This window comes from Apium graveolens, chromosome 4 (assembly GCF_009905375.1).
Source record: "Apium graveolens cultivar Ventura chromosome 4, ASM990537v1, whole genome shotgun sequence".
Taxonomy (NCBI): domain Eukaryota; kingdom Viridiplantae; phylum Streptophyta; class Magnoliopsida; order Apiales; family Apiaceae; genus Apium; species Apium graveolens.
Window position 1 is genome coordinate 144,617,032 of NC_133650.1, and position 72,089 is coordinate 144,689,120.

Genomic DNA, 72,089 nt, shown 5'->3' on the forward strand with positions numbered 1-72,089 from the left:
TCAACGGCTGTGTGTCAGCTTTCACTATTCAACTGATGTTTGAATTCTTGATATGATCATCCGTCGATGACTTGATTGATCATCCGTCGACTGCTATGTTAAACATCCGTTGATAGTCATTTGATCATCCGTCGAAGCTTTGTTAATCATCCGTTGGTAGCTATTTTGGCACTTGACTTCATTTCACTTATACAGAATTACAAGACATTGCTTATGTACAGTTAATCAACCTATTCTGCATATCTAGTTAAAGTCAACATGACTTATATGCTACTTCAGATTCTATATAAAGGTGCATACAACACTGTGCTACAAACTTATTATTACATAAGCTACTCACTCGATGGATAATAAGTTAATCATCCGTCGGGACTATAATGAGTTATCCGTCGGGACTATAATTCTTATCCGTCGAGTGCTACTTTATTTCACTAAGCAAAATCTACTTAGATGTTTTGTTTAAGTAATAAACAAGTACACAACATATTCACAACACTCCCTCTTGTTTTACTTTAAAATTAGGGTTAATTATTTGGGTTGAGGCAAGTAGGGTTTATAATAGTATATTTATAGGCAAAATTTTCAGCTGAAAATTTCCTATAAAATATTATTATTATTAACCCTTTAATTGATTATTCTTATTAACCAATTAACTAATAATTAAAAAACCTTTTAATCATTAATCCCTTTTCTAAACACTTTAGAAAAATAATTCTCTCACTTGATTTAATTTCCAAAATTAAATTCTTAATTAATAATATTAAGAACTTTTCTTAATTAATTTATAATGAATTAAATCTCATTTAATCAATTATTAAATCTGCTAATTAATTATTTATTTCACAAATAAATAATTATCAGCCATTATTAATTAATTCCTCCACCATTAAATCATTCTCTTTTATGGTGTGACCGTGTAGGTTCAATATTAAGCTGGTAGTAGAAATAAATAATAACAAAACTATTTTATCATTATTTACATAAATTCTCTAATTCATTAAATATGATTAATTAATAAATTAATCATATTTAATCTACAACGTGAGGGATACTTCTCAGCATATCACGACTATCCGGATAATATTAATCATATGAATTCACTACTTAGAATACCAAGAACCTATTCAGTGAGTATTTACCGTACAATCAATTCCTTCTACCCTGCAATGTCATGATTAAATACAAGGCATGGAACTTGTGTCAAGCCTATCTTATTTAATCATTTGCTTTCCCATTCACTATGCTTAGTTCTATTTAATGTAAATTAGAAACTCCTTTCTAATTTCATTCACTCTGGCCAGAGATTCCTGAACTAGCATAAGTGGATCAGCATTGAACATTCTCTTCCTTCACTGGAAGGGGTGTATCCTTTATTGATCATACACTATCTTCGTGTACAAATTCCTATACCCAATAGAGCCCTTATAATTGTCCCTGGAGACTAAGAACTAAACCAAAGCATAGTTCAGTGTACACAAGATGACTATGATGACCTCAAGTCTAAGGATACTTGTACAACTATCATTATATGAACAACTGCTGACACGTGAGTGAACTCCATCAGTTGTTCAGCTGTGTGAGTCATGTTCAGTGAACTTATTCTATAATAAGCACCTACATACTAGCTATAGTGTCACCACACAAATGTCTATGAGAACAGACATCCTTCATAATGAAACAAGCATAGTATGTACCGACCTTTGTGGATTACTAATTACCAGTTAGTAATCGAAGACCATGAAATATTTAAGTTTAGAGTTATCATCTTTTAGGTCTCATTATTATGATCTCATCATAATCCATAAAAAACTTTACTCTAAACTATGGTATATCTTATTTAAACACTTAAATGGATAAAGCCCGCAATAAAAATCAAAATAGATTAAATAAAAGTTATTCCTAAATCATCATACATAATTGGACTTAGGACACATCTCTTTCAATCTCCCACTTGTACTAAAGCAAATCACTCTGGTATCTAATACCCATCTTGTCTTTATGACGATCAAAGTGACTTTGAGAAAGTGGCTTTGTTAGTGGGTCTGCTACGTTGTTATGTGTGTCAACTCTCTTGACGTCTCCTCTTTCAATACAATACAAGAAATGTTACCGCGCTCCCACTAACCTTTTTGTAGACACATGGTTCATCTATGTTTTTGATAAAACCAAACTCTTTGATTGTCTCATCAAAACGGATGTTCCATCTACGAGAAGCTTGCTTTAAACCATATATGGTTCGCAGTAGCTTACACACTAGGTGTTCATTTCCCTTGGAAAGAAAACCCTCTGGCTATGTCATATACACTTCCTCTTCAAGTTTCCCATCGAGGAAGGCCGTTTTCACGTCCATTTGCCATATCTCATAGTCTTAGTAAGCAGCAATCACAAGCAAAATCCGAATTGATTTTAACAGGGCTACAAGCAAAAAAGTTTCATCAAAGTCAATCCCTTGCCTTTGTCTGAATCCTTTTGCCACGAGCCTGGCCTTATAGGTCTCCACCTGCCCATCTGCTCCAATCTTTCTTTTGTATACCCACTTGCACCCAATAGACTTAACAACTTCAGGCGCCTCAACCAGAGTCCATACTTGGTTGGTATACATAGATTCCATTTCAGATTTCATGGCACTATGCCATTTCTCTGAGTCAACACTACTCGTAGCCTCATTATAGGTCACAGGATCATCATCATCAATGATTGACAACTCATTGTCATTCTCAATGACAAGGCCATAATACCTCTCAGGTTGGCGAGACACTCTCCCTGACCTACGAGTGGGCTATTCCACAGAAGGTTGTTCAGTCTGAATAGGTGTTTCCACTTGATCCGTAGTAGTTTGTGCTTCTTGAACTTCATCAAGTTCAATTTTGCTCCCACTGTTTCCTTCAAGGATAAACTGCTTTTCCAAGAAGGTAGCATGTCTGGAGACAAACACCCGATGATCGGTGTAAAAGTAATACCCTAAAGTCTCTTTAGGATATCCCACAAAATTACATTTTATAGATCGAGATTCCAGCTTATCCGGGTCAACTTTCTTGACATAAGCTGGACATCCCCAAATCTTAACGTGTTTAAGACTCGGTTTCCTTTCTTTTCATATCTCATATGGAGTTTGAGGAACAAATTTGGAAGGCACCTTATTCAGTAAATATGCTGAGGTTTCTAATGCATAACCCCACAGGAATACTGGAAGATTCGCATAGCTCATCATGGACCGAACCATGTCTAACAAAGTTCGATTTCTCCTTTCAAATACCCCATTCAACTGTAGAGTATATGGAGGAGTCCACTGGGAGACTATACCATTTTCTTTGAGATAAGCTAGAAACTCTCCATTCAAGTATTCACCACCTTGATCTGATCGAAGAGTTATAATACTATGTTTGGTTTGTTTCTCCACTTCATACTTATATTCTTTGAACTTTTTAAAGGCTCCAGACTTGTGTTTCATCAAATACACATATCTAAATCTAGATCGATCATCTATGAAAACAATGAAGTATTAAAATCCACCCATGGCTTGCGTAGACATTGGTCCACATACATCTGTGTGTACCAATCCTAGCAAATCTGCAGCCCTCTCTCCATGTCCACTAAATGGAGATTTGGTCATTTTACCCAATAGACAAGACTCGCATGTAGGATATGATTCAAAATAAAAGGGGTCAAGTAACCCTTTCTTATGCAATGTCTACAGTCTATTTTCACTAATATGACCAAGTCCACAGTGCCACAAGAAAGTGAGATTTTCATCATCCCTTTTTCTTTTATTAGTATGTTCAATTTGTAGTAAATTATGCTCTACGGCACATACATACAGACCATTGTTTAAAATACCACTTCCATAAATAACGTTATCTCTAAGAATTGAACATTTATTATTCTGAATAACAAACAAAAATCCATCCAAGTCTAACATGGAATAAAAATAATATTCCTTACAATCGAGGGAACAAAATAACAATTATTTAGAACAATAGTCTTGCTCGTAGGCATATGTAAATGAAATGATCCAACAACTTCAGCAGCAACTTTTGCTCCATTTCCCATTCGTAGAATCACCTCCTCTTCTTCAAGAGTCCTACTTCTCCTTAGTCCCTACAACGAATTGTAAATATGAGAACCATAGGCGATATCTAATACCCAAGTAGAAATTTGACTTAGTGACATATTAACTTCGATCGTGAACATACCTAAATCAGAAGCGGTAGTCTCACTACCCTTCTTCTTCTTCAATTCTGCAAGGTAAACCTTGCAGTTCCTCTTCCAGTGCCCCACCTTGTTACAGTGAAAGCAAACAACTTTGCTCTTGGGGTCTTCAGCTTTTCTGTGGAACCGGCTTTTTCTCACCTACTTTCTTCTTCTTGGAAGGTTTCTTCTTCCTTTTCTTAGGATTGGAACCTTCACCAATTAGAAGAACAGAACTCTTCTTAAGGGGAAAATTCGATTCCGCAGTCTTCAACATGTTGTGGAGTTCAAGCAGGCTGACATCCAGCTTATTCATATGAAAGTTCACAATAAACTGCGAGAACGAACTCGGAAGTGATTGCAAGACCAAGTCTTGGCTCAGCTCCCCATCCATGGCAAAACCAAGTTGTCCAAGACGGTCAATCAAATTGATCATCTTAAGTACATGGTCATTCACAGATGATCCCTCAGACATCCTACAACCGAACAACTCCTTCGATATCTCATATCGAGCTGTCCTCCCTGTCACATCATACAACTCTTGTAGATGCATAAGGATAGTGTGAGCATCCATATGCTCATATTGCTTCTGTAGCTCAATGTTCATGGAAGCTAGCATGATGCATTGAGTAACATTTGCATCATCTATCCACTTACGATACACAACATGTTCATCATTATGTGCATCACTAGCAGGTTCAGTAGGCTTAGGTGAGTCAAGCACATATTTCAGCTTCTCAACCCTGAGAACAATTCTCAAGTTTCGAAGCCAGTCAGCAAAATTAGGACCAGTCAACTTGTGAGCATCTAGTATACTCCAGAGTGATAGTGTAGAAGACATAACGAATATAGTAAATCTGTAAATGATGAACACATAACAACACTTAGCAAATATTCAATTTTATTTCAAGACACTATATGAATCGGGTCTATATTCATAAGTGGCTCCCACTAGTTTATCTAATTTATACAACCCCTAAGTGAAAATTAAGCATTCATAATGCTAGTGGGAATAGGGATCCTACATTCCATCACACAACCTCGTCTGTAGCACGAAACGTCATGTGATGTTCAATAGGCAGACAACTCTTGTCAATTACATCTTATGTTATTCCCTAATAAAACTTTAGCCTTTTGAATAATTGAGTCACGGCTGTAGCACGACAAACTCAATATTCTAGTCTAACCCAACATTTCATATAATTGAATCAGTCTCCAACGGCCCACGGCTGTAGCACGTAACGACCTTTAGATTCTAATTCAATGTACACATCTCTATGTAATAGACAAGTATTTCACACGAAACGACAATAATTTAAAAATAAGAACCACTTTCTACCATGTTGGAAGGTGATGAGGATCAAGGAATGAATATGTTAATTTGGATTTGGTTATGTGTACTTATGGTGATGCTCAATTGGAGAGGATGCAAAGATGGGTTATGAAGCTTACTTGAACAACAAGGAATAAAGGAGTGGTGCATGAAGTTGGACAAGTAGCTGATTATTATATAATTATTAATTCGAATTTTGCTTGCAAGTTTTTACCTTTCACTTGAAAGGGTTTTTCTTGTTTTAAGCACTTAGGATTTTATTTTCCTATTTGGATTTGGTTTTTGTCTTTTTTCTATTCGGATTTGGTTTTAAAATTTGTTTCCTGGAAGGATTCAGATATTGGCTAATTCAAGCTGATATTGAATTTATCTTGGAATCCTATTGGGTTTGGGTTATTATCTAAGCCTATAAATACCCTTCTCATGTAATCTTTTAAGGGAGACAATGGATGATATAAAACTTGTGTTTTGAGATCAACTATGAGTAGTTTTTCTTTTCTTTAAACTTCAATTACTGGATTGTTTTGAAGATTATATTCGAATTACTTAGTTTCTGGATTGATCTAAGCAATTTGAGATTCAAAGTTCACGTTTCTGGATTGATCGTGTTCTTTTGAAATATCCTCTTCTTCTCTTATCCCTTTTCTTTCTTATTTTTGTTTCTTTGTGGTGCGATCCACATCAGAAGGCTATGACCGACACAAGCCCGTTGTGTCATTGGCCAATTACTACTTGATATTATTTTATTTTAGAGGGATTATATTATGTTACAATCATAATCATATTATAAAGAGATTCTTCCTTTAAATTAAATATTTCAAATCAATAATCGATAATAAGATGATTCCCCGATCGGGGGGAGCATTGTCAAGAGACGTCACTTAATACCCCTTTCTTACAGATAGAAATCTACTTTTGACAGAATCATCCTTTCTCTCAATATTGAAAATTCATATTTAATTACGTGTTTCATAAACACAAAAATCTCATGATTGTATTCATAATATTATTGTTAAGGCAAGAAACGATTCCTATTCTAGATTTTCTAGAGCACGCCTTATATTGATTTAAGTTCACCTAAATCTATCATCGCATGGTAAACATAGGCATATATCTCATATATAAAATTAAATAAACAAGTAAATGTAAAGTGCAATAAAGTAAATGTGTTTGGTTATGGTCCCATCCTATGTGATCTTTATCAAGCTCATGATAAAGATCAAGGTCAATCTAATATGGTGATGGAAATAAATACAACTACTTATTACATAAGTCTTCTTCTTTGTTTAGACTTCTTGTATGCCTCGTCTTCTTCTTTGTATCACCTCCATTGGATAGTCTTCTTGAGTCTTCAATTACATTACATAGATTGAAAGTAAAACTAATCTAATGAACTTACAAGAATAACTCGAGTTACATTCGAGATTTATGATTACAAAGATTGACGACATGCAAGTCGTATTTAAAATCAAAATCAAAACCATTACACTAAGGTCGAAAGGCCATAACCATCCACCATGCTCATACAACACATAAAAGCATGTTAAAACACATAATCTGATCTTAACATATCATATTATCCATGATCTAATCATAAAAAAAATATGACAAAAATCAGAATCAAATCAGAAAAACAAGAATCACTGTTTACGGGCAGTAAACGATGTCAAACGCCTTACAGACGAGTCGTTGATAGATTTAGCTATCAGTTTTGTTCAGACGCTCGTTTACCTATGGAATAGGGTATTCGTTTGCGTAAATCGGACACCAGACCCAGATTTCAGCAAATCTGCAGCAGCCAATTCAGAATCTGTATCTAATATGATTCTCATAATTAGAACAAACATAAATCATGTATATATCAGTATATATACAGATTACATAATCACCTTATGATTATACAACTCACATGAATATCATATATTCAAAACCATACATATATAAGCATATTATATCAACATCAAATCTTGGCGAATCACGTACATGCTCATATATCGAAAACAGTTAAACACATAAACGAATTAAGAACTTTTCGCAAGTAGCTCTGATGCCATTGAAGGGTTTTTAGCACATAAACTCAATGAAAACGTAAATTTAAATCTTAAAAAAAACCGAAACCCTCCGCAGGATCCATCCGAAAAATAATATTTAGTTCGTAGTTCCATATGTTTACCGTAAGAAGTTTTACGTTAATGGAAAGATGGAGGTCTTTAATAGCGATCCAAGAACGATGAACGAAAATCCCTAGCAGCTCCTCCTCAAGTGTGAAGCACTCAACCGGTATCCACCAAGAGTACAATGTGATGGAGGAGGAAGAGGTTGAGAGAATTAGTCGCCTCCCTCTTGTTCTACTTTAGAATTAGGGTTAATTATTTGGGTTGAGGCAAATAAGGTTTATAATACTATATTTATAGGCAAAATTTTCAGCTTATTATTATTAACCCTTTAATTGATTATTCTTATTAACCAATTAACTAATAATTAAAACACATTTTTATCATTAATCCCTTTTCTAAACATTTTAGAAATATAATTCTCTCACTTGATTTAATTTCCAAAATTAAAGTCTTAATTAATAATATTAAGAACTTTTCTTAATTAATTTATAATTAATTAAATCTCATTTCATCATTTATTAAATCTGCTAATTAAATATTTATTTCAGAAATAAATAATTACCAGCCATTATTAATTAATTCCTCCACCATTAAATCATTCTCTTTTATGGTGTGACCATGTAGGTTCAATATTAAGCCGGTAGTAGAAATAAATAATAATTAAACTATTTTATCATTATTTATATAAATTCTCTAATTCATTAAATATGATTAATTAATAAATTAATCATATTTATTCTAGATCGTGAGGGATACTTCTCAGCATATCGCGACTATCCGGATAATACGAATTCACTGCTTAGAATACTATGAACCTATTCAGTGAGTAGTTACCGTACAATCAATTCCTTCTACCCTGCAATGTCATGATTAAATACAAGGCATGGAACTTGTGTCAAGCCTATCTTATTTAATCATTTTCTTTCCCATTCACTATGCTTAGTTTTATTTAATGTAAATTAGAAACTCCTTTCTAATTTCATTCACTCTGGCCAGAGATTCCTGAACTAGCATAAGTGGATCAGCATTGAACATTCTCTTCCTTCACTGGAAGGGGTAGATCCTTTATTGATCATACACTATCTTCGTGTACAAATTCCTATACCCAGTAGAGCCCTTATAATTGTCCCTGGAGACTAAGAACTAAACCAAAGCATAGTTCAGTATACACAAGATGACTATGATGACCTCAAGTCTAAGGATACTTGTACAACTATCACTATGTGAACAACTGCTGACACGTGAGTGAACTCCATCAGTTGTTCAGCTGTGTGAGTCATGTTCAGTGAACTTATTCTATAATATGCACCTACATACTAGCTATAGTGTCACCACACAAATGTCTATGAGAATATACATCCTTCATATTGAAGCAAACATAGTATGTATCGATCTTTGCAGATTACTAATTACCAGTTAGTAATACCAGGAAATATTTAAGTTTTGAGTTATCATCTTTTAGGTCTCATTATTATGATCTCATCATAATCCATAAAAAGCTTTACTCTAAACTATGGTATATCTTATTTAAACACTTAAATAGATAAAGCCCGCAATAAAACCAAAACAAGTCTTTTATTAATATCAATGAAATCAAAACAGATTACATAAAAGTTATTCCTAAATCATCATACATGATTGGACTTAGGACACATCTCTTTCACCTTCAGCTTCTTTTGTCACAGATTCTGATGCATGAACTTGTGCTTCTTCTTCATCTAATTCATCCCTTAGAATCATCCTTCTTCTCCTTGGTGGAGATTTAGGAATAGATTTTGTTCTAGAAGGTTTGGATCTTGATGCTATAGCAGATGGTTGTTGATGTTTGGATTGAGCTGGTTGGAAGTATGTTCTGATGGTAGGTTGAGTTGGTTGAGGTTGAGAAGTGGTAGAATGTGTAGGTGCTGATGGAGGTTGTGATGGTTGGACATCAGGATATATGGTAGTATAGGTGTTTAGGTCAGAGTTTACTAAGACTCGTTTGACTGACTATGGAATTTGGAGGGGTCTTAAGACAGCCTTCTTATTATCAGTGGATAATAAGTCAGTAAAAGCTCTTTTAGCAAGTTTAAATGGTGGAATTGACTCACTAAAATTCTGAGGTGCATCCGAACAACATAAACTGTATAAAAGCTGACAGAATCTAGCAAAATAAACTGTATTTCTATCTTCTGTCATCCTATCACCTATGAAACCTAGTACAACACTAGCATAATCAAAATGAGATTGAGTAGTTAGAGCATACCCAATTTGCTGACTAAGGATTGGAATTGCATCAAAGTTTAAACATTTGTTTGCAAAAGTTCTGGTGATGCAGCCAAACAAGAAACTGCACTCCTTCCTTATGTATGGCCTCTTCAGTTGTCCCAGCTTGGACAATGATTTTTCATAACCCAGATTGGCCATCATCTGTTGAAGAGCTGGCTCCTTAACCGCTGAACTATAGACAGTTTTCTGGAAGATGTAAAGCCTGTCGAACAGTTGATAAGGTAACCAAGTGTTCATCTTCCCCTGTTGTAAATATGATGCTTGGGGACCCACCTTGTCCACCATCATCATAAACGCCACTCCTCCAAAACTCCAGTACATGCGTTCCTGAAAGTGATTGAGGTTGGGTCAATGCATACCGAATCTCGCTGTTAGCAAGAAAGTCCTGAATGAAGTGAAGATCTGATGGTGCTTCATCCTTGCTTAGAATAGCCAAGTAGTTGTTAGGAACAAACTTGGCTCCATTGAAAATGATGTCCTTTGGTGCCATTTCTGTGAAAACCAAGTGAGAATAGTGTGTACACAAAGTGTTTGATAAAATGCTTTTGAAAAAAATAGAGCTTCAGAGAATATTAGATAGAGAGAGAATAACAGAGATAAGAAAAGAATTAGAAAGTAGGTAAAAGATTGTAAAATCTTTTAACTCCCATATTTATACTATCTCTACTCAACAACTCTTTTTGAAAGTAAAACAGACACTTTACACCTGTCATCCAGTAAATGGTTAAAGCAGGAGTTAGTGGGCACGAGAAATAAGCAGTAATTATTGTGCACTCCCACTAACCAAATGATTATGACTGTTTTATCTCACTTAAATATATTCTGATAAAATATGACCGTTACATTATTTACCACAAATAAGTCAAGTAAACAAATAATGCCACGTAAGCATCAGAGTTTCCATCAAGATTTGCATCAGAACTTGACTATTATCATAATTTAATGGTCATCAGAATATGGCTTCTATACTCAAAAAGTGAATGTCTGTTTCTGTGATTCTTCATACAAATACTGACTTGTTTCTTCAGAGTTTATTCATCAGAACTTTCATCAGAACTTGTCCTCAGAATTTATGCAAATGACACTTAACTGTTTATCTGAAACAACTTAATCACCACAATAATTTTCATTATTCAAATAGAGTGAGCGTGTGTGCATTTAGCAAAATACCAGATAAAGATTAAAGTATGATAAACTTCAGTAGATCTTAGAAATAAGGCATAACTAAGACAAGTGCTTAAAATCTGTCTTTAATTATGAAGTCTACTATAGAACAAATTTATGCAAGAGTCCACCTCAACTGTTTGTGCTCATTTTATGCATCTTTTGAAATTCCTTTTTACAGTGGCTTCTCAGTGTAAGTGAGTCACAACTGCTATCAGAATTTATGCTATTATCAGAGTATTTCTCCAGTAATCAGAGAATGTGAAAAGTCACCAAGAAAAATTTATTTGTTTTTCTAATGCATATAACTTAATACTAGCAATGCACTTGGTTCTTCCCTTCCACATATTTACTCTAGATCTCAAAATAGTCCCTGACTTCAATTTTCTTTTATTTTCTTCAGATAAGTGAGGCTTATCAAGCATGTAGTTCATCCTTAAGATTTACTGACATCAGAATTTGATAGATAAGAAGCAAGAATCTAGTTTGTGACTTAGTAATAAGATACACAAAGTAAATTTGATTAAGCTCATCATAAAAATTTGCTTGTGTTAATGAATTTCCACATAAACAACTAATTCAAACATGGGATTTCTAGTACGTTAAAGACTACTAGGTCAACATCAAGCACAGTAATCCTCATTGGATTGAATAGTCACAGAACATTCAAAACACTATCAGAGTATATAGATCCACATCAGATAACAATCAGTATTTAATGTATTACAATTTAAGCACAGATTACATGAAGATAAGACAATATGTAAACACTGATCATAAAGTCTGACACATAAGAACAAAAACTAAGCAGATTTTGAGAAAGAACCTGAAACCATTCCAAGTTCATTTACCAGTCTTGTAAAAGTAGCTTCACATAGTGGTTTTGTGAAGATATCTGCTAGTTGTTGATCTATTGGAACAAAATGCAATTCCATTGTACCTTCCATCACATGTTCCCTTATGAAATGGTACCTAATGCTGATGTGCTGTGTTATTGAGTGTTGAACTGGATTACCTGTCATAGCAATAACACTTTGATTATCACAGTAGATAGGTATTTTAGAAAATTCTAACCCATAGTCCAGTAACTAATTCTTCATCCAAAGAATCTGTGCACAACAGCTTCCTGCAGCAATATATTCTGCTTCTGCAGTTGATGTGGAAATTGATTTCCGTTTCTTGCTAAACCAATCTGCCTCCAAGAAATTGGCAGCTTCCACTAGTGCTTGTTCTGTCTATTTTGCATCCTGCAAAATCTGCATCTGAATAACCTATTAGCTTAAAATATGATTCTCTAGGATACCACAATCCTAGATCAGCTGTACCCTTGAGGTACTTGAAAATTCTTTTCACAGCTGTTAAATGAGGTTCTCTTGGATCAACCTCAAATCTTGCACAGAGACAGGTAACATATATGATATCAGGTCTACTTGCAGTGAAGTAGAGTAAAGAGCTAATCATACCTCTATAGTTAGTAATATTTACTGATGAACCAGTATCTTTATCTAACTTGGTTGCAGTGGCCATGGGAGTGGATGCAGTTGAATAATCTTGCATTCCAAATTTCTTAAGTAAATTTCTGGTGTACTTAGATTGATTTATGAAAGTACCTTCTTCATTTTTCTTGACTTAAAGTCCCAGAAAATAGCTAAGTTCTCCCATCATACTCATCTGATATCTTGACTGCATTAGCTTTGTAAACCTTTCACAGAGTTTGGTATTTGTAGAACCAAATATGATATCATTAACATATATCTGTAACAAAAGTAAGTCCTTTCCATGGTTGAGGTAAAACAAGGTTTTATCGATTGTACCTCTGTGAAATCCACTTTCCAGAAGGAATTGAGCTAAAATCTCATACCATGCTCTTAGAGCTTGCTTAAGTCCATAAAGTGCATTGTCAAATCTGTAGACATGATTTGGAAATTTTGGATCTACAAATCCTGGTGGTTGTTCAACATATACCTCTTCTTCCAAATCTCTATTGAGAAAAACACTTTTCACATCCATTTGAAAGAATTTAAACTTTGTGTGAGCAGCATAAGCCAAAAAGATTCTTATGGATTCCAATCTAGCAACTGGTGCAAATGTTTCATCATAATCAATACCCTCATATTGAGAGTAGCCTTTGGCAACCATCCTTACTTTGTTTCTTGTAATTATGCCATCACTGTCAGTTTTGTTTCTGAACACCCATTTTGTGCCAATAATTGATCTGTTCTTTGGTCTTGGCACTAGGGTCCAGACTTTATTTCTTTCAAATTCATTTAACTCTTCCTGTATTGCTTGCACCCAATCAGCATCTTGAAGAGCTTCTTCCACTTTCTTTGGTTCAGTCTGAGATAGAAAAGAATGATAGAGACATTCATTTGATGTTACAGTTCTAAATCTGACGCCTGCTTCAGGATCTCCAATTATTAAGTCAGGTGTATGTGATTTGGTCCACTTCCTTGCAGATGGAAGTTGATTTCTAGAACTGGATTTTCCCCCATGATCCATGTTATCTCCATCAGCATTTTCTGATGCTCCCCTTGTAGTTATGCTCTCCGAGACTTCAGAATTTGAGTTGGATCCTTTAGGATTTGAAGAATCAGGGTTTCCAGAATTATCAGAATTTGGCTCATCGGAACTTGATGAATCAGAACTTGAAGAGCCAGTGATAGGTTCTGATGCTTCCTGAGAGTCTTGAGTTGTGGTAGGATCTTCATCTTGCTCCCCCTTAACAGGTGCACTTTCCCTTGGAGAAGTTACCATAGTTTCAATGACATCATAATTTAACCCATCAGAACTTACAGGATCAGGATTTAGGCCATCAGAATTTATAAAATCAGAATTTAAATTTTCATTTTCAAATCTCAGCTGATCATGATCATTGAAATCTTCAAGTCCAGTAATATTCTTATCATCAAAGGATACATTGATAGATTCCTTGACAACCCTCGTTCTTAAATTATAAACTCTGAAGGCTTTTGTGGAAAGTGGATATCCAACAAAAATTCCTTCATCAGCTTTTAGAACAAATTTTGACAGCTGTTCAAGATGAGACTTAAGAACAAAACACTTACATCCAAATACATGAAAGTATTTCAGATTTGGCCACTTTTTCTTTACCATCTCATATGGTGTTTTTCCATGCTTGTTTATGAGTGTAGCATTCTGTGTAAAATAAGCAGTCTGCACAGCTTCAGCCCAAAAGTAGGTTGGTAGCTTTGCTTCATCAAGCATAGTTCGTGCAGCTTCAATGAGAGTTTTGTTCTTTATTTCTACAACTCCATTTTTCTGTGGAGTTCTAGGTGCATTAAATTCCTGCTTAATTCCATGCTCTTTGCAGAACTCTTCCATGATTGAATTCTTGAACTCAGTTCCATTATCACTTCTTATAATTTTAACAGAATCTTTGACCAACTTATCCAGCTGTCTGGCATGATCAGTTAGAGTAGATGCAGTTTCATTCTTCTTGTGCAAGAAATACACCCAAGTGTACCTTGTGAACTCATCCACTATAACCATAGCATATTTCTTCTTTGTAATAGACATGACATTGACCGGACCAAATAGATCAACATGTAGTAGGTGATAAGGCTCAAAACTTGAAGATTCAGTTTTGCTCTTGAATGAAGATTTTCTTTGTTTTGCCTTTTGACATGAATCACAAAGGCCATCAGGAGCAAATACTGATTTTGGCAGTCCTCTCACAAGATCTTTCTTTACTAGCTCATTTATGTTGTTGAAATTTAAATGAGAGAGTCTTTTGTGCAAATTCCAGCTTTCTTCAATCGATGCTCTACTCATCAGATAGATTGCAAAACCATCAGAACTTGTTGAAAGTCTGCCTTCATATATGTTACCATGTCTGTAACCTTTCTGAACAACTTTACCTGTAGAATTACTTACAACTTCACAGTTTTCTTCAAAGAAATCAACATGATAACCTCTGTCACAGATTTGACTCACACTTAGAAGATTGTGTTTAAGTCCTGAGACAAGAGCTACTGTTTCAATGATGACATTCCCAAGATTGATATTTCCATATCCCAGAGTTTTTCCCATGTTGCCATCTCCATAAGAAACTCCTGGGCCAGCTTTCTCCACAAAGTCTGATAGCAGGGCTTTATTTCAAGTCATATGTCCTGAACATCCACTGTCCAAAACTAGGATATTTTTCCTGTTGCCCTGCAATCACAAAGACCACTATTAGTTAGTTTTAAGGACCCAAACTTGCTTGGATCCTTTGGCCTTTTTAAGTTAGCATTTGCAGCAGATTTAATTTCAGAGTTTATGCTAACATGCTGTTTATCAGAATTTATATCAGACTTTGCATCAGACTTTACACTAGAAGGAATAATACAAACTTTCTTCAAAGAAGGTTTTATTTGATAATAATCATAGTACACACTATGATATTCCTTACAAGTATAAATGGAATGCCATAAACTACCACAATGAAAACAAGGATTTGGTGGTTTAAACCTAACAGACTGACTCTTAACTCCTGATTTAGGAGGTAAAGAGTTTATATCTTTATTTTTCCTGCAAAAAGAAGCAAGATGGTTAGAGTTTCCACAGTTGTAACAATTCTTTCTAGGAGCATTAGGAACAGGCATATAATTACTGCTTTTATTCACACCGTCCTTTCCATTCCCATTTTTCCCAGCTTCTTTTACCTTGTTCACATTTCTAATCTCTTTTAGCTTATGCTTAAGCTGCTTCTTTGTCATTAAGCCTATATTTACTTCGGTTGGTTTATCTTGTTTTAATTTGTCAGAAGTTGACATTTCTTTGACTTCTGTCCTAGACTCTTCCATCTTTTCAGAATTAGACTTTACAATTTTTGCTACAAACTTAACAGGATTTACCTTTGGCTTAGCAGTCTGTTTAACAACCGTTGGCTCAATTTTTACAGTTCCTTTCTCACTTTTATCATGTCCATATCCTAAGCCCTCTTTTCAGTTTCCACTACTTGGAATATCCTGAGTTGTTCTGCCAGAGTTAGTCCAACTCTTTCCTTTTCTAAATCAGTTTTTAGAGATTCATTCAATTTTAGTACTTCATCTCTAACATACAAAGCCTCATCTCTTTCTTTCTTAGTTTGATGAAGAAAAACTAACTCCTTTTCTAAATAGTCATTTCTGTTTTTAAAAGCAAGATTTTCAGATGTTAATCTTTCACATGTTAAAGTCTGATCTCTATAACTAATGAACATGGTTTTAAGATATAATCTCAACTCAATAATATTATCGGTATGAAAAGCATAAGTTTTTTGAGGTACCTTCAATTCAGCAGTTTCAGTACTGCTATCAGCATTTGCCATCAAGGCATAGTTCACCTCATCTTCAGAATCTGAAGTGTCTGTCCAGCTTTTCTTCTTTGTGAGAAGTGCCTTGCCTTTGTCACTTTTTCCTTTCTTGCAGTCACGAGATATGTGGCCTCTTTCACCACAATTATAGCATTTGACATTTGATTTATCTCCTCTGTCAGACTTTCCTCCTTTGCCTTCAGACTTTCTGAACCCTTTCATATCAGAACTTCCACCTTTCCTGGAAAACTTCTTGCCCTTTCTGAATTTCCTGTAGGCTATTTTTGTGATACCCTTTACCATAAGAGCACACAGTTGCATCATCTCTGTATCAACATCCATTTCAGGTAAACTTTCAGGTTTCGAATCATCATCATCAGAATATGATGACTCTGAATCAGACTTCATAATGAGAGCCTTTCCTTTGCCCCTCTTTGAGGCAACCACTTTAGGAGATTCCTCCTCAGCTTTAAGAGCAATTGTCCTTGACTTTCTTCCATGCCTCTTGCTCTTTTGATCCATCTCAAGTTCATAAGTCTTGAGCATACCATAAATTTTATCAAGAGTAGTTTCAGTAAGGTCATAGTTGTCTCTTATAGTAGTAGACTTCAAACCTCAATTTTCAGGAAGAGCTAAAAGGAATTTTATATTTGAACCTTCAAGATCATATTCCTTGTCCATCAGTGACAGATCATTCAAGAGTTTGACAAACCTGTCATATAAGTCAGTTAATGACTCATCAGATTTTGATTCAAAGTGCTCATACTCTTGAATGAGTATAGTCCTCATGTTCTTTTTGATTGCATCAGTTCCCTGGCATCTTGTTTCCAAAGCATCCCATATTTCCTTTGCAGTCTTGCATCCAATTACCCTGTTTGACATGACATTATCAATGGCACTATGCAACAAATGCCTTACCCTTGCATCCTTGGCAATAGATGAGATATCTTCAGCTGTGTAATCACCTTTCTCCTTTGGTATGGACTTTGCTGGTTGATCAACAACTACAACAGAGAGCTTGGTATGCTTATATGGTCCTTCATTAATCCTATCAAGGTATTCTGGATCTGTAGCTTCCAGAAACATAGCCATCTTCACTTTCTATATGGGATACTCAGAAGGTCTCAGTATGGGAACCCTAATAGTCTCATATCGACTGTGGGTTTGAGTGTTTTGAGTATCTTGAGTTTTGGTGGGCTTGATTGGAGTTTGTGTTTCTTCAGACATGATTTTTTGGATCTTTACTGTATGTATGTTAACAGAAAAGCTCTGATACCACTTGTTAGGTGACTCAACACTATAGAAGGGGGTTGAATATAGTGTTTATATAATCAAATCGACTTAAACACAAGTCTGTAACAAAGATCAAGTATATTCAAATAAACTCTGTTACACTATGCACTTTTGTTCTCTCTCAGTGATGAACAAATATCACTAAGAGCTGCTAGGTTACAATGAATAATATTCTCGATAATGATAACACCTATAGTGTAAACCCTAAGCTGTGTTTATATAGTACACAGTTACAAGATATCTTCTAATTGATATGGAATATAATTCTGTCTCCTAAAATATATCAATTAGATATCTTCTACATGTCTTCTAATCCTCTAACTCTTTCCATGCATATCTTCTATTGTTTTAGTCCAGATCTTCTCTCCTGTAAATCAGCCGCATTCCTTATCTGAAAGTCTTCCCGCACTTAAATACTGATATGTATCTTTTGACACCTTAAGTTCTGATATTAAGTTCTGACTTTAGTAAGTTCTGCTTTTAGTAAGTCCTGATATGTCCTGTTGTTAAGTTCTAAACACAAATCGGATTAGACATGACATCTCAAATATATCTAACACTTAATTTACTGCGATATAAATGTTAGATTAATAAATCTCCTTGGAATATGATATGCAATTCTATATCTCTAAGTACGTGACTTAGAAATGAGATTATGAGAATAATATCAATATTCGTAAAGGTCCCTAGTCGAGTATTATTATTAAGGGACAATAATAATGCATTAAGACTGGTGTGTTTGTTGACTGATGATCACATCTTATTGATCATAGGTATAGTGATACTAAAGTCAAAAACACAGGAAGATGTATATGTACATGGTGCTGGACAGACCCAATGTGAGATTCTACATGTCTGTTGTGTCATAAGTAATTCTCACAGTGATAATGATGTAATGGTCCTTAGACCTGAAGTCATTATACTTCTATACGAGAATTAATATATATTGATTCCATTAAAAGTTATCCTAGACCGGGTAATGATAAAAGTGGACATTGGGTATATTATGAATCATATGAGAAATATAAATGATCTAGATGGGATTTAACCCTCCTATTTTAGGAGTGATATTATTGGCCTTTTGTGTAGGCTAGACTATGAAATGTGTGGCCACGCTCAAATGTTGATTTGATATGATAGTCTACTCATTGATCAAGGAAACTTGGATTAAACTATGATGAGGATTAGGGTTGGCAAAATCAAACACAACCTGAAACCCGACACGAACCCAACCCGCAAAAGTACGAATTAGGGTTGAGGATTTTGACTTCGGGTCGGGTTCGGTAAAAATTTACCCCAAAAAATCGGGTCATTTTCGGGTTGACCCGAAATACCCGAACCCGACATGTTTATTTAAATAATTAATATATATATATATATATTTTTTATTTATATAAATGGTAGGTTATATTTTATAAATCATTTATAATATTGTGTTTTATTATATTTCTATTTTTTATATTAATTTGGCATAACATTTTAGTTTTGTAATGATGTAAATTAATTTTTTTAATTTTAATTTTGTTAATTTTTCTAATTTTTGGGTTATTTCGGGTCAAACAGGTCAATTTCGGGTTACTCGGGTACTTACCGGGTCGGGTTCGTGTCACAATTTTTGGACCCGTTTCAGGTCGGGTCAGATTCGGGTCAGACTAAAAAAAAATCAGGTACATCCAACCCGACACGAACCCGACCCAAAACCCGAAATTGCCACCCCTAATGAGGATGATACATTACATGCCTCTAGTTTAATCTATATTATTTGGTTAAAGGGATTATATTACATTGTACATTATTCAAAAAATGTTTAATCGATCACTAATTCAATTATTATTACTTGGGTAGCAATGATCTATTATTAGATGCCGCTCATTGTTTACGATTTTAAATTAGATTTAAAATTCGTTGCCAACGTAATAATAACCTATATGGTCACACACTAAGAATGCTTGAAGGCTTATTTAATTTAAATTGGATTTAAATTATATTAAAGTAATTCAAATTATTTATAATATTAATTAAGTATGACTTAATTAATTAGATAAATATTGATATTCAGATTTACTAATATTAATTATGAAATTTATTTGTTAAATAATTAAGTGAGACTTAATTATAATACAAATAAGAATTTCGAATTAATAATAACTCCCAATTAGTCAAGAGTTATAATTCGTTTTTCTACTCTCTATATCATATCTCTTATGTGGCTGATTTTTTGGAATACAAGACTTTTACTAAAACTCTAGCCACCAAGAGAGAAGATGGAGATAGCAAGAAGAAACGAGTTTGTGCTAGTACACATCCTGTAATATTCCATATTTTCAAATATTATTATTATAATTATCTGGAATTATTTATGTGATTTTATGTAAATTTTGGTGAATTATATGATAATTGGAATTGATGTTTTGGATGTTTATATGTGATATTATTTGAGTATTTTAATTATTAAATGTCTAGAATAAAATTTAGATAATTGTGATATTTTTCTGGTAATTTTTGAACTGTTATATGATTTTATAATGAGTTATGTATTTATTAATTATTTTCTAAATAATTACAAAACTATTTTATAAAGCCGGGAATCGTCCAACTTCAACTGTTTTTGCGTTTTTATAATCCGAAAACTCCTTCCTAACCTAATCTTGTAATTCCGGACATTTTTCGTGTTTTAATTTTTTCGATCCGGATTACGGTTTGACCTGTGCGCGTCCCGACGTAAAATTTTCGATACGATAACCATTTCGATAAATCAACAAAACCCGTATTCTCGAGAGATGGGATATTTTTACATTATTTTCGTATATGGTGTTTTATGAAAAGCTCGGTTTTGATGATTATCCAATTCTGGAATTAAATTGTATCATTTTTATAGTTACTTAGCGGCTAAGTAATCTATTTTTGGATCGTTTTGCAGTTACTTAGCGGCTAAGCAAATAATTTATCGATCCAGAACGAACCAATATTCCGTAAATATAAATAATCTATTTCTTATTTCATTTATTTCGTTTATTCATTTTCAACCAGTTAAAATGCCGTAAATACCGAGAAAACCCTAAAACCGATACGTTCCTGAAAATCAAACGCACGAACGAAGGCGTTATTGAACTCCGATTCGGACGTGCAACATATCAAAAAGAAGCTCTCAAAATCTTCTTTCTGAATCAATCATCAGTTTTTGCCCAGGAATCAAGGTATTCTTTTTATTTAATTATTTTAATTCAAATTATTTAGTGAATAAAATATGAATTTTTGCAGACATGATTATTGGAGTGTTTTGATGATTCCATGTTGTAGAGCATGTTTTTATGGTCAATTTCATATATTATACTTCAAAAATAGAGTTCAATATCATGTATTAATTGAAGTTTGATATTTCTGAAATTTTTTAAAAAGCTGTTCTTGGTGTTCTTGAAGAGTTCTGAGAATCTAACTCAAATTTGAAGGTGATATTGAACTCCAAATCACAAGTATTTGTAACCGTTTTGAAGCCCTTGATGAGAGCTATCTGTTGGTACCTATATCATCAACAGAGGTTGATTATTTAATAATTTTGAGTTTTTCAATTTTATTAGTTAAATTCGGTTTTTGAGTTTAAGGGATTGTTTGATGTTTTGGATGGTTAAATATCGTTCCTGGAGTTCTAAGGATCAATTTGGTATATTTTTGTTAATTTTAGTTCCGATTTCGTGAAGTTCGAGTTTTAGTTTTTTTTGAAATTTTAAATCGACTTTCCAGTTTGAACTGATGTTTTTGATTGTTCTTGAGGCCTGGATTATATTTTACTTATTATAAGGTTTATTTTGGTACCAAAATCATCGATTTTGGTTCAGTTTGGAAGAAGTTGGGATTTTGGTTCATGGTCGCCGGAGTTCAACTGGTTTTTGGCCGGGGAATGGGTTCCCGGGATCGAATGAAGGTGATGGCGATGGAGTGGTATTCCTGGAGTGATAAGGATGAGTTTGAGGACAAAATCAGTGAAAAATGATAGAGTATTAGGGGCCGTTGAGTCGCCAGGAGGTTCACCGGGACTCGGCCGGAATCTGGAATTTCCAGAAACCGGCGAGCCTCCGGTTGTCTTCCTCGCGAACTCCGGCCAATCTCCTCCCTGTTTCCCCGCCGTTTGATTCGGTGAAGGAGATGACTCTGTTTAAAAGTCTGTTTCTGCCTTTTTCTTTTTATAATAAATCAAAAAAATTATGTTTTAATTTCTGAAAATGCATTTTAATTATAAAATCATTATTTTTATTCTGAAAATTATTTTTAATTCTAAAATAAATCTAAATTATTTAATTAATTAATTTTAGTTGATAATTAATTATTTGATTAGTCAAATAATTTAAATATTAATTGATTAATTAATTTAATTAGTTATAATTAATTTTTATTTATTATTTAATTAGATTTAATTATTTATTTTTGATTTAAAAATTCTGAAAAATAGTTTCGAGATTTAAAATATTACTTTAAATTATTTTCCAGGCTCGATAATTCTTATAAAATTATTTTCGGGTGTTCGAGCTCTATTATTTAATTATAAAATGATTTAGAGACCCGTTTTAATTCCGAAAAATGTTCAAAAATTCATAATAAATCAATCGTTCGTCCGTTTAATACGAAACGAATGCCTCTAGACTTAGAAAAATATTCCGCTTTCATTAAAAATACTTTCGAGACCCAAAAAAAGGCCGCTTGTTTTGTAAATCGATTCTGAGTCGCGTAGTGACTGAAAAATCATATTTTTAATCCGATTTCAATTTTAAACGTATTGAGTCGAACTTTTTGACGAACCGAGTCATATGTGATATGAATTATGTGATACGTGGATTTTGTGTTTATATGTTATGTGAATTACGTGTGTACGTGGGTCATAAGTCTGGTATTTGATTGTCTTTTTTATGTGCGGGCTATCGTATGGGTAGACGATAGGATTTTGACGCGCAGTTCGTCGAGTTATTATCGTTTAGACGATTAAAGCTATATCTTTTAATTATAGATACGGATCATTCGAGTGATCAGGACAGGGTATTGGATAAAGAATGAGATGGAATGGCATTGGATATCTGTCTTCTAGCAATCGCAGGAGCAGCATATCGGTGAAATGTTAAAAAGAATAAATGCGTCTTTGCGAGTGTGACTAACTACTAGATCCCAAAGGCAAGTATCCCTATCATCACTTATTATTCAAGTGATATTTATTTTAAATCTTCTTATGCAAGTATTGCTTTCCCTATTCAGTTCGTAATAGATAAATGTTTTACATATCGCTGAATTAAATGAATTTTATGAAAGTATTCTTCTGCTATTCTATGTTCCGAATGATGAAGTGATTTTACTTATCAAATTACTAGATTTATAAATGTTTTGGATTTTGAGAAAGATGATTTTGTTGCGAGTATTCCTGCTCAAGTAAATGGGGGAATAAAAATTATTTAGGATGTCGAATGATTCGGCTCTTTTTTCAATAAAAAGGATTTTAGGATTGGAATGGTTACTGGTTACTGGTTACAGCGTAGGTGATCGAGATATCGGTCCAACTGTAATATCTTTCAAGGCTAGTTATGCCTTTTCTGGTGCCCTATAGGTACCGTATGTCTTCGAGATACAGGTAGTACCTATACTTACGGTATGGTTGCGGGATACCGGTGTTGTTTCACGACTGATCATCGGAAACAACATGAAATATAATCGGTTCCAATCTAAATTGATATCTAAATTTCTTTATTGTTTTGATAATCATAGAATAAATAATTTATCTACTATTTCTGTTTTGGATTAAAAATGAAATGTAGTTTTGATTTAGATTCTGATTTATGCTGATACTTACGTTGTTGTTAAATATCAAAGGTGGTATTAGTATAGATGATTAATGTTGACTTCAGTATGGAATATTGTGAGCATCAAAGTTCGCATCGATATCTAATTTGATATGACAACAAAATAAGTATTAATATCAAGAGTTCGATTTTGAGTAAGGTTTATGATTCATTCCATAATTATTGCTTCTTGTTATTATTATTTACGATATTTCCGTAAACACTGTTTTACGAGTTTTATTCTCGTTGAGATTCAAAGTATTGCTGAAGCATTTCACTCAAAAATACCAAAATGTTTTTTGAATACAATTAAGGAATCAATTCTGGGGTTCCTCAACTAAAATGTTATGATTCAGCAATTATGGTTTTAAATGTTCTGCGTTATTGCAGATGTCGGTTTTATATCAAAATGACCCGATATTTACTATAATGATCTTGCTGAGCATTTCTTCCGCTCATACTTGGCTGTTTTCAAATTTAACCTCCAGTGAGGATTAGCTTGCGTTATTTAGCTGCGAAATTCGAGAAAGCAAAGAAGAAGCTCTTGGAAGGTGGTTGATCCAGGGTTTGCGGACTAGTGTAAGTTTTATTGTGTAAAGTTGTTCATATTATATTATATTACAGTTGTGTATTATATTTGGGCCTAGTATACTTCATTTCGAAGTTATACTAGTGGGTTTAGTTTTCAGTTGGAATTTATTGAAAAGAGTTTTAAAAGAAAGTGAAATATTTATTTGTGCAATTTGGATTTCTTGTTTCTAGAACTGTAACCTTAAAAGATCTTGGATTAGTTGGGGTCATTTATGATAAATATCTTCCGCTGGCATTTATTTATTGATTAAACAGGTTAATTTGGATTGAGATTTCATAATGACGACCAAATCCTTTGACCCCAGATTTGGGGGCGTTACAGGTTGGTATCAGAGCTGAGGTTATAGTAAACTAGAAACGAGAGTGTGTAGGAGTGTGTATAGCTATGTGAGGACGTTTGAGCTCATATCGAGTTCCTGTTGGACTATTGGATATAATACCAATGAGTAAGTTAAGATAGGCGCATTCGTTCGAGATGATTGTGCTGAGCTGGATGAAACTCCGGGAAGCTGCAAACTTCTATTGTGGAATCTTCCGAGACTACGTTTCGATGATGGTGAAGATTATCGATATCCTTGGAATATGAAGAAGTGTCTACAATCGGATGACGAGTTTATCGAAGAGTTCAAATAGAAGATAAATATTAAGACTTTGGCAATACCTTCTCTTTCTATAATTTTTTTTGATCTCTTCAAAAAGAGGTATCTGTTAGAGGATATATTCCCTAACACTCGTTTAATCATTTTGTTCCAGAACCTTATTTATTTTTGATTTCATTCTCTCCAGAAATATCAGCTTTGAAATCTTTTCAGTTTTATTCATTTGATTTTGGATTCCTTTGATATTCTTTTATCCTGACTGAGATGAACAACCCTAACTATAGGGGACACAAGGTAAGCCTGTCTGTGTGATAGGAGTTGGGTGGGATGCCATCACTTGTGTGTATTGTGAATACATGAAGGTTAACAACATTTAGTAGTGTCTTAATTTGGGCACGCAATACCAAGTTCACTTGATCATATTGATCTCTCAGTTATTCTTTTATTTCAAAAATACTTTTTCTCAAGTTCAGATTTTTGTCCCGTTTTGATATGAAATTCTTTTCTCTTTGAAATTCCATTATTTTATTATCTCAAATATTCGAAGGTATGTCAATCAAGTTAAGCTGAGTTATCCTGGTCAAGTCAAAGCAGAGTCATGTGATGCATTTACCAAGAGCAACAGTGGACTATGATGCGATTATAATATTAGTGGCATATACTGAAGTCGATCTGTTTCTTTATTTCTCTCTATGTTTGTTTCTCTCTTTCCTTTTCTTTCTCTCTATCTTTCTCTCTATTCTTCTTTTTCGCGATCAGTAAAAATGATTCTATTGAGAAATTGGTCAAAAGGTGTAGATGGAACAATGTTGCAGAGTGAAGCTCTTGTGGTAACTGTGTGGTATAAGGAATTGCAGTGTTATTGGAAATTCTGAGAAAAGTTGCGTATGCAAGATTGGGAAATTGGTTAGAAGACCCTTAATGCTTTCTTCTACTGATTCCGAGGACGGAATCCTTAAAAGGGGGGTATATTGTAATATTCTATATTTTCAAATATTATTATTATAATTATCTGGAATTATTTATGTGATTTTATGTGAATTTTGGTGAATTATATAATAATTGGAATTGATGTTTTGGATATTTATATGTGATATTATTTGAGTATTTTAATTATTATATGTCCAGAATAAAATTTAGATAATTGTGATATTTTTCTGGTAATTTTTGGACTGTTATATGATTTTATAATGAGTTATGTAATTATTAATTATTTTCTGAATAATTACAAAACTATTTTATAAAGCCGGGAATCGTCCAACTTCAACTGTTTTTGCGTTTTTATAATCCGAAAACTCCTTCCTAATCTAATCTGGTAATTCCGGACATTTTCCGTGTTTTAATTTTTTCGATCCGGATTACGGTTTGACCTGTGCGCGTCCCGGCGCAAAATTTTCGATACGATAACCATTTCGATAAATCAACAAAACCCGTATTCTCGAGAGACGGGATATTTTTACATTATTTTCGTATATGGTGTTTTATGAATAGCTCAGTTTTGATGATTATCCAATTCTGGTATTAAATTGTATCGTTTTTATAGTTACTTAGCGACTAAATAATGTATTTTTGGATCGTTTTGCAGTTACTTAGCGGCTAAGCAACTAATTTATCGATCCAAAATGATCCAGAACGAACCAATATTCTGTAAATATAAATAGTCTATTTCTTATTTCATTTATTTCGTTTATTCATTTAAACCAGTTAAAATACCGTAAATACAGAGAAAACCCTAAAATCGATACGTTCCTGAAAATCAAACGCGCGAATGAAGGCGTTATCGAACTCCGATTCGGGCGTGCAGCATATCAAAACGAAGCTCTCGAAATATTCTTTCAAAATCAATCATCAATTTTTGCCCAGGAATCAAGGTATTCTTCTTATTTAATTATTTTAATTCGAATTATTTAGTGAATAAAATATGAATTTTTGCAAACGTGATTATTTGAGTGTTTTGATGATTCCATATTGTAGAGCATGTTTTTCTGGTCGATTTCATATATAATACTTCAAAAATAGAGTTCAATATCATGTAGTAATTGAAGTTTGATTTTTCTAAAATTTTTTAATAAAATTGTTCTTGGTGTTCTTGAAGAGTTCTGAGAATCAAACTCAAATTTGAAGGTGATATTGAACTCCAAATCACAAGTATTTGTAACCGTTGTGAAGCCCTTGATGAGAGCTATCTGTTCGTACCTATATCATCAACAGAGGTTGATTATTTATTAATTTTGAGTTTTTCAATTTTATTAGTTAAATTCAGTTTTTGAGTTTAGGGGATTGTTTGATGTTTTGGATGGTTGATTATCATTCCTGAAGTTCTAAGGATCAATTTGGTATGTATTTTTGTTAATTTTAGTTCCGATTTCGTGAAGTTCGAGTTTTAGTTTTTTTTAAAATTTTGAATCGATTTTCCAGTTTGAACTGATGTTTTTGATTGTTCTTGAGGTCTGGATTAGATTTTACTTATTATAAGGTTTATTTTGGTACCTGATAGGGATAAATAAATCCTGATTGTTTAATTAAATATTACATTAATTATAAATAATTTGGGCTGCTAGGCCCAATAAGAAGATGTATGACATTCAAACCAAAAAGGTCAACACATTGATCAGGCCTGATGGACCAGATCAGGCCTGATGGAACAAAGAAGACCCAAAACCCTGAATATTAATTAATTTCATAATTAATTAATAAGGGAAAAAACAGCCATTGAGAAGAGTCCCGATAAGGATATAAATCCTTGCAGATTAGCCTCAAAGGGACCTAAAAGGATAAGGAGTCAATTTCCTACTATTTAGGACTCCAAAGTCCATTCTAATTATGAGACTTGCCCACCAAGTCTCCTATATCAAGTCCAATTCAAGGACCACCAGCATCTATATAAGGGGCCTCACCCCACAAATCAGAACTACATTTTTTGGCTTGATTTTCTAATTCACAGAGATACGTAGGCATCTCGTAAAGGCAGAGTTAAGCTACGAAACATGAGAGCAGCCATCAAAGGCCTTGAGCTCCCGAACCTTAGCAATAAATACAACAAATAATAACCTTAGTTTTTTATTCATAACATTTGGCGCCGTCTGTGGGAAGCACAACAATAACCATGGCAAGAACACGGAGAACAGTTAGAGCCCTTGGAGGAGAAACACCAACGGGGATAACCCAAGTGATCTCTTCAACTGTGGAGGTGCCTCCTCACTCAACCTATGCAGCCACGCAAGGAGAAGCCCAGATAGGGGCAACTGAACCTCAGTCACAAGGGACGATCCCCTCGGCTACTCAAGGTACGAATCCTCAAATTCAACAAATACATGTACCTGTGAATTCTCGACCCGTCGGGTACAAATATTCAACTGTTGTTACTACTAACCCCCCTTATGGGATGCCCCTTTACCCCGAGGTTGGAGGAAGCGGACATGCTGGGCGGAGTGAACCACGAGGGCGATCGCCCCCATACGTACGAGGTTTGGCTCCTATTTCTGAGGATCAGGAATTTTCTGGTCCTTACAGTGAGAGAGACTTTGAATCTTCGGATGATGAAGTAGCCCCAAGAAGGAGACTTGCTGGCAAAGAGCCGATGGCTGAAGGTAGCCAACGCCCTCAGAGCACCCAAGGGATGAATCCCCAAGAAGTGCAGGAAAGAATCAGGGCTCACGAGGCTGAGATTCAAAGGCTGAGGCGTGACCTGGAGGCGCACCAGACCACCAGACCCCTAGCACCTCCTAGGGGGAGAAATTATCCTCCCATCATAGACCTGGATGGTTCAGTGCAGAGAAGGGCTATTATCCCTAGGGCTGATCCAAGCAATCTTCTTCCCCTTGGAGATACTGATGATCCTACTCCACCCTTCACTGAAGATATAATGAATGCCCATATCTCAAGGAAGTTCAAGATGCCAACTATAAAAGCTTATGATGGTACAGGAGATCCCGCTAATTATGTTAGAACATTTTCTAATGCACTGCTGTTGTAGCCCGTGAATGATGCTATTAAGTGTCGGGCCTTTCCTCAAACCCTGTCGGGTGTGGCTCAAAGGTGGTATAGTCGCTTGCCCCCAAATTCTATTGGGTCATTCAGAGAATTAAGTCAGGCGTTTATTAAGCAATTCATCAGTGGGAGAGTTCATGAGAAAAGTTCAGCATCTCTTATGAGCATTGTGCAGGGAACAAAGGAATCCTTGAGAGATTACCTGAATCGTTTTACAAAGGAGGCTTTAAAAGTCCCAGACCTGGATGATAAGGTAGCCATGATAGCACTGCAACAAGGAACTAGGGATGAGTTTTTTAAGATGTCCTTGGCCAAACGTCCCCCGAAAGCATGTTACAGCTCCAGGATAGGCCAGGGAAGTATATCAAGGTTGAAGAAAGCATGAGGAAGACCGTAGTAAGTAATGAGCCCACTGGAGGCAAGAAGCGGAAAACTGATCTGGAGTATATTGCTAAGGACAAGTATCCTAGAATCGAGCAAAACTCTGATTCAACCCCCACGAAGGGAGGACCTGGGCAAAAGTTCACTGAATACGCTAAGCTGAATTCTCCTAGAAGTCAGATCTTGATGGAGATCGAGAAAGATAGAGATATGCGTTGGCCTAAGCCCTTGAAGGCTGATCCTGCCAAGCTAGATAAGAGCAAGTATTGCAGATTTCACAAAGATGTTGGTCATGACACCGATACGTGTAGGCAACTGAAAGATGAAATTGAGTTCCTCATTCGAAAAGGAAGATTGAACAAATATACAGGAGAAGGAGGGGATAGAAGCAACAACGTGAGAAGGAACTTTGATGACCGAAGGAGAGATCAAGAAGATCAGGGGCGAAATCCCCAACCTAAGGGACCGGTGATAAATACAATCTTCAGAGGACCACGCCCCAAGGGCCTGTGATCAACACAATTTTTGGAGGACCAACTGCTGCTGGGTTATCCAAGAACTCCAGGAAAGCATATGCTCGAGAAGTTATGCATATTGTTGGGGAAGCCCCAAAGAGGGCCAGGACAGGAGTAACAATGTCTTTTGATGATTCTGATCTGGAGGGTGTGAAATTTCCCCATGACGACCCGTTGGTCATAACCCCAATAATAGGGAACAGCCCGGTAAGAAGGGTCCTTGTGGATAATGGTGCTTCAGTGGATATTTTGCTCCATGACACCTTTTTAAGGATGGGATATAATGACTCCCAATTGACCCCAACCGACATGCCGATATATGGATTTGCAGGAGTGGAATGCCCCGTAGAAGGAATAATCAAGTTGCCAACAACCATAGGACAGGAACCAAGGCAAGCAACTCAGATGTTGGACTTTGTGGTGGTGAAGGCTAGTTCGACCTATAACGCTATCATAGGAAGAACAGGGATACACGCCTTTAAGGCAGTCCCTTCTTCTTATCAATCAGTTATGAAGTTTCCGACTCGAGATGGGATAGGAGAAGAAAAAGGAGATCAAAAAATGGCTAGAAGCTGCTATGTGGCCTCTTTGAGGGCAGATGGAGTTGGGGGGCAGGTTCTTCCTATTGAAGATCTGGATATCCGAGAGAATGATGAGAAAAGGGGGAAGCCAGCAGAAGACTTGGTTTCAATTCCTTTGGCCCCCAAAGATCCTGGGAAGGTGACTTTTATTGGAGCAACGCTCGAAGAGCCTTTCAGAGGGAAGTTGGTGAAATTTTAGCAAGAAAATAGTGATGTTTCTGCATGGTCAGCGGCTGATATGCCAGGCATAGACCCGGAATTGATTATTCACAAGCTGAATGTGGACCCAAATTGGAAGACGATAAAATAAAAGTGTAATATCCGGGATATATCGTGTAAGTATTTTTGCTAATAAATAATTAATATATGTGTTCAGTATCTGTTCTGTGAATTAATAGTTAAGTGTTAAATATGTTTGGATGTTTAAAAATATTATTAATTGAGTATTTTAATTTTTATATGTCCAAAATAAAATATAGATGATTCTCATATCTTCCTAATTATTTTTATGTTGATTTATGAATTTATAAAAATCATATGAAATTTATAAAATCTTTCTCCGGGTATTTAAAATCTAATTTATAAAAACGGGAACCAACCGACGTCATCCGTTGTTATGTTTTTGGAACCCGAAACTCTTTCGAGAACTCCTTCCTAACCTAATTATAATATTCCGAGCATATTCCATGTTTCGGCTTTTTTGATCCGGTGTACGGTTTGTCCTGCGCGGGTCCCGGTGCAACATTTTCGATACAATATTCATTTCGGTAAATCAATAAAACTCATATTTTCGATAAACGAGAGCTTTTTATTAAACTATCCCAATTATCACCTCGTAGTACGTGTAACCAGGCTCTGAGACCAAGACCGCAGTACAAATTGTACTGATTTGGATAATTATCCCGAAAATCGATACCGTTTGGATCAGTCTTTATAAATAAACGTACCGTTTTATATCCGGAATGATCCAACGGGATATTAATTTTCCGTAATTATAAATAGCCTTTTACCGTATTTTATTTCGTATCAAAATCATTTGCAGACAGATAATTATATAATTTTCCAGAGAAAAACCTTATATTCATATAATCTTTCGAGAATCAAACAAGCTTTTGGAGGTGTTATTGAATTCAGTTTGGAAAGCTCGAGTAACCAATTTGAAGGTTTTAAAGAGTTCTACCAGATTCTGTGATCCATACACCTGCAGAAATCAAGGTTTATTTTCTATACTTTTATTTATTTTCGAATTAATTTTATTAAAAATATGAATTTTTGTTCGGATGATTGTTTGTATGATTTGATGCTTGCATATTGTAGAGCTTGTTTTCCTGATGATTTTGATATATTATATGACTGATTTAGAGTTCAATAACATGTTCAAAATTGAGTTTGATTTTCGAATTTTGAAATTAGGGTTTATAACCCGTATGAATGTTTTCAATTGAAATTTGGGGGTTTTTGATTTAGGGGTTATTAGCTGTTGATTTATAGTGGATTATGTTCCTTATGAAATTTGTAATCGATTGGTATATAGCTCGTTAACAGAGGATGTCTGAATCGAAGGGAGTTGTGTTTTGAAGATTTGCGATGTTCGCCGGAAACTAGCGATGTTCTTGGCCAATTTCCAGCCAAGTTTGGGGTTATTGATGTATTTTGATTACATGTATAGATTCCTGGTGATATGTAGTTTAATTCTGGAGCTTGTGGTGGTGTGACTATACCTGGATCGCCTCCTCCGGCGAGACAGGGTATTTTCCGGCGAAGTTCGATGGTAAACTTTGCAAAATTGCATTTCAGTACCTGAGGTTTTGAAAACGAAACAGTTAGGTCCCTGAGGTTTCCAGAACTTGCAAATTTTGGATTCATGTTTTAAAAATATTCAAAAATCATATTTCCTATTTATTTTAATTATAAAAAATTTGATTTCAATTTCTGAAAATTCCAAAAATTATTATTTTAATTCCAAAAATTATTTTTAATTTAAAAATAAATCTGAATTAATTAGCTAATTAATTTCAGTTAATTTTTAATTGATTAATTAGTCAATTAATTCAAAAATTAATTGAATAATTGATTTAATTAATTATTAATTGATTTTAATTAATTATTTAATTAGATTTTCTTATTTAAAAATGATATAAAAATTCCGAAAAATAGTTTTGAGCTTTAAAATATTATTTTAAATTGTTTTCAAGGCTCGATAATTATTATGAAATTGTTTTAAAGCTGGAATTGGCCAACTGAACCCTATTTACTACTTCGAAATTGATCCAACGACTCGTTTTAATTCCGAAAAATGTTTTAAAAATCATCTTAAATACCAGAAAGCTTGTTTATGACCCGAGATTTATTTATAAATGATATATTATTGATTATGTGACGTGCTATGTGTTATATGTGACCTATTGGTTGACTGTCGGTCTATATATCCGCTGTTTACTTGTTTATTGCATAACTTTCAATCCGTTAATCGGATTTGGGTAAAACGAAGGGTAGATAGAAGTATGTGTCGAATAGAATCGTATGAGTTAAATATTGATAGATGATTATGATATGTGAGCAGAAGAGGCAAGGCGTAGGAAAGGGAAACAAATAGTCAAGGAGTAAGACAGTGGTGATTGAGGACAAGTGCAGTGTAGTAAGCTAGTACCAGGCAAGTGTTCTGAACTTTCTCGAGGTATTGTAGTAATTGATATTCCTGTTTTATATTGCATGTACTTTGAAGCAGTTAACCCTAAACCTTGATTCCAGTTATTGATCTTGAGCCGTAAACCTGATTCTTTCTAGACCATTGATTGTTGTATACCCAAATACGAACCTCAAATATACGATACTACTCCACAAATACATACAAACTAAATATTAAACACTGAACCAAATTGCTTACACATTCAAACCATTGTATCTTATGCTTTGAAAGACCAAATCCTTGGAACCCTGAAATGTTGATTCCTTTGTTATCCAATTCTCTTACTACCTAACAACCAAGCTTTGGAAATGCCATATTGATCCTTATACAGATTGAGACCATTTTCATTATTGAACGTCCAATGTTGTTAATGATCCTGTTTATTGTTTAATACTGCTTATTCTGTTATTCTGGTAGAATTGGATTGTTTTTATAAAATTGTGGACCGGATTCGTGGTCAGACCATATAATGGTCAAGTTAGGCCAATGTGTGCCTTGGATTCAGTTGTTAGAGTAGTGTTGTGTGCTTTGCTCGGGGTTAGTGCGTGACTGATCAGCAGCCTAACCTTGGTTTTTAAAATGAAAATATAATATCCAATTCTAAATCATAATCCATTGTTCACTTGATATCATAACCATATTTACCTGATGATCATTATTCTCAGTTTTGTCATTGTGACTTGCTGAGCTAGTTAGCTCATTTGTGTGATGTTGTTATGTTCTTTCCAGTTAAAAAGGAACCGGTTGGTACCGAGGATCCCCAGTCCAGCGCGAGAGCTAGGGGTTCAGGTTGATCGAGCTAAGATAGTAGGCTAATTTTGGGATAATTTGAGTTTGTAAAAGTTTGTAATAATGTTTAATACTCAGTTCTGAGTTTGGAATAGTTGGGATTTGAATGTTTGTAATATAAGTAGGTGCGGCTTGTGTGCATACTTTAACCTGTTGCGGTCCATGGTAGTTGGTAAGTAGGGTCATTGTATATTATTATTATCTTTATCATTGTTATAAGCAGGTTATTATTAAGGTGTGTGTGTGGACCCCAAACTTCTGACCCAGGTTTGGAGGGCGCCACAGGTTTGGTATCAGAGCCACAGGTTATAAGTCACTGATACAAGCCTAGGTTGACGGGAATGGGTAGAGGGTTAGGATTAGAAGTAAGGAATAGAAAGATAGAACGTCGAGAGGTTAAGTGCTTCAGTATAACAGGTATTAGTATGATTCACGTCGTGGTTCGAGATTCTTATATTGTGATATGATTTCAGATAGCAGCGATGGCCGACTCTTTTATCCCCGTATCAGCTGATCACTCAGAGCCTTTAGTTGGAGTACCATCTTCGGATCCACGTCCTGTTGTTCCACCAGTATTGGCTATACTACCTCCACCTGTGTTGCATCCCGTACCATTACAGGCTATTCCACCCCCAGGCATGAGGCCACCTATCAAAGGACCCCCACCTGCTGATTCAGGCTTTACTAGTCACTTAGTTACAGGAGTACCTTTCCAGTTCTCTTTATATCCTCTCCCATATCATCAGTTTGAGGCTTGCCTTATGGAGCAGCGATTCCTAAAGGGTCAGATTCAGGAGTTACTACATATTATGCGTACCAGAGAGGTTGGGAGTGGTGAGAGGCGACTCAGAGAGAGGCTCCAGGCATTTCGTAGAACAGCTGCAGTAAGGATTGCTGAGGCTACACATGAGGACATCACCCCTGATTTTCTAGTGGAGTGGGCTAAGTGGGTTCTAGAGGAGCTTGAGGAGATTGGAGGTCCAGACTTGCCATGAGTTAGAGATCCAAAGATGCTGAGTAGTATTGTGATGGTTATGTAGTATGTACAGTAGTGTGTAGTGTGTATCAGTAGACTTTTGAGTTGTATTTATAGACTAGCTATGCTGACTAGTGAGTAGGTTGTTGTACCCTTTTTGCTCTTACTTTCAAAGCGTCTTTACGCTTGTACTACCCAAAACTTTTGATCTATATATATCAGCACCTTTTCTTTCCAGTATTGTCATTCATTTTACTGCACCTATTTTACTTTACCTTATTTATTACACCAGTTATACCCCTGTGATACCATGGACCCTGTTTTCCATAACTGTTTATATTCTGTAAAGAAGCATGCAATTTACTTAGTTATAACTGTTTTCAAAAAGAAATAGTTTGAAAGCTAAATAAGTTGTTTGATTCTTTACAGAAAATGCCTCCCAGAAGAAACACCCGCACCAACACCCAGAATGAAGAAACCAACAACAACAACAATAATAATCAAGATGATAAAAACCAAAATGCAAACCCAGGACCCATAGACCTAGCAATAGCCCAGATTCTTCAAATCTTGGCCCAACAAACAGTTCACCTGGCACAACAACAACAACAAAGACAAACCAATCCCCAGGTAACTTTTAAAACCTTTCAGGCAGTAAACCCACCAGAATTTAAGGGTTCCTTATAGCCGATTGAAGCAAATATTTGGTTAAAGGAGATAGAGAAGGCATTTTCCTTAGTAAAAGTAAAGGATGAACAGAAGGTTGAATTTGTAAGTTACTATTTGAAGAATGAGGCCACCTATTGGTGGGAGATGGTGAAGATGTTGGAATGTACAGATATTATTACCTGGGAAAGGTTTAAGGAATTTTTTTTAGAAAAGTATTTTCCTCAGTTTGTCCAGGATCAGATGGAGTTGATGTTTTTAGAACTAAAGCAAAGAAACATGTCGGTGACAGATTATGAGAGTAAGTTTGAGGAATTGTCAAGGTATGTGCCGTTGTATGTGGATACTGACAGGAAGAACGTTAAAAGATTCCAGCAAGGTTTGAAACCATGGATCAGAGGGAAGGTAGCCATTTTTGAATTGGATACATATGCAGGAGTTGTATAGAAGGTTATGATCGCAGAGACAGAGAGTGAGATGTCACAAAAGGAGAAAGAAAGCAAGAAAAAGAAATTTGAAGGGAATGAAGGTCAGTCACAACCAGGGAAGTTTCCAAATTTTAAGAAGGACAAGTTTCAGCCAGGAAGAAATTTTAATTTCAAGAGATAAAATGCAGGCGATGGAAGCCAGGGCAACCGTCCAGTTAATGCGAATCAGCCAAATCAGTTGAGATTAACTTTTCCAGATTGTCAAGTATGTGGGAAGAAACATGGGGGAGTTTGTAATAAGTTAAATGTAGTTTGTTTCAAGTGCAATCAGAAAGGGCACTATTCAAGGGAGTGCCGAAATCAGCCAGCAAGAGAGCCAGCAAATAAGGATCAGCCTATCTGAAATCCAGCAGTGAAGGTCCCAGCCATTGGATTTACGTGTTTTAAATGTGGGAAACCAGGACATATAGCCAGGGATTGCAAGACACCAGCCCCAGTCAGTAATGCATTGAGGATTATGGGATCTACCACAGCAGTAAATGAGACTCCAAGGGCTAGAGTTTTTGACATGTCTGTGAATGATGCTATCCAGGATACGGATGTCATGGCAGGTACGCTTAATGTGAATTCTTTATGTGCCAAAGTGTTAATAGATTCGGGAGCAACTCGATCATTTGTTTCACAAGATTTTGTTAGTAAGTTAAATTGTCTAGTTGAGTACTTAAATGAAATAATGACTGTGGAATTGGCAAATCAAGAACGAATATCTGTTAATCAAGTTTATGGGAATTGTGAGATTGAGATTTCTGGTAGTAAGTTTTGTGCAGATTTCATACCCTTTAAGTTAGGAGAATTTGACGTTATCTTAGGAATGGATTGGTTATCTAAGCACGATGCGCAGATAGATTGTCAAAATAAGAAGGTAATGGTGAAAACGCCAGACGAAAGAATAGTAACGTTCAAGGGTCAGAAACAAGTAAAGAAGTTCTAATTCCAAAGTAATGTTTGAGGGTCAGAAAGAATAGTAACGTTCAAGGGTCAGAAACAAGAATAGTAACACCAGATGAAAGGAGAATTTGACGTTATCTTAGGAATGGATTGGTTATCTAAGCACGATGCCCAGATAGATTGTCGAAATAAGAAGGTAATGGTGAAAATGCCAGACGAAAGAATAGTAACATTCAAGGGTCAGAAACAAGTAAAGAAGTTCTTGATTTGGCAATTCCAAAGTGTTAATAGAGTCGGGAGCAACTCGATCGTTTGTTTTACAAGATTTTGTTAGTAAGTTAAATTGTCTAGTTGAGTACTTAAATGAAATAATGACTGTGGAATTGGCAAATCAAGAACGAATATATGTTAATCAAGTTTTTGGGAATTGTGAGATTGAGATTTCTGGTAGTAAGTTTTGTGTAGATTTGATACCATTTAAGTTAGGAGAATTTGACGTTATCTTAGGAATGATTGGTTATCTAAGCACGATGCCCAGATAGATTGTCGAAATAAGAAGGTAATGGTGAAAACGCCAGACGAAAGAATAGTAACGTTCAAGGGTCAGAAACAAGTAAAGAAGTTCTTAACGATGATTCAAGCTAAGAAGTTATTACGACAAGGATGCGAACATTTCGTGGCATATGTGATTGATAGGAGTCAGGAGCCAGCGAAACTTGAAGATATTCCAGTAGTGAATGAATTTTTAGATGTGTTTCCCGACGAGTTACCAGAACTTCCTCCAGATAGAGAAATTGAGTTTGTAATCGACTTAGCACCTGGAACATAATCGGTATCGAAGGCCCCGTATAGAATGGCGCCCGGTGAAATGAAAGAGCTAGCGAAGCAATTGCAAGAGCCGTTAGAGAAAGGAGTAATCAGACCTAATGTATCCCTGTGGGGAGCCCCGGTATTATTTGTCAAGAAGAAAGATAGAAGCATGAGACTGTGTATCGACTAAAGGGAGCTCAACAAGCTTATAATCAAGAACAAGTATCCGTTACCCAGAATTGATGATTTGTTTGATCAACTGAAGGGAGCCAAGTACTTCTCCAAGATTGATTTAAGATCGGGATATCATCAACTGAAGATTAAGCCCGAAGATATACCGAAGACAGCTTTCAGAACAAGGTATGGACATTATGAATTTTTAGTAATGTCTTTTGGATTGACCAACGCCCCGGCAGCGTTTATGGACCTGATGAACAGAATTTTCAAGGAATACTTGGACAAGTTCGTTATTGTGTTTATAGACGATATTTTGATTTATTCAAAGGCAAAAGGGGATCATGCGGAACATCTAAGAATAACTTTGGAGATTTTAAGGAAAAAGAAGTTATATGCTAAATTCTCGAAGTGTGAGTTTTGGCTACAGGAAGTTCATTTCGTAGGACACATAGTCAGTAATAAAGGGATCAAAGTGGACCCAGCAAAGATCGAGGCAATTACAAACTGGGAAAGACCAAGAACACCCACCGAGGTAAGAAGTTTCTTGGGATTAGCGGGATATTATCGTCGATTCGTTCAAAATTTTTCAAGGACTACAATACCATTGACAAAGCTTACACGGAAGAATGAAACGTTTATATGGAACGAAAAGTGCGAAGAAAGTTTTCAGAAATTGAAGAAGCGATTAATCATAGAACCTGTTTTGTCACTCCCAGACGATCAAAGGAATTTTGTAATTTATAGCGATGCTTCTCATAAAGGACTAGGATGCGTTCTTATGCAGCACGATAAGGTGATTGCGTATGCGTCAAGGCAATTGAAACCACATGAACAGAAATATCCTACTCATGATTTGGAGCTAGCAGCCATAGTTTTCGCTTTGAAAATTTGGAGATATTATCTGTATGGAGAAAAGTGCGATATTTTCACGGATCACAAAAGCTTAAAGTACATATTCACACAAAAGGAACTTAATATGAGGCAAAGGAGATGGTTAGAATTGATCAAGGATTACGACTGCTCGATAAATTATCATCCCGATAAAGCGAACGTTGTAGCAGATGCGTTAAGTCGGAAGGAAAAGTTAAATGTGTTATCAGTACCTGAAGAGATATATAAGGAATTTCAGAAACTGGAATTGGAGATTAAAGTTTGCAGGCCTAATGAAGCAAAAGTGTACAATATGACTTTTCAGCCAGAGTTGCTAGAGAAAATAAAGATGTGTAAGGAAGATGTAATGGATCAAGATATAAATCATTTGGTAGGTGAGGAATTGTGCACGAAGAAGGACGATCAAGGTATTCTTAGGTTTTCTTCTAAAATTTGGATTCCACCGGTGATGGAGCTGAAGAATGAAATTTTACAGGAAGCTCATAATTCAAGGTATTCAATCCATCCAGGAAGTACCAAGATGTACAGAGATTTAAAAGAGAATTATTGGTGGCCAGACATGAAGAGGGAAATTGCGGAATGGGTTAGCAAATGTTATACATGTCAGAGAGTTAAAGCAGAGCATCAGAGACCAAGTGGATTACTATAGCCATTGGAGATTCCAGAGTGGAAGTGGGAACATATTGCCATGGATTTCATAGTTGGATTACCAAGGAAAAGAGCTAATCATGATACCATTTGGTTTATAGTGGACAGACTTACCAAGTCAGCTCATTTTCTGCCTATAAATGAAAGATTTTCGCTCGACAAGTTGGTCCATATGTACCTAAAGGAAATTGTAGTTCGTCATGGAATTCCTGTGTCTATCGTATCTGATTGAGATCCAAGATTTAATTCAAGATTTTGGAAAAGTTTTCAAGAATGTTTGGGAACAAGATTGAATATGAGTACGGCTTATCACCCCCAGATGGACGGCCAAAGTGAAAGAACGATTCAAACAATCGAGGACATGTTACGTGTTTGTGCTATTGATTTCAAAGGAAGTCGGGACGAGCATTTACCTCTCGTAGAGTTTGCTTATAACAACAGATATCACGCCAGTATTGGGATGCCACCCTATGAAGCCCTTTATGGACGCAAGTTATATCTCCAGTGTATTGGGACGAAGTAGGAGAACACAAAATACTTGGACCTGAATTGGTGCAGCAGACAAAGAAAGTTGTTGAAGTAATCCAGAAAAGATTGATAGCAGCACAGGACCGTCAAAGGAAATATGCAGACCAGTCAAGGAAAGATATGGAATTTGAAGAAAGTGGCTTGGTATTACTGAAAGTATCACCGTGGAAAGGACTAACGAGATTTGGAAAGAAAGGAAAGATGAGCCCAAGATATGTCGGACCTTTTGAGATTCTAAAGCGCGTTGGCAAAGTAGCTTACGAGTTGGCGTTACCTCCGCACATGGAGCACTTTCACAATGTTTTTCACGTATCAATGCTTAAGAAGTATAATCCAGACTCCAGGCATGTAATAGAATATGAGCCAATAGAGTTTCAGGCAGATTTATCATATGTAGAGAGTAAGATAGAGATTTTAGAGAAAAGAGAGAAGGTATTGAGAAATAAAGTGGTGAAGCTAGTAAGAGTGTTATGGAGAAACCCAAAGGTTGAAGAGTCAACCTGGGAATTGGAAAGTGATATGAGAGAAAAGTACCCTCATTTATTTTCTTAGGAGATTCTGAGGACAGAATCCTTTTAAGGGGGGAAGGATGTAATATCCGGGATATATCGTGTAAGTATTTTTGCTAATAAATAATTAATATATGTGATCAGTGTCTGTTCTATGAATTAATTGTTAACTGTTAAATATGCTTGGATGTTTAATAATATTATTAATTGAGTATTTTAATTTTTATATGTCCAAAATAAAATATAGATGATTGTCATATCTTCCTAATTATTTTTATGTTGATTTATGAATATATAAGGATCATACGAAATTTATAAAATCTTTTTCTGCGTATTTTAAATCTATTTTATAAAAACGGGAACCAACCGACGTCATCCGTTGTTACATTTTTGGAACCCGAAACTCTTCCGAGAACTCCTTCCAAACCTAATTGTAATATTCTGAGCATATTCCATGTTTCGGCTTTTTCGATCCGGTGTACGATTTGTCCTGCGCGGGTCCCGGCGCAACTTTTTCGATACAATATTCATTTCGGTAAATCAATAAAACTCATATTTTTGATAAACAGGAGCTTTTTATTAAACTATCCCAATTATCACCTCGTAGTACGTGTAACCAGGCGCTGAGACCAAGACCGCAGTACAAATTGTACAGATTTGGATAATTATCCTGAAAACCGATACCGTTTGGATCAGTCTTTATAAATAAACATACCGCTTTATATCCGGAATGATCCAACGGGATACTAATTTTCCGTAATTATAAATAGCCTTTTACCGTATTTTATTTCGTATCAAAATCATTTACAGACAGATAATTATATAATTTTCCAGAGAAAAACCTTATATTCATATAATCTTTCGAGAATCAAACAAGCTTTTGGAGGTGTTATTGAATTCAGTTTGGAAAGCTCGAGTAACCAATATGAAGGTTTTGAAGAGCTCTACCAGATTCTGTGATCCATACACCTCCAGAAATCAAGGTTTATTTTCTATATTTTTATTTATTTTCGAATTAATTTTATTAAAAATATGAACTTTTGTTCGGATGATTGTTTGTATGATTTGCTGCTTGCATATTGTAGAGCTTGTTTTCCTGATGATTTTGATATATTATATGACTGATTTGGAGTTCAATAACATGTTCAAAATTGAGTTTGATTTTCGAATTTTGAAATTAGGGTTTATAACCCGTATGAATGTTTTCAATTGAAACTTAGGGGTTTTTGATTTAGGGTTATTAGCTGTTGATTTATAATGGATTATGTTCCTTATGAAATTTGTAATCGATTGGTATATAGCTCGTTAACAGAGAATGTCTGAATCGAAGGAAGTTGTGTTTTGAAGATTTGCGATGTTCACCGGAAACCGGCGATGTTCTTGGCCAATTTCCGGCCAAGTCTGGGGTTATTGATGTATTTAGATTACACGTATAGATTCCTGGTGATATGTAGTTTAATTCTGGAGCTTGTGGTGGTGTGACTGTACCTGGATCGCCTCCTCCGGTGAGACAGGGTATTTTCCGGCGAAGTTCGACGGAGAACTTTGCAAAATTGCATTTCAGTCCCTGAGGTTTTGAATATTTTTTAAAAATATTCAAAAATCATATTTCCTATTTATTTTAATTATAAAAAATTTGATTTTAATTTCTGAAAATTCCAAAAATTATTATTTTAATTCCAAAAATTATTTTTAATTCGAAAATAAATCTGAATTAATTAGCTAATTAATTTTAGTTAATTTTTAATTGATTAATTAATCAATTAATTCGAAAATTAATTGATTAATTGATTTAATTAATTATTAATTGATTTTATTTAATTATTTAATTAGATTTAATTATTTAAAAATGATTTAAAAATTCCAAAAAATAGTTTTGAGCTTTAAAATATTATTTTAAATTGTTTTCAAGGCTCTATAATTATTATGAAATTGTTTTAAAGCCAAAATTGGCCAACCGAACCCTATTTACTACTTCGAAATTGATCCAACGACCCGTTTTAATTCCGAAAAATGTTTTAAAAATCATTTTAAATACCAGAAAGCTTGTTTATGACCCGAGATTTATTTATAAATGATATATTATTGATTATGTGACGTGCTATATGTTATATATGACCTGTTGGTTGACTGTCGGTCTATTTATCCGCTATTTACTTGTTTATTGCATAACTTTCAATCTGTTAATCGGATTTGGGTAAAACGAAGGGTAGATAGAAGTATGTATCGAATAGAATCGTATGAGTTAAATATTGATAGATGCTTATGATATGTGAGCAGAAGAGGCAAGGCGTAGGAAAGGGAAACAGATAGTCAAGGAGTAAGACAGTGGTGATTGAGAGCAAGTGCCGTGTTGTAAGCTAGTACCAGGCAAGTGTTCTGAACTTTCTCGAGGTATTGTAGTAATTGATATTCCTATTTTATATTGCAAGTACTTTGAAGCACTGAACCCTAAACCTTGATTCCAGTTATTGATCTTGAGCCGTAAACCTGATTCTTTCTAGACCATTGATTGTTGTATACCCAAATACGAACCTCAAATATACGATACTACTCCACAAATACATACAAACTAAATATTAAACACTGAACCAAATTACTTACACATTCAAACCATTGTATCTTATACTTTGAAAGACAAAATCCTTCGAACCCTGAAATGTTGATTCTTTTGTTATCCAATTCTCTTACTACCTAACAGCCAAGCTTTGGAAATGCCATATTGATCCTTATACATATTAAGACCATTTTCATTATTGAACGTCCAATGTTGTTAATGATCATGTTTATTGTTTAATACTGCTTAGTCTATTATTCTGGAAGAACTGGATTGTTTTTATAAAATTATGGACCAGATTCGTGGTCAGACCATATAATGGTCAAGTTAGGCCAATGTGTGCCTTGGATCCAGTTGTTAAAGCAGTGCTGTATACTTTGCTCGGGGTTAGTGCATGACTGATCAGCAGTCTAACCTTGGTTTTTAAAATGAAAATATAATATCCAATTCTAAATCATAATCCATTGTTCACTTGATATCATAACCATATTTACCTAATGATCATTATTCTCAGTTTTGTCATTGTGACTTGCTGAGCTAGTTAGCTCATTTGTGCGATGTTGTTTATGTTCTTTTCAGTTAAAAAGGAACCGGTTGGTACCGAGGATCCCCAGTCCAGCGCGAGAGCTAGGGGTTCAGGTTGATCGAGCTAAGATAGTATGCTTCTTTTGGGATAATTTGAGTTTGTAAAAGTTTGTAATAATGTTTAATACTCAATTCTGAGTTTGGAATAGTTGGGATTTGAACGTTTATAATATAAGTAGGTGTTTTTGGCTGGTGTGCATACTTTAACCTGTTGCGGTCCATGGTAGTTGGTAAGTAGGGTCACTGCATATTATTATTATCTTTATCATTATTATAAGCAGGTTATTAATAAGGTGTGTGTGTGGACCCCAAACTTCTGACCTAGGTTTGGAGGGCGCCACAAAAAGAAAAGAAGTTTTGCTCCAGAAAGGCAAGAAGCTATAAAACAGGAAGTGGAGAAGCTCTTGGAGGCTGGTTTCATTGAGGAGATTCAATTTCCAGAGTGGTTAGCAAACCCTATAATGGTGAAGAAGGCTAATGGGAAATTAGGGTGTGTGTGGACTTCACTGATCTAAATGATGAATGTCCTAAGGACTGTTTTCCGTTACTAAGGATCGATACCTTGATAGATGCCATTACTGGGCATGAAATGCTGAGCTTTATGGATGGATTTAGTGGATACAATCAGATCAAGATGCACAAGGACGACATCCCAAAGGTATCATTCATCACTGACTTTGGTGTTTATTATTATCTTGTTATGGCATTTGGTCTTAAGAATGCAGGAGCCACCTATCAAAGGTTGGTAAATAAAGTTTTTAAGGATCTTATTGGCAAGACTATGGAAGTCTATGTTGATGACATGTTAGTCAAGAGTCTAGTAAAGACTGATCATATAGCCCATTTGAGGGAAGCTTTTGAGGTCCTGAGGTACCATAAGATGATGTTAAATCCTACAAAGTGTGCTTTCGGAGTAGGGTCTGGAAATTTTTTGGGATTAATGGTCTCCAAGAGAGGGATCGAGGCTAACCCCGATAAAATAAAGGCAATCCTGGACATGGAACCACCAAAAACTATCAAGGATGTTCAAAAGCTCACAGGAAGGGTTGCTGCATTGGGACGATTCATCTCCAAGTCAGGAGACAAGTGCCTATCATTCTTCAAGTGACTAAAAAACATTAAGGACTTTGTATGGAGTGAGGAAAACCAGAAGGCTTTTGAAAAATTGAAGAAATATATGGCGCAGGCCCCGTTGTTGGCCAAGCCAGTTTTGAATGAAGTTTTATTCTTGTACTTAGCTATTTCAGAGAGTGCCTTGAGCGCTGTATTGGTTAAGGAGGAACTGAAAGTCCAGAAACCCGTATACTATGTCAGCAAAATTATGCATGGTGCTGAGTTGAATTATTCAACTATTGAGAAATTTGCTCTAGCCTTGGTAATGGCTTCGAGAAAGTTACGTTCTTACTTTCAGGCTCATTAGATTGAGGTGCTAACGAATCATCCCCTGAGGAATATCATTCACAATCCCAAGGCAAGTGGGAGATTGATCAAATGGGCAATAGAGCTGGGAGAGTTCGATCTCAAGTATAAGCCGCGAACGGTAATAAAAGCCCAGGCACTAGCTGACTTCGTGGTGGAATGTACCATACCTAACCAAGAAGTCGGGGGGCAGGAAGATAACATATCTCAATACAAGGAAGTTGATAAGGGGGATAAAGAGAAGGTTAATAAGGAAAAAGAATATTGGGTTCTCTATTTTGATGGAGCATCAAAAATGAATTCAAGTGGAGCAGGTTTGGTTTTACAAAGCCCTAATGGGTTCTTAATTGAGTATGCCATGAAGCTAGACTTCCCAACCACAAGCAATGAGGCAGAATATGAAGCTCTGATAGCTGGTCTTGGCTTAGCAGAGACACTTAGAGTCAAGAACTTAAAAGTCTGTGGAGACTCGAAGTTGGTCGTATCCCAGGTGAAGGGAGAGTTTGAGGCAAGGGATGAGACGATGGCTAAATATGTCCGCCTAGTAAGGGCCGTGATGACCCAATTTGATGAATGTCATGTTGAGCACATTCCAAGGGAGGAAAATACTAAGGCATATGCGTTGTCAAAGTTTGCTTCATCTAAGATGGAAGAAAGTTCTGGAAGTGTATATTATCGCGTTCTGAAAACACGGAGCATTGATGTTAAGCTTGTGGTTCCTATAGGCCTGGGGACGTCATGGATTGATCCCATTAAGGTTCACATTCAAACCGGCTGGTTACCTAACGATGCTACTGAAGCGCGAAAATTGGTTGTTCGAGCACTAAGATACTCTTTAATAGATGGAATTCTTTATAAGAGATCTTTCGTGGTTCCCTACTTAAGATGTCTCAGGCCTGATGAGGCTCGCTTGGCTCTTGAAGAAGTACATGAAGGCATATATGGGCAAGACTTGGGGGGCAGGGCCTTGGCTCATAAGATAACCCGTTTAGGCTTCTATTGGCCAGAGATGATGGCTAATGCCAAAGAATATGTGAAAAAATGTGACCGTTGTCAGAAGCACACACCAGTTGTTAGACAACCCCCCGAGATGTTGACCTCTATCAACTCGCCCATCCCCTTTGTTATGTGGGGAATGGATATATTAGGGCCTTTCCCCATGGCCACGGCACAAAGGAAGTTTCTGATTGTGGCCATTGATTATTTCACCAAGTGGATTGAAGCCAAACCCTTGGCCAAGATCACAACTAAGCAGGTTGCACAATTCCTGTGGGAAAGTATTATGTGCCGATATGGAATTTTCCGCATCCTAGTTACTGACAATGGAACACAGTTCAACAATGAGGAATTCAAGAAGTATTGTGAGGAAAATGAAATCGAGTTACGATTCACATCTGTGGCCCACCTGCAAGCCAATGGGCAAGCGAAAGTGGCAAACTGAATAATCCTGGATGGACTAAAGAAGAGGATCGAAAAGTCAAGGAATAACTGGGTGGATGAAATAATCCCCATACTATGGGCCTATAGGACTACCTGTAGAGTCACGACTGGAGCAACTCCCTTCATGTTAGCATATGGTGCAGAAGCAGTTGTTCCTGTAGAGATATCACATTCCTCCCCCAGGATTCAAGCTTTCAGCGCTGAGGAAAATGAAGAAGGGCAAAGGTTGGCCCTAGATCTAATTGATGAAGTACGAGATGAGGCACATGCGAAGATAATGGAATATCAGAAAAAAGCTTCGTTCTACTACAACCTAAGGGTTAAAGAAAGATTCTTCAAACAAGGTAATTTAGTTTTGAGGAAAGTGGAAGCTTCTGGTGTAGGGCAGAAAGGGAAGCTTGCCCCAAATTGGGAAGGGCCGTATAAAGTCAAGAGCATTCAGGGTAGAGGAACCTACAAGCTGGAGACTATGGATGGTTTTGAAGTTCCGAGAACTTGGCATGCACAAAACCTGAAGGTTTACTATGTATGAGATAGTTAAAGTACGATTCTCACTTGTCAGTATGACAAGTAGGTTTAAAAGCACCTTGAAGCTTTGCTTGTTTAGGGTTTTTCTATATAGAAAATATGTTTATCAGGGTTGAACCCATCTTATGTAAGGTATCTAGAATACCAAGTTATAATATAAAATCTTCGACTTAATCTTGGCCTATTAGATTTGATTGCTTTATGAAAGATAAAACCAAGTTATAAACTTGAGTTTGAAAAATCAAGAGAGAAATACGTCGATACTTGGACAAAATGCGAAAAGTCAATTACAAAGTTCAAATATTGTCTAATAAAGAAGAAATACATAAAAAAAACTTAGGCCTTGGAAGGTTGAGATTCCTCGGAACCACTATCCAAAGTCTTCTCGGATGTCTCAGTCGTCCCCTCGGAAGTCCCCGTAGAGGTTCCCTCGGAACTGCCTTCGGACGCTTTGGATGCAGGAGACGCTGGTCTATGAGGCGCTACCTTTGGAGGCTCTTCTACCCTGACCTTCTTTGTAATGGGCTCAGGCTCCTCTTCAGAAGAAGTTTCCTCCTCTTCAGAGCTGGACTCGAGCTCCTTCATCTTTTGACCTTGGCCTTGACTCCCCGATGAGCCGTCCTTGATCAAATCAGCGAGCTTGTCTGTAACACCCCCAAGTGCTGGAACTCGCACAGGGCAAGGGAAGGAGAATTGTTTGAGGACTTCTAGAAATTCATCTTGAATGGCCTCCACCGCGGCATCTCAGCCTTCCTTATAGCTAACTAGATGAAGGAGGGCATCGTGCTCCACCATTAAGTCCTTGAACTCATGATTGTCCATCCAGCCATCAAAGGCTTTATCCTTTTGAGCCTTCAGGATAACATTTTCGGCCGGGGCCATTTCCAGGTCAGAAGTGGAAAAGGCAAGTTGGGCTTCAAGGGCCTCTATTCTTTGGTTGGCCTCCTCCAGCTTCTTGTTTGCATCCTCCAGGCCAACCTTCCAAGCCTTGGCTTGGTGAATCGCCCCTTGAAAATGGGAGTTCACCTACAAGAAACACAGCAAAAGTATGAGATGGGAAAATCAAAAAGGCAACTATGAAGGGCAAAGGAAAAAGACGTACCGTCGCCAAAGCCTGAGCTCCAAAAAGCTCGTTCCCCTCTAAGTCCTGTTGAAGGACAAAGTCTTGATAGTCAACCGGGGAAAATGGAATGCTTAGACCATTCCTTGGCAAGCGCTGTGCTGCCAACAATTGAATCCTTGCCCCGGATTCCCCAAGCAGGTTGAAAGTAAGACCCTGGCTTTTGCTTGGTGCGCAAAACTTGGCTGGGGCCTTCTTCGCCTGGTTCCATTGCTTGGAGTAGGAACTCCGGGAAGCGATCCCCAAGGCGCGGGTCTTTAAAGACCTTTCCAGCGCGCTTCATCCTGGTCATCTCCAGGTCCAAAGGCTTGTAGCCTCCTCAATTTTCTCAGCCACTGCAACAAATGAGATAAGTAAGATGAGGAATTAACAAAGTTAGAAGATGAAGGAAATGAAGAAAGAAATATATAAGGAAGGAAACTTACTCTTCTTAGGGACGGGAGAAAGGACGTGTTTTACAAGAACGGTCTCCCTGATAAGATCCCAAGAATGGGAAGTCCTATTATCTTGCGTCAGGAGGTTGAAAGCTCTGGCCTCCTCCTCAGATAAAATTATATCATTTGGGCTCCCATCAACGGCTAGCCCAAAAGAAGATCGAAATAGGGTGCCCCAATCGCCACCCTCCCAAACGACGAACAATAAATCTTTCTTCCACCCCAAGTTATTGTCAGGGATGGACTTCCCGTTCACTATGTGGGGAATAGTTGGGTGCTGGTTTAAAGAAACCCAACCCGGATTCTTATCAAGGCTATTCTTGAACTGAAAAATCTTTCTGAAAACAGTAACAGAAGTGGGGACATTGTGCTTGGCGCATTGCGACAGATAACACAGAATGAGCCTCCAGGAATTAGGAGGAGTTGGCAAGGGCTGATGCCCACATCAGCTAGCAAAACGGGGATAAACGGGTGAAAGGGAAGCCTGATACCCGCCCTTAGAGTATCCTTGTAGACGCATAATGCGTCCTTCCTCCACTGACAGGCCCTGTCGGCTGGACCTGCAAGAACCAGTTTGAAAGGATCCTTGATTCTGAAACAGCTACTCAACTTTTCCAGCTCTTTTGGATCCCGCAAGGCACTTATATGGTCGTGCACGTCCAGATGTGCATCGGACGGGTACTCGTCGCCTCGGGTGTTGATCATATCGATCAAGGAAGTGTACCTTGATTGAATAGGGAATTCGTTGGACTTTCTGGCCACATTCATCTTGGCCAAACGAGTCATTTTCTTATCAGCCATCTGAAAAAAGGGCACATATAAAGAGATAGTTTTAAAAGCACAAACTATGCGAAAACAAGCACAAGAAGTAAAGGGAGAAATTTAACCTGAAGTGAAGTTCCTAAAAAAAGGGCTTTGGGGCTTAAGATACTCCGACTTACTGTTATTGCTCTGAGATTCTTAACAGAAGAAGAAAGAAGAAGAATTTAAAAATGAGAAAGTGAGGAGCAATAGACTCTACTCACTCCTTTATATAGGAGGAAAAGTGAAGTTGAAGGGATAAAAAGCCCAGTAAAGATGGAGGCCCAAAGAGAAAGCCCAGAAAATGGAACATTCCAGAATATTCCAAGGGAGAAATTAAATAAAATTCCCGAGAATTCTAGAGAATTCTAAACAGGGTATTTTGACACATTAAGCCCAGATTAATAAGAGGCCCAATAAGAGTTAGAAGGCCCAAATCCAATTAGGATTTGGAAAAATATAAAGCCCAAATCAAAGCCCTAAAAGATGTAAGGTCCAAGAAGAAGATCAGGCTCAAACAGAGGCCCAATCAAAAATAGATTAGAAGGAAGCCCAAAAAGACCAGGATTTAGGTCGAATTCCAAGTCATGAATTTTGCTCGAAATCTTTCGAACAGACACCCGAAAATAATGGGTATAAAAAACTAGGATTCAGGTCGAATTTCAAGTCGTAAATTCTGCTCGAAAACCTTCGAACAGACACCCGAAAATTATGGTTATAATTGAACTGGATTGAGGTCGAAACCAAGACCAAGATCGAGGTCGAATCAAGCACAACGTTTTTCAAGTATGGGGTTCAGAAACCTAGGCTAAAATCCAGGTCGAAGAATCGACTAGGATCCTGGTCGAAGACCAGGTCGTGAATCCTAGTCAAAATCTATCGACCAGGAAGCAAGAGAAAGCAAAGAATTTTCGAACTAAATCCAGGTCGAAGGTTCGACTAGGATCCTGGTCGAAATCCAGGTCGTGAATCCTAGTCGAAATATCACGACCAGGAATTGAAACAAGGGAAATTTTTTGACCTAGATCCAGGTCGAAAGATCGACTAGGATCCTGGTCGAATTCTAGGTCGTGGATCCTAGTCAAAGTCCTTCGACCAGGATTGCAAAGCTGGCCCAAATTTCGACTAGGATCCAGGTTGAAATTTCGACTAGGATCCTGGTCGAAAAAGGGCTGGAAATTTGAAAACATTTGTGGAAAATTACAGAAAATTTGGAAAAATCCCGGGAAAAAGGGAAAAATCCTGAAAAAATACCAGAAAATTCCTAAAAATAGGGAGAAGGAAAGAAAATAGGGAGGGAAGTTTTTTAACAAACCCTGGAGCCGCGTACAAGGCAAATCATTGTAAACGTGTAGGTCGCTCCACACTTTACGCAAAACGGTACCCTGAAAGGGAATGAACGAACTTAACTTTTGCAAAATCTGACACGGTTTCCCAAAAGTTGGGGGGCAAATGATAGGGATAAATAAATCCTGATTGTGTAATTAAATATTACATTAATTATAAATGATTTGGGCTGCTAGGCCCAATAAGAAGATGTATGACATTCAGACCAAAAAGGTCAACACATTGATCAGGCCTGATCGACCAGATCAGGCCTGATGGAACAAAGAAGACCCAAACACCCTGAATATTAATTAATTTCGTAATTAATTAATAAGGGAAAAAAAGCCATTGAGAAGAGTCCCGATAAGGATATAAATCCTTGCAGATTAGCCTCAAAGGGACCTAAAAGGATAAGGAATCAGTTTCCTACTATTTAGGACTCCAAAGTCCATTCTAATTATGAGACTTGCCCACCAAGTCTCCTATATCAAGTCCAATTCAAGGACCACCAGCATCTATATAAGGGGCCTCACCCCACAAATCAGAACTATATTTTTTGGCTTGATTCTCTAATTTATAGAGATACGTAGGTATCTCGTAAAGGTAGAGTTAAGCTATGAAACACGAGAGCAGCCATTAAAGGCCTTGAGCTCCCGAACCTTAGCAATAAATACAGCAAATAATAACCTTAGTTTTTTATCCATACTAGTACCACACTCATCGATTTTGGTTTAGTTTGGAAGAAGTTGGGATTTTGGTTCATGGTCGCCGGAGTTCAAACGGTTTTTGGACGGGGAATGGGTTCCCGGGATCGAATGAAGGTGATGGCGATGGAGTGGTATTCCTGGAGTGATAAGGATGAGTTTGAGGACAAAATCAGTGAAAAACGATAGAGTATTAGGGGTCGTTGAGTCGCCAGGAGGTTCACCGGGACTCGGCCGGAATCTGGAATTTCCAGAAACCGGCGAGCCTCCGGTCGTCTTCCTCGCGAACTCCGGCCAATCTCCTCCCTGTTTCCCCGCCGTTTGATTCAGTGAAGGAGATGACTCTGTTTAAAAGTCTGTTTCTGCCTTTTTCTTTTTATAATAAATCAAAAAAAATCTGTTTTAATTTCTGAAAATGCATTTTAATTCTAAAAATTATTATTTTTATTCTGAAAATTATTTTTAATTCTAAAATAAATCTAAATTATTTAATTAATTAATTTTAGTTGATAATTAATTATTTGATTAGTCAATTAATTTAAATATTAATTGATTAATTAATTTAATTAGTTATTAATTAATTTTAATTGATTATTTTATTAAATTTAATTATTTATTTTTGATTTAAAAATTCCGAAAAATAGTTTCAAGCTTTAAAATATTATTTTAAATTATTTTCCAGGCTCCATAATTCTTATAAAATTATTTTTAGGTGTTCGAGCACTATTATTTAATTATAAAATGATTTAGAGACCCGTTTTAATTCTGAAAAATGTTCAAAAATTCATAATAAATCAACCGTTCGTCCGTTTAATACGAAATGAACGCCTCTAGACTCAGAAAAATATTCCGCTTTCATTAAAAATACTTTCGAGACCCAAAACATTTTATTTCAAAAGGTCGCTTTTTTTGTAAATCGATTATGAGTCGCGTAGTGATTGAAAAATCATATTTTGGATCTGATTTCAGTTTTAAACGTACTGAGTCGAACCTTTTGACGAACCGAGTTATATGTGATATGAATTATGTGATACATGGATTATGTGTTTATATATTATATGAATTACGTGTGTACATGGGTCATAAGTATGGTATTTGATTGTCTTCTTTATGTACGGGTTATCGTATGGGTAGACGATTGGATTTTGACGCGCAGTTTATCGAGTTATTATCGTTTAGAAGATTAAAGCTATATCTTTTAATTATAGATACATATCATTCGAGTGATCAGGACAGGGTGTTGGATAAAGAATGAGATGGAATGGCATTAGATATCTGGCTTCTAGCAATCGCAGGAGCAACATATCGATGAAGTGTTGAAAGGAATAGATGCGTCTTTGCGAGTGTGACTAACTACTAAATCCCAAAGGCAAGTATCACTATTATCACTTATTGTTCAAGTGATATTTATTTTAAATCTTCTTATACAACTATTGCTTTCCCTATTCAGTTCATAATAGATAAATGTTTTACATATCGTTGAATTAAATGATTCTTTTTATGCAAGTATTCTTCTGTTATTCTATGTTCAGAATAGCTAAGTGATTTTACTTATCAAATTACTAGATTTATAAATATTTTGGATTTTGAGAAAGATGATTTTGTTGCGAGTATTCCTGCTCAAGTAAATGGGGGAATAAAAATTATTTAGGATGTCAAATGATTCGGCTCCCTTTTCAATAAAAAGGATTTTAGGATTGGAATGGTTACTGGTTATTGGTTACAGCATAGGTGATCGAGATATCGGTCCAGCTGTAATATCTTTCAAGGCTAGTTATGCCTTTTCTGGCGCTCTATAGGTACCGTATGTCTTCGGGATACGGGTAATACCTATACTTACAGTATGGCTGCGGGACACCGGTGTTGTTTCGCGACTGATCATCGGAAACAGCATGAAATATAATTGGTTCCAATCTAAATTGATATCTAAATTTCTTTATTATTTTGATAATCATAGAATAAACGATTTATCTACTGTTTCTGTTTTGGATTAAAAATGAAATGCAGTTTTGATTCAGATTCTGATTTATGCTGATACTTACGTTGTTGTTAAATATCAAAGGTGGTATTAGTATAGATGATTGATGTTGACTTCAGTATAGAATGTTGTGAGCATCAAAGTTCGTATTGATATCTAATTTGATATGACAACAAAATAAGTATTAATATCAAGAGTTCGGTTTTGAGTAAAGTTTATGATTCATTCCATAATCATTGCTTCTTGTTATTATTGTTTATGATATTTCCGATAAACATTGTTTTACGAGTTTTATTCTCGTTGAGATTCAAAGTATTACTGAAGCATTTCGCTCAAAAATACCAAAATGGTTTTTGAATATAATTAAGGAATCAATTCTGGGGTTCCTCAACTAAAATCTTATGATTCAGCAATTATGGTTTTAAATGTTCTACACTATTGCAGATGTCGGTTTTATATCAAAATGACCCGATATTTACTATAATGATCTTGCTGAGCATTTCTTCCGCTCATACTTGGCTGTTTTCAAATCTAACCTCCAGTGAGGATTAGCTTGCGCTATTTAGCTGCGAAATTCAAAAAAGCAAAGAAAAAGCTCTTGGAAGGTGGTTGATCCAGGGTTTGCGGGCTAGTATAAGTTTTATTGTGTAAAGTTGTTCATATTATATTATATTATAGTTGTGTATAATATTTGGGCCTAGTATACTTTATTTCGAAGTTATACTAGTGGGTTTAGTTTTGAGTTGGAATTTATTGAAAAGAGTTTTAAAAGAAAGTGAAAATTTTATTTGTGGAATTTGGATTTCTTGTTTCTAGAACTGTAACCTTAAAAGATCTTGGATTAGTTGGGGTCATTTATGATAAATATCTTCCACTGGCATTTATTTATTGATTAAACAGGTTAATTTGGATTGAGATTTCATAGTGACGACCAAATCCTCTGACCCCGGATTTGGGGGCGTTACAGGTTGGTATCAGAGCTGAGGTTATAGTAAACTAGAAACGAGAGTGTGTAGGAGTGTGTATAGCTATGTGAGGACGTTTGAGCTCATATCGAGTTCTTGTTGGACTATTGAATATAGTACCAACGAGTAAGTTAAGGTAGGCGCATTCGTTCGAGATGATTGTATTGAGCTGGATGAAACTCCGGGAAGCTGCAAACTTCTATTGTGGAATCTTCCGAGACTACGTTTTGACGACGGTGAAGATTATCGATATCCTTGGAATATGAAGAAGTGTCTACAATCGGATGATGAGTTTATCGAAGAGTTCAAATAGAAGATAAATATTAAGACTTTGGCAATACCTTCTCTTTCTATAATTTCTTTTGATCTCTCTCAAAAAGAGATATCTGTTAGAGGATATATTCCCTAACACTCGTTTAATCATTTTGTTCCAGAATCTTATTTGTTTTGGATTTCATTCTCTCCAAAAATATCAGCTTTGAAATCTTTTCAGTTTTATTCATTTGATTTTGGATTCCTTTGATATTCTTTTATCCTGACTGAGATGAACAACCCTAACTATAGGGGACACAAGGTATGCCTGTCTGTGTGATAGGAGTTGGGTGGGACGCCATCACTTGTGTGTATTGTGAATACATAAAGGTTAACAACCTTTAGTAGTATCTTAATTTTGGCACGCAATAGCAAGTTCACTTGATCATATTGATCTCTCAGTTATTCTTTTATTTCAAAAATACTTTTTCTCAAGTTCAGATTTTTCTCTCGTTTTGATATGAAATTTTTTTCTCTTTGAAATTCCATTATTTTTTTATCTCAAATATTCGAAGGTATGCCAATCAAGTTAAGCTGAGTTATCCTGGTCAAGTCAAAGCAGAGTTATGTGATGCATTTACCAATAGCAACACTGAACTGTGATGCGGTTATAATATTAGTGGCATATACCGAAGTCGGTCTGTTTCTTTATTTCTCTCTCTGTTTGTTTCTCTCTTTCTTTTTCTTTCTCTCTATCTTTCTCTCTATTCTTCTTTTTCAAAATCAGTAAAAATGATTCTATTGAGAAATTGATTAAAAGGTGTAGATGGAACAATGTTGCAAAGTGAAGCTCACGTGGTAACTGTGTGGTATAAGGAATTGCAGTGTTATTGGAAATTCTGAGAAAAGTTGCGTATGCAAGATTGGGAAGTTGGTTAGAAGACCCTTAGTGCTTTCTTCTGCTGATTTCGAGGACGGAATCCTTATAAGGGGAGTAGATTGTAATATTCCATATTTTCAAATATTATTATTATAATTATATGGAATTATTTATGTGATTTTATGTGAATTTTGGTGAATTATATGATAATTGGAATTGATGTTTTAGATATTTATATGTGATATTATTTGAGTATTTTAATTATTATATGTCCAGAATAAAATTTAGATAATTGTGATATTTTTCTGGTAATTTTTGGACTATTATATGATTTTATAATGAGTTATGTATTTATTAATTATTTTCTGAATAATTACAAAACTATTTTATAAAGCGGGGAATCATCCAACTTCAACTGTTTTTGCGTTTTTATAATCCGAAAACTCCTTCCTAACCTAATCTGGTAATTCCGGACATTTTCCGTGTTTTAACTTTTTCGATCCGGATTACGGTTTGACCTGTGCGCGTCCCGACGCAAAATTTTCGATACGATAACCATTTCGATAAATCAACAAAACCCGTATTCTCGAGAGACGGGATATTTTTACATTATTTTCGTATATGGTGTTTTATGAAAAGCTCGGTTTTGATGATTATCCAATTCTGGTATTAAATTGTATCGTTTTTATAGTTACTTAGCAGTTAAGCAATCTATTTTTGGATCGTTTTGCAGTTATTTAGCGGCTAAACAACTAATTTATCGATCCAAAATGATCCAGAACGAACCAATATTCCGTAAATATAAATAGTCTATTTCTTATTTCATTTATTTCGGTTATTCATTTAAACCAGTTAAAATACCGTAAATACAAAGAAAATCCTAAAATCGATACGATCCTGAAAATCAAACGCGCGAACGAAGGCGTTATCGAACTCCGATTCGGGCGTGCAGCATATCAAAACGAAGCTCTCGAAATATTCTTTCTAAATCAATCATCAGTTTTTGCCCAGGAATCAAGGTATTCTTCTTATTTAATTATTTTAATTCGAATTATTTAGTTAATTATGAATTTTTGCAGACGTGATTATTTGAGTGTTTTGATGATTCCATGTTGTAGAGCATGTTTTTCTGGTCGATTTCATATATTATACTTCAAAAATAGAGTTCAATATCATGTAGTAATTGAAGTTTGATTTTTCTAAAAAAAATTAAAAAGCTGTTCTTGGTGTTCTTGAAGAGTTCTGAGAATCAAACTCAAATTTGAAGGTTAAATTGAACTCCAAATCACAAGTATTTGTAACCGTTGTGAGGCCCTTGATGAGAGATATCTGTTCGTACCTATATCATCAATAGAGGTTGATTATTTAATAATTTCGAGTTTTTCAATTTTATTAGTTAAATTCGGTTTTTGAGTTTAGGGGATTGTTTGATGTTTTGGATGGGGTATTATCGTTCCTGGAGTTCTAAGGATCAATTTGGTATATATTTTTATTAATTTTAGTTCCGATTTCGTGAAGTTCGAGTTTTAGTTTTTTTTTGAAATTTTGAATCGATTTTGTAGTTTGAATTGATGTTTTTTATTGTTCTTGAGGCCTGGATTAGATTTTACTTATTATAAGGTTTATTTTGGTACCAAAATCATCGATTTTGGTTCAGTTTGGAAGAAGTTGGGATTTTGGTTCATGGTCGCCGGAGTTCAACCGGTTTTTGGCCGGGGAATGGGTTCCCGGGATCGAATGAAGGTGATGGCGATGGAGTGGTCTTCCTGGAGTGATAAGGATGAGTTTGAGGACAAAATCAGTGAAAAAAGATAGAGTATTAGGGGCCGTTGAGTCACCGGAAGTTCACCGGGACTCGGTCGGAATCTGGAATTTCCAGAAACCGGCGAGCCTCCAGTCGTCTTCCTCGCGAACTCCGGCCAATCTCCTCTCTGTTTCCCCGCCGTTTGATTCGGTGAAGGAGATGACTCTGTTTAAAAGCCTGTTTCTGCCTTTTTCTTTTTATAATAAATCAAAAAAATTCTGTTTTAATTTCTGAAAATGCATTTTAATTCTAAAAATCATTATTTTAATTCTGAAAATTATTTTTAATTCTAAAATAAATCTAAATTATTTAATTAATTAATTTTAGTTGATAATTAATTATTTGATTAGTCAATTAATTTAAATATTAATTGATTTATTAATTTAATTAGTTATTAATTAATTTTAATTGATTATTTAATTAGATTTAATTATTTATTTTTGATTTAAAAATTCTGAAAAATAGTTTCGAGTTTTAAAATATTATTTTAAATTATTTTCCAGGCTCGATAATTCTAATAAAATTATTTTCGGGTGTTCGAGCTCTATTATTTAATTATAAAATGATTTAGAGACCCGTTTTAATTTTGAAAAATATTCAAAAATTCATAATAAATCAACCGTTCGTCCGTTTAATACGAAACGAACGCCTCTAGACTCAGGAAATATTCCGCTTTCATTAAAAATACTTTCGAGACCCAAAACATTTTATTTCAAAAGGTCGCTTATTTTGTAAATCGATTCTGAGTCGCGTAGTGACTGAAAAATCATATTTTTGATCCGATTTCAGTTTTAAACGTAATGAGTTGAACCTTTTGACGAACCGAGTCATATGTGATATGAATTATATGATGCGTGGATTATGTGTTTATATGTTATGTGAATTACCTGTAAACTGAAAGGAATATGTCCTAAGTCCAATCATGTATTAGGATTTAGGAATAACTTTTATGTAATCTGTTTTGATTTCATTGATATTAATAAAAGACTTGTTTTGTTTTTATTACGGGCTCTATCTATTTAAGTGTTTAAATAAGATATACCATAGTTTAGAGTAAAGCTTTTTATGGATTATGATGAGATCATAATAGTGAGACCTAAAAGATGATAACTCTAAACTTAAATAGTGCCTGATCATAGGATTACTAACTGGTAATTAATAATCCGCAAAGATCGGTACATACTATGCTTGCTTCATTATGAAGGATGTCTATTCTCATAGACATTTGTGTGGTGACATTATAGCTAGTATGTAGGTGCTTATTATAGAATAAGTTCACTGAACATGACTCGCACAGCTGAACAACTTATGGAGTTCACTCACGTGTCAGCAGTTGTTCACAAAGTGATACTTGTACAAGTATCCTTAGACTTGAGGTCATCATAGTCATCTTGTGTACACTGAACTACGCTTTGGTTTAGTTCTTAGTCTCCAGGGATAATTATTAGGGCTCTACTGGGTATAGGAATTTGTACACGAAGATAGTGTATGATCAATAAAGGATCTACCCCTTCCAGTGAAGGAAGCGAATGTTCAAGGCTGATCCACTTATGCTAGTTCAGGAATCTCTGGCCAGAGTGAATGAAATTAGAAAAGAGTTTCTAATTTGCATAGAACTACGCATAGTAAATGGTAAGCAAGCGATTGAATTATATAGGCTTGACACGAGATCCATGCCTTGTATTTAATCGAGACATTGTAGGGTAGAAGGAGTTTATTGTACGGTAACTATTCACTGAATAGATTCTTGGTATTCTAAGCAGTGAATTCGTATCATCCGGATAGTCGCGATATGCTGAGAAGTATCCCTCACGATGTAGAATAAATGTGATTAATTAATTAATTAATCATATTTAATAAATTAGAGAATTTATATAAATAATGATAAAATAGTTTTATTATTATTTATTTCTACTACCGGCTTAATATTGAACCTACAGGGTCACACCATAAAAAGAGAATGATTTAATGGTGGAGGAATTAATTAATAATGGCTAATAATTATTTATTTGTGAAATAAATAATTAATTGGCAAATTTAATAATTGATTAAATGAGATTTAATTGATTATAAATTAATTAAGAAAAGTTCTTAATATTATTAATTAAGGATTTAATTTTTTGGAAATTAAATCAAGAGAGAGAATTATTTCTAAAGTGTTTAGAAAAAGGATTAATAATTAAAAGGTGTTTTAATTATTAATGAGAATAATAAATGGGTTAATAATAATAATATTTTATGGGAAAATTTCAGCTGAAATTTTTTCCTATAAATATACTATTATAAACCCTATTTTCATTCTAACCCAAAACCCCAAAATTTTATAAAACCTTATTCTCTCCGCCTCCTCCTCCTCCTTAACGTCGTTTTCTTGGTGGATACCGGTGGAGTGCTTCACGTTTGAGGAGCAGCTGCTAAGGATCTCCGATCGTTGCTTTTGGATCGCATATTAAAGGTTAGTAATTGATCCCTACTTTTTTACCACGATTTATATGCTTATATTTGGATTTTGTATGTGTAAAAGTATTTTACCATGCCTCCGCTGCGATTAAAATCCAACAATGGTATCAGAGCTTAGGTTGTATGCATATAGATCTGTGGTAAAAATTTCAGAATTTTATGTGCTTGTATGAATTAATTTATGATTTTTACAAGTTATATCATGGATTAATTTTGTCTGATAAGAAATCGTTTCTCAGAATAATTTTGAATGTTGATCTGGGTTCTACAAGTGTTGTAGATCGTCTAGGTATTTTTCTTATATTTTTATGATATATAGATTTTTTATTATGAATTTTTGAAGTTGTTGCAATTAAATTCGTAATTAAATAAAGATATATATATATATATATATGAATTGTAAGTATGTTAATATATTTGTACATCTGCTGCTGCTGTTGCTTGTCTGTGTGTTGAATGTTGCACGGAAATTAAAGAAGACAGAGAAGGTACGGCGACACAACAATCGGGATTTGTCAGGCGGCGACTGCTGAAAAAGGAGGAAGGACCGCGCGTCAACCACGCGCGCGTGGGGCTCACGCGCTGGCGTGCCACGCGCGGCGCGTGGTAGACACGCGCTGGTGATGTCATGCTGACGTCATCAGATGACGTCATGCTGACGTCAGCGTAGGGTTCTGGGCGCGTGAAGCGCGTGGGCGGAGTTCTGACACGCGCCTGACAGCGCGTGTGCGCGTGGCCGCGCGTGGGGGACCTTGTTTCGGCGCGTGAGGGCGCGTGCTAGCTCAGATTTGGGCGATTTTGGTGCCGTTGGATTCGTCTTTTCGAGACGCTTCTAATGGTATATTATATGATATTTTATGAAATTGTTTCGAACTGTTTATAGCTAACAGAAGTGTTTTAAAGCTGTTTTTGATCGTTTGAATTGCTTTTAAGTGCTTCATGTGATACATAGAGATGTAAATTGCTTAGACTAATATACTAGATGATATAACATACCTACCTTGATGTTTATTCATGTTTATATATGTGATATATGCTTAGTTTATCATGCGATGATAGATTTAGGTGAACTTAAATGAACATAAGGCGTTTGTTAGACAACCTGGTATAGTGAAATTATTTCATAACCTTAATAATAATATTATGAATACAATCATGAGATTCTTGTGTTTATGAAACACGTAATTGAATATGAATTTTCGATATGAGAGAAAGGATGATTCTGTCAACAAAAGATTTCTATCTGTAAGAAAGGGTTATTAAGTGACGCCTCTTGACAATGCTCCACCCGATCTGGGAATCATCTGATTATTGATTATTGATTTGAAATATTTAATTTAAAAGGAAGAATCTCTTTATAATATGATTATGATTGTAACGTAATATAATCCCTCTAAAATTAAATAATATCATGTAGTAATTGGCCAATGACACAACGGGCTTGTGTCGGTCATAGCCTTCCAACATGATAGAAAGTAGTTCTTATTTTTTTAAATCATTGTCGTTTCGTGCCACAGCCGAGGGCTTTGATTTCGAAATAAGAAATACTTGTCTATTACATAGAGATGTGTACATTGAATAAGAATCTAAAGGTCGTTACGTGCCACAGCCATGGGCCTTTGGGGACTGATTCAATTGTACGGAATGTTGGGTTAGACTTGACTTAGAATATTGAGTTTGTCGTGCCACAGCCGTGACTTAATTATTCAAGACGCTAAAGTTTGATTAGGGAATAACATAAGATGTAACTGACAAGAGTTGTCTGCCTATTGAACATTACATGGCGTTTCGTGCCACAGCCGGGGTTGTGTAATGGAATGTAGGATCCCTATTCCCACTAGCATTATGAATGCTTAATTTTTCACGTAGGGGGTTGAATAAATTAGATAAACTAGTGGGAGCCACTTATGAATAAAGACCCGATTCATATAGTATTTTAAAATGAAATCGAATATTTGCTAAGTGTTGTTATGTGTTTATCATTTACAGATTTACAATATACATTATGTCTTCTGCACTATCACTCAGGAGCATACTAGATGCTCACAAGTTGACTGGTCCTAATTATGCTGACTGGCTTCGAAACTTGAGAATTGTTCTTAGGATTGAGAAGCTGGAATACGTGATTGACTCACCTAAGCCTACTGAACCTGCCAGTGAAACGCAAAATGATGAACATGTTGTGTATCGTAAGTGGATAGATGATGCAAATGTTGCTCAATGTATCGTGCTAGCTTCCATGAACATTGAGCTACAGAAGAAACATGAGCATATGGATGCTCACACTATCCTCATGCATCTACAAGAGTTGTATGATGTCGCAGGGAGGACAGCTCGATATGAGATATCGAAGGAGCTGTTCGGTTGTAGGATGTCTGAGGGAACATCTGTGAATGACCATGTACTTAAGATGATCAATTTGATTGAACGTCTTGGAAAACTTGGTTTTGCCATGAATGGGGAGCTGAGCCAAGACTTGGTCTTGCAATCGCTTTCGAGTTCGTTCTCGCAGTTTGTTGTGAACTTTCACATGAATAAGTTGGATGTCAGCCTGCCTGAACTCCATAACATGTTGAAGACTGCGGAATCGAATTTTCCCCCTAAGAAGAGTTATGTTCTTCTAATTGGTGAAGGTTCCAATCCTAAGAAAAGGAAGAGGAACCCTTCCAAGAAGAAGAAAGTAGGTGAGAAAACGCTGGTTCCACCAAAAGCTGAAGACCCCAAGAGCAAAGTTGTTTGCTTTCACTGTAACAAGGTGGGGCACTGGAAGAGGAGCTGCAAGGTTTACCTTGCAGAATTGAAGAAGAAGAAGGGTAGTGAGACTGCCGCTTCTGATTCAGGTATGTTCATGATAGAAGTGAATATGTCATTAAGCCAAATTTCTACTTGGGTATTATATACCGCCTATGGTTCTCACATCTGCAATTCGTTGCAGGGACTAAGGAGAAGTAGGACTCTTAAAGAAGAGGAGGTGATTCTACTGATGGGAAATGGAGCAAGAGTTGCTGCTGAAGATGTAGAATCATTTCATTTACATATGCCTACGGGCAAGACTATTGTTTTTTAAATAATTGTTATTTTGTTCCCTCGATTGTGAGGAATATTATTCCCATGTTAGACTTGGCTGGATTTTCATTTATTATTGAGAATAATGAATGTTCTATTCTTAGAGATAATATTCTTTATGGACGTGGTACTTTAAATAATGGTATGTATAAATGTGACATAATTTACTTCAGATTGAACAAACTAATAAAAGAAAAGGGATGATGAAAATCTCACTTTATTGTGGCACTGCAGTCTCCATTTAGTGGACCTGGAGAGAGGGCTGCAGATTTGCTAGGATTGGTACACACAAATGTATGTGGACCAATGTCTACGCAAGCCATGGGTGGATTTTCATACTTCATTACTTTCATAGATAATAGATCTAGATTCGGATATGTGTTTGATGAAACACAAGTCTAAAGCCTTTGAAAAGTTCAAAGAGTATAAGTATGAAGTGGAGAAACAACCAAATATAGTATTATAACTCTTCGATCAGATCGAGGTGGTGAATACTTTAATGGAGTGTTTCTAGATTATCTCAAAGTAAATGGTATAGTCTCCCAGTGGACTCCTCCAGATTGGTATCTGAAAGGAGAAATCGAACTTTGTTAGACATAGTTCGGTCCATAATGATCTATGCAAATCTTCCAGTATTCCTATGGGGTTACGCATTGGAAACCTCAGCATATTTACTGAATAAGGTGCCTTCCAAATCTGTTCCTCAAACTCCATATGAGTTATGGAAAGAAAGGAAACCGAGTCTTAAACACGTTAAGATTTAGGGATGTCCAGCTTATGTCAAGAAAATTGACCCAGATAAGCTGAAATCTCGATCCGTAAAATGTAGTTTTGTGGGATATCCTAAAGAGACTTTAGGGTATTACTTTTACACCGATCATCGGGTGTTTGTCTCCAGACATGCTACCTTCTTGGAAAAGGAGTTTATCCTTGAAGGAAATAGTGGGAGCAAAATTTGAACTTGATGAAGTTCAAGAAGCACAAACTACTACGGATCAAGTGGAAACACATGTTCTGACTGAACAACCTTCTGTGGAACAGCCCATTCGTAGGTCAGGGAGAGTGTCTCGCCAACCTGAGAGGTAATATGGCCTTGTCATTGAGAATGACAATGAGTTGTCGATCATTGATGATGACGACCCTATGACCTATAATGAGGCTATGAGTAGTGTTGACTCAGAGAAATGGCATAGTGCCATGAAATCCGGAATGAAATCTATGTATACAGGATACAAAAGAATGATTAGAGCAGATGGCCAGGTGGAGACCTTTAAGGCCAGGCTTTTGGGAAAAGGATTCAAACAAAGGCAATGGATTGACTTTGATGAAACTTTTTACCTGTAGCCCTGTTATAATCAGTTCGGATTTTGCTTGCGAATGCTGCTTACTACGACTATGAGATCTGGAAAATAGCCAGATGGTTTTCTTTCCAAGAGAAATGAAAACCTAGTGTGTAGGCTGCTGCGAACCAAATGTGGTTTAAAGCAAGCTTCTCGAAAGATGGAACATTCATTTTGATGAGACAATCAAAGAGTTTGATTTTATCAAAAACGTAGATGAACCATGCGTTTACAAAAGGGTTAGTGGGAGCGCGGTAACATTTCTTGTATTGTATTGAAATAGAGTTGACACACATAACAACATAGCAGACCCACTCACAAAGCTACTTTCTAAAAGTCACTTTGATCGTCATAAAAACTAGATGGGTATTAGAAACCAGAGTGATTGGCTTTAGTACAAGTGGGAGATTGAAAGGAATATGTCCTAAGTCCAATCATATATTAGGATTTAGGAAAAACTTTTATGTAATCTGTTTTGATTTCATTGATATTAATAAAAGACTTGTTTTGTTTTTATTACGGGCTCTATCTATTTAAGTGTTTAAATAAGATATACCATAGTTTAGAGTAAAGCTTTTTATGGATTATGATGAGATCATAATAGTGAGACCTAAAAGATGATAACTCTAAACTTAAATAGTTCTTGATCATAGGATTACTAACTTGTAATTAATAATCCGCAAAGATCGGTACATACTATGCTTGCTTCATTATGAAGGATGTCTGTTCTCATAGACATTTGTGTGGTGACACTATAGCTAGTATGTAGGTGCTTATTATAGAATAAGTTCACTGAACATGACTCGCACAGCTGAACAACTGATGGAGTTCACTCACGTGTCAGCAGTTGTTCACATAGTGATAGTTGTACAAGTATCCTTAGACTTGAGGTCATCATAGTCATCTTGTGTACACTGAACTATGCTTTGGTTTAGTTCTTAGTCTTCAGGGACAATTATTAGGGCTCTACTGGGTATAGGAATTTGTACACGAAGATAGTGTATGATCAATAAAGGATCTACCCCTTCCAGTGAAGGAAGCGAATGTTCAAGGCTGATCCACTTATGCTAGTTCAGGAATCTCTGGCCAGAGTGAATGAAATTAGAAAGGAGTTTCTAATTTGCATAGAACTACGCATAGTAAATGGTAAGCAAGTGATTGAATTAGATAGGCTTGACACGAGATCCATGCCTTGTATTTAATCGGGACATTGTAGGGTAGAAGGAGTTTATTGTACGGTAACTATTCACTGAATAGGTTCTTGGTATTCTAAGCAGTGAATTCGTATTATCCGGATAGTCGCGATATGCTGAGAAGTATCCCTCACGATGTAGAATAAATGTGATTAATTGATTAATCATATTTAATAAATTAGAGAATTTATATAAATAATGATAAAATAGTTTTATTATTATTTATTTCTACTACCGGCTTAATATTTAACCTACAGGGTCACACCATAAAAAGAGAATGATTTAATGGTGGAGGAATTAATTAATAATGGCTAATAATTATTTATTTGTGAAATAAATAATTAATTGGAAAATTTATTAATTGATTAAATGAGATTTAATTGATTATAAATTAATTAAGAAAAGTTCTTAATATTATTAATTAAGGATTTAATTTTTTGGAAATTAAATCAAGAGAGAGAATTATTTCTAAAGTGTTTAGAAAAAGGATTAATAATTAAAAGGTGTTTTAATTATTAATGAGAATAATAAATGGGTTAATAATAATAATATTTTATGGGAAAATTTTAGCTGAAAATTTTGCCTATAAATATACTATTATAAACCCTATTTTCATTCTAACCCAAAACCCCAAAATTTTATAAAACCTTATTCTCTCCACCTCCTCCTCCTCCTCCTTAACGTCGTTTTCTTGGTGGATACCGGTGGAGTGCTTCACGTTTGAGGAGCAGCTGCTAAGGATCTCCGATCGTTGCTTTTGGATCGCATATTAAAGGTTAGTAATCGATCCCTACTTTTTTACCACGATTTATATGCTTTTATTTGGATTTTGTATGTGTAAAAGTGTTTTACCATGCCTCCGCTACGATTAAAATCCAACATGTACGTGGGTCATAAGTCTGGTATTTGATTGTCTTCTTTATGTGCGGGCTATCGTATGGGTAGACGATAGGATTTTGACGCGCAGTTCGTCGAGTTAATATCGTTTAGAAGATTAAAGTTATATCTTTTAATTATAGATACGGATCGTTCGAGTGATCAGGACAGGGTGTTGGATAAAGAATGAGATGGAATGGCATTGGATATCTGGCTTCTTGCAATCGCAGGAGCAGCATATCGGTGAAGTGTTGAAAAGAATAGATGCATCTTTGCGAGTGTGACTAACTACTAAATCCCAAAGGCAAGTATCCCTAACATCACTTATTGTTCAAATGATATTTATTTTAAATCTTCTTATGCAAGTATTGCTTTCCCTATTCAGTTCGTAATAAATAAATGTTTTAAATATCGCTGAATTAAATGATTCTTTTTATGCAAGTATTCTTCTGCTATTCCATGTTCAGAATAGCTAAGTGATTTTACTTATCAAATTACTAGATTTATAAATGTTTTGGATTTTGAGAAAGATAATTTTGTTGCGAGTATTCCTGCTAAAGTATATGGGGGAATAAAAATTATTTAGGATGTCGAATGATTCGGCTCCTTTTTCAATAAAAAGGTTTTTAGGATTGGAATGGTTATTGGTTACTGGTTACAGCGTAGGTGATCCAGATATCGGTCCAGCTGTAATATCTTTCATGGCTAGTTATGCCTTTTCTGGCGCCCTATATGTACCGTATGTTTTCGGGATATGTGTAACATCCGGGAAATATTGTGTAATTATTTGTATCAATATATGTTTATTATGTGAATATTATATGAAATTTTATGAATTATTTGATGGTTGATAATATTATTTGGATGTTTATATATAATAAAATGTGAGTATGTTAATTTTAATATGTCTAGAGTAAAATATAGATAATTAAGGTATTTTTCTGGTAATTTATGGAGTGTTATATGATTTTATAATGATTTATTAATTTATTAATTATTTTCTGAATAATTATAAAATTATTTTATTAAGCCGGGAATCTTCCGACTTCAACCGTTTTTACATTTTTGCAACCCGAAACTCTTCCGAAAACTCCTTCCTAACCTAACCTGGTGATTCCGGACATTTTCCGTGATTTGACTTTGCAATCCGAATTACGGTTTGACCCGTGCGCGGCCCGGCACAAGATTTTCGATATGATAATCATTTCGGTAAATCAACAAAACCCGTATTCTCAAAAGACGGGACAATATTACATTATTTTCATATAAAGTGTTTTATAAAAAGTCGGGTTGGGATAATTATCCAAAACTAATATCAAATCGGATCGTTATTGCAGTTACTTAGCGGCTAACAAACTAATTTAACGATCCAAAATGATCCAGAACGAACCAATATTCCGTAAATATAAATAACATATTTTTTATTTCATTTTATTCGTTTATTCATTTACAAACTGTTAAAATATAGTAATTACAGAGAAAGACCCTAGAAACCGATATGTTCCTGAGAATCAAACACACGAACGAAGGCGTTACCGAACTCCGATTTAAGCGTATAATATATCAAAACGAAGCTCTCGAAAAGTACTTTCTGAATCAATCAACCATTTTAGTGCAACAATTAAGGTAATTTCCTTCTTTATTTATTTATATTCGAAATATTTGATGATTAAATTATGAAAATTTGTTCCTGATGTTGTTGATATGATTTGATGATTCCATCGTGTAGATAATATTTTTCTGGTCAAATTGATATATTATATGTCAAAAACCGAGTTCAATAACATATAGAAATTAAGGTTTGATTTTTCTGAAAATTCTTTGAAAAAGTGCTCTTTGTGTTCTTGAGAATCAAACTCGAATTTGAAGGTGATGCCGACTTCAGATTTCGATGTTCTAGTAACCAAAACGAAGCCCTCGATCTGTTCTTTCATAATCCCTTATCAGAATCATCAAACGATAGGTGAATTTTGATTTCAATATTTAGGGTTTATACTCGAAATTTGGGGGTTTATGATTGAATGATTTTTGGTTTGTTTTAATGATAAAATTAGCTTTGTGACATTGTTAGCCATCGATTCATATAACTATTTCTGATGTTGTAGTTATAAATCGGGTTATTCAAATTCTTGGGTTCGAGTCCATTTTTGTCATTGATTTTCTGAATTATTGAATTATTTATTGTTGTTTGGATCGATGTGAATGAATTTGTTGTATCGTAAGCTTTGATTCCGTTCATAGAATGTTGAATTTGGTTAAGAATCAGTCAAGTCGTCGTTTTGCCGGTTTTTGGCGAAGCTCATCGGAATCCATGGCATTTTCGCCGGAATCGATGAATTCAGAGATGAATATTGTTAATATGGATTGGCCTGGGTTAGGGGATCGATTTGTGTTTTGGTTGCACTTAAAACAGAGATAAACAGGATCGTTTTAAGCTCGACGGAGCTTGGCCGGAAATACGGCCGTCCGCCGGATTCTGCAGAAATGCCGCTGGATTCTTAGTGTTCTTCATGACCCGTATGGGTCGAACTCCGACCCGATTAACCCGAATCCCGACCCGGAAAATACCCGGTTTTAATTTTGTTCTACCCAATTCAGATTCTAAGAATATGTTTCTGAATTTAGAATTTTAAAAATAAATGAAAATCTATTATTAATTTCAAAATTCTAATTTTTAATTTATTATTTATTTCTGAAAATTATTATTTTTAATTCTAAAATAAATCTTAATTATTTAATTAATTAATTTAGTTGATAATTAATTATTTAATTAGTCAATTAATTTAAATATTAATTGATTAATTACTTTAATTAGTTATTAATTAATTTTAATTGATTATTTAATTGGATTTAATTATTTAAAATTGATTTAAAAATTCCCAAAAATAGTTTCGAGCTTTAAAATATTATTAAAAATTATTTTCAAGGCTCGATAATTATTTTAAAATAATTTTAAAGTCATATTTAGGTATTCAAACCTTATTATTTAATTATTAAATGATTCGGAGACCATTTTAATTCCGAAAAATGTTCAAAAATTCATAATAAATCAACCGTTCGTCCGTTTAATACAACACGAACGCCTCTAAACTCAGAAAAATATTTTGCTTTTATTAAAAATATTTTCGAGACCTAAATTCCTTTGTATCTAAAGGATGTTTGTTTTATGGATCATTCCGAGTCAATAATTGATTGATAAAATATTCTTTTTGACCCAATTTCAACTTTAAACATATCGAGACTTATCTTTTGACGATTCAACTTATGTGCTACATGAATTACGTGATTATGTGTTATGTGGATAATATGATTACCTGCCCTATGTGTACGTATTATGTGAATAATGAGTCAGCATGTCTTTTAAATATTATCTGGATGAGATGTGATTCTTATCTATTATTATCGGGCGGGTAGACGATAGGGATAAGTGTATAGACTAGTCAATTATATATTGTCAGTTCATTGAATAGTATTATTTGTGATAGATCCGCATAGTACGAGACGTTCAAAGCCAGATAGAGATTATAGAAGTAAAGCATGATTGCGTGTAGGACTGAAACGAGTGGATTCAGAATAAAGATAAACCTAAGAGGGTAAATGATAAGAAAGGTCAAGTAGCCCATCAAGGGTAGTACAGATGCAACAGGACTGAGTGATATGGCAGCTAATTAGAGATCAGAGGGATTCTTAATTGAGGCAAGTATTAGTGATTTTCTTTTAAATACTGCAAGCATTCCTAACCTTTCTCCTTAAATACTGCAAATATTTATTCGCTCCCATTCTAAGTTCAGAATAGTTAACTGTTTTATATTTCGCTGCAATTACTCTTATTATCCAGTTTTTCTCATTATTGTTCCTATAATTTGATTGCTCTCTTGAGCAAATACCCATTCGTTCGGGTTATTTGCGAACCCTAATTTGGGATGTTTTGAAATTAAAATGATTTGATATCAAAATACTCTACATGCTGGACGGTTACTATTAAGACAAGTGATAAGCTGGATCCTATGGGTCAGGGATGAACCGGAACCCTGTAGGCCATAGTTGCCTGGGTGCCCCATATGTTGGTTGGGTATATGCAGTTGGGTATAGATCCGTATTTTATCCTGACTGATCAGCAGGTTATAGTGCATATATTGGTTTCTAGTGTCCAGTCTAATTTATTGTTGATCGCCACTAACGGCATTTCTTCCCGAATAACTCATAATTACAAATCAAACAAAGAGTTGATTCAAAAAGGTGAAACATTAAAATGATCACTGTTCTTTTACAGAAAAATGTGATTTATTGTTAAAGGCCAATGAAGGCCAATGTTTTGTGCGCTCAACTATTTAAATATATAAAGACGTTTTTAAATCATTCAACAATCGTTTCCAGGAGTTTTCTGATCTGATACTTGGAAACCATTTATGATACTTGCTGGGAATTTTTGGCTCACTCTTACTTTGTGAACTCTCATTTCTTTTAGTATCAAATGAGGGCAAAGTGAATAGCTTTAATAGACAACAAAGGTGATGAGATTCCAGCTGAAGAAATTTGGAGATGTTGGAGCGATCAATACAAGGAAATTAATAGTGAGGTAATGATATTGTATTTAGACAATGTAAATTTTAGAAGGTTAGATTCTTGTTTCATATTATAACCTGTAAGCGATCATGAATATGAAGGGTTATCTGTATATTTATTTTAATATACAGGTTTTATTATTATGTAAAGTTGTGTAGTGACACCCAATCCTGACCCCAGATTTGGGAGTGTTACAGTTGGTGTCAGAGCTACAGGTTAGGTCACTGAAACAAGAATAGGTAAGGGTAAGATAGGAGTGATAGGTCATATGAGATAGGAAAGACCCTAGGCATACTTATTTTAAGTTCGAATTGAGTGTGAATGAGGATTGGTAGGTCCGATACGGAATTGGTAATCCAAGATTGTTGAGGCAAGTGTAAGGCGAATATCGCAATGCTATAGGTATATTGAGTTCTCCGATCCTATAGTAATGAGGAATCGATAGAATGACGGAGACTGGATATGCTACCCTACGTTTCATGTAGGTTTGAAGAAGATGCGATTGAGTCTTGTAAGAACTTCGCGTAAGATAGGCTAGGTGAGTTTTGGGTATGATTTTACTTAGAATTAGGCAGTAGGATGAGCTTCATGCTGGAGGTAACAAGTTGATGGAAGCTGATGAAGAACCAACGTTACGCGTTTTGAAGGTACCACCGCTATGAGAAGATTCGTATCACTTATCGGAAGCTGCGCAAGGAATAATATCTACCTTACTAAGTATAGGTAAGACTAGCAAGAAGATGCGACCCTATCCATAAACCGAACATCGAATCGCCTGCGTGGTTGTGAGCATAGCGTCAAAAATGATGGCAAGAATATCAGAGACAGTACTAAATGGCAGCATTGCAGTGGAATTGCGAATAAATGATATCCGACGGTAAATGAAGTTTCGTCGACTAATAAGTATGAGCAGAATCTAAGGAAGAGTAGAAGATGTACCAAAAATGGAGAGACCCTTATATGGGAATTTCTTTAATTAGATATTTCATTAGCGGATCAAGAGAATAGCAAGTAACTTATTTAGTAATGACGACCAAATAATTGATTTTCAAAATTTTAAAATGAGATTTCAGAGAAGATTTTCTTAATCAGTTTTCAGAAGATTGTTGGTATGAAATGAGTTTTACAATTTAGTTGTCGAATTATTATTTATGTTCTTGTTATTATAAACAAAATGACCTAAAAACAAGAATGGAAGTAGACTTAGTATTATTAATCTGAAAGACCAAATAGACCCACTAGTGAGAAGAAAGTTTAAAGTTTTCGTGAAAGATGAACATAAATTTTGTTTAATATTAATGATTAAATCAACTTGTTAAAACATTATTTACTCAATTCATGAAATTGTTAAAATTTAATGAGATGCATAATTTGAGCGGACATCGGATGACTGAAAGAAATGGAAGAATCTTCCAGATAATTGGAGAATAATAGTTTTTATATCGACGGAGTGGAGACGTTGCGGGATCGACTGTTACCTTACGTGGCATAAAGGAAATCGGAAGTAATAATTATAAATTTTATAGGAACGCGATTACGATCAAATCATTAAAGCATTTGACGTGGAGGCATTTCCAGACGACATTTTGAAGATATAAAGT